The sequence below is a fragment of the Hemibagrus wyckioides genome, linkage group LG20 (assembly GCF_019097595.1).
Source record: "Hemibagrus wyckioides isolate EC202008001 linkage group LG20, SWU_Hwy_1.0, whole genome shotgun sequence".
Classification (NCBI taxonomy): domain Eukaryota; kingdom Metazoa; phylum Chordata; class Actinopteri; order Siluriformes; family Bagridae; genus Hemibagrus; species Hemibagrus wyckioides.
Genome location: NC_080729.1, coordinates 10,816,790 through 10,877,737, shown reverse-complemented (window position 1 = coordinate 10,877,737; position 60,948 = coordinate 10,816,790). Strand labels below are relative to the sequence as shown.

General features: G+C 37.5%; 4 protein-coding genes and 1 long non-coding RNA gene across 10 annotated transcripts in view; 2 read left to right on the top strand and 3 right to left on the bottom strand.

The window, feature by feature from the left end:
- Positions 1-4,170: 4,170 nt before the first annotated feature.
- On the top strand, positions 4,171-11,310 carry chrng (cholinergic receptor, nicotinic, gamma). Its single transcript, XM_058372739.1, has 11 exons — positions 4,171-4,302; positions 5,040-5,084; positions 5,419-5,540; positions 5,657-5,812; positions 7,602-7,699; positions 8,019-8,219; positions 8,479-8,593; positions 8,720-8,834; positions 8,995-9,232; positions 10,640-10,773; positions 11,113-11,310. Exons 1-11 carry the CDS (start codon positions 4,171-4,173, stop codon positions 11,308-11,310), a joined length of 1,554 nt encoding a protein of 517 aa, XP_058228722.1.
- Positions 11,311-11,659: 349 nt separating this feature from the next.
- On the top strand, positions 11,660-20,964 carry LOC131370909 (phospholipid scramblase 2). Of its 3 annotated transcripts, none has more exons than XM_058418490.1 (8): positions 11,663-11,959; positions 14,619-14,763; positions 15,215-15,286; positions 16,956-17,148; positions 17,364-17,475; positions 19,802-19,904; positions 20,086-20,144; positions 20,239-20,964. In XM_058418490.1, the coding sequence occupies exons 2-8, from the start codon at positions 14,622-14,624 to the stop codon at positions 20,263-20,265; spliced, it is 708 nt and encodes a 235-aa protein (XP_058274473.1). In that variant the 5' UTR covers positions 11,663-11,959; positions 14,619-14,621; the 3' UTR covers positions 20,266-20,964. The 3 variants fall into 3 exon arrangements, 2 of the variants coding, with proteins under 2 accessions (XP_058274473.1, XP_058274472.1); XM_058418489.1 differs by having other exon boundaries at positions 11,664-11,959; positions 14,619-14,922; XR_009207471.1 differs by lacking the exon at positions 20,239-20,964 and having other exon boundaries at positions 11,660-11,959; positions 14,619-14,922; positions 17,364-19,533; positions 20,086-20,109.
- A 3,885-nt stretch (positions 20,965-24,849) lies between these two features.
- Positions 24,850-29,095, bottom strand: eif4e2 (eukaryotic translation initiation factor 4E family member 2). Its single transcript, XM_058418491.1, has 8 exons — positions 28,938-29,095; positions 27,534-27,645; positions 27,307-27,441; positions 27,012-27,116; positions 26,728-26,880; positions 26,077-26,213; positions 25,908-25,981; positions 24,850-25,718 (listed from the first exon to the last, which is right to left on the bottom strand). Exons 1-7 carry the CDS (start codon positions 28,955-28,957, stop codon positions 25,933-25,935), a joined length of 711 nt encoding a protein of 236 aa, XP_058274474.1. The 5' UTR covers positions 28,958-29,095; the 3' UTR covers positions 24,850-25,718; positions 25,908-25,932.
- Positions 29,096-29,942: 847 nt separating this feature from the next.
- Positions 29,943-51,835, bottom strand: capn10 (calpain 10). 3 transcript variants are annotated; one of them, XM_058418486.1, is made up of 12 exons: positions 51,190-51,835; positions 49,221-49,352; positions 47,608-47,804; positions 46,827-47,023; positions 44,010-44,151; positions 43,423-43,589; positions 42,728-42,981; positions 42,247-42,449; positions 41,851-42,091; positions 39,626-39,819; positions 37,784-37,829; positions 29,943-30,569 (listed from the first exon to the last, which is right to left on the bottom strand). In XM_058418486.1, exons 1-12 carry the CDS (start codon positions 51,313-51,315, stop codon positions 30,540-30,542), a joined length of 1,929 nt encoding a protein of 642 aa, XP_058274469.1. In that variant the 5' UTR covers positions 51,316-51,835; the 3' UTR covers positions 29,943-30,539. The 3 variants fall into 3 exon arrangements, with proteins under 3 accessions (XP_058274469.1, XP_058274470.1, XP_058274471.1); XM_058418487.1 differs by lacking the exons at positions 29,943-30,569; positions 37,784-37,829; positions 39,626-39,819 and adding an exon at positions 39,840-41,366; XM_058418488.1 differs by lacking the exons at positions 29,943-30,569; positions 37,784-37,829; positions 39,626-39,819 and adding an exon at positions 41,366-41,487.
- An 8,708-nt stretch (positions 51,836-60,543) lies between these two features.
- LOC131370602 (uncharacterized) overlaps positions 60,544-60,948 on the bottom strand; it is a 17,508-nt gene continuing 17,103 nt past the window's right edge. The window contains exon 4 of one of the 2 annotated variants that reach the window (XR_009207443.1): positions 60,544-60,948. This exon is cut by the window's right edge and continues 532 nt beyond it. This is a non-coding gene — a long non-coding RNA (uncharacterized LOC131370602). The other variant, XR_009207442.1, reaches the window with a different exon arrangement.

Here is a 60,948-nt window from a genome sequence, read left to right as displayed (position 1 = left end):
AGGTAATATGAGATTTGGCACTGCACAGTTGAGGTGGGTAAGTCCCCTACCACAAAGAGCATAGCATCATTTTGTTGTGTCTGTTGCAGTGTGAGAGCCTCATGTAGTTCCCATAAGGCAGTGTCCATGTCTACCTGAGGTGGTATGTAAATGACACTGAATATGACTGAGCTAAATTCCTGAAGGATGTAGAAAGGGCAAAATTTGATGGCCAGGAGCTCCAGGTTGCATGTGAAGGAGCATAATTGTACAAAAGTAGAATACCTGCAATGTTGAATCAACTATTGTTTACCATCATACACACTCCACCTCCTATTGACTTCCCCGATTCTGTTAATCTGTCCATGTGGTGAATGGCTGGATGGAATTGTCTGGTACTGCTGGGTTCAGCCATGTCTCAGGGAAGCGAGAGGTGGTTGCAGTCTTGAATGTCCCTCTGGAATTTATCCTGCCCCCTAGGTCATTGAGCTAGTTTTCCAGAGACTGGACATACACTATATTGCCAAAAGTATTCGCTCACCCATCCAAATAATCAGAATCAGGTGTTCCAATCACTTCCATGGCCACAGGTGTATAAAATCAAGCACCTAGGCATGCAGACTGTTTTTACAAACATTTGTGAAAGAATGGGTCGCTCTCAGGAGCTCAGTGAATTCCAGCGTGGAACTGTGATAGGATGCCACCTGTGCAACAAATCCAGTCGTGAAATTTCCTCACTCCTAAATATTCCACAGTCAACTGTCAGCTGTATTATAAGAACGTGGAAGTGTTTGGGAACGACAGCAACTCAGCCACGAAGTGGTAGGCCACGTAAACTGACGGAGCGGGGTCAGCGGATGCTGAGGCGCATAGTGCGAAGAGGTCACCAACTTTCTGCAGAGTCAATCACTACAGACCTCCAAACTTCATGTGGCCTTCAGATTAGCTCAAGGACAGTGCGCAGAGAGCTTCATGGAATGGGTTTCCATGGCCGAGCAGCTGCATCCAAGCCATACATCACCAAGTGCAATGCAAAGCGTCGGATGCAGTGGTGTAAAGCACGCCGCCACTGGACTCTAGAGCAGTGGAGACGCGTTCTCTGGAGTGACGAATCGCGCTTCTCCATCTGATGGACGAGTCTGGGTTTGGCGGTTGCCAGGAGAACGGTACTTGTCTGACTGCATTGTGCCAAGTGTAAAGTTTGGTGGAGGGGGGATTATGGTGTGGGGTTGTTTTTCAGGAGCTGGGCGTGGCCCCTTAGTTCCAGTGAAAGGAACTCTGAATGCTTCAGCATACAAAGACATTTTAGACAATTCCATGCTCCCAACTTTGTGGGAACAGTTTGGAGCTGGCCCCTTCCTCTTCCAACATGATTGTGCACCAGTGCACAAAGCAAGGTCCATAAAGACATGGATGACAGAGTCTGGTGTGGATGAACTTGACTGGCCTGCACAGAGTCCTGACCTCAACCCGATAGAACACCTTTGGGATGAATTAGAGCGGAGACTGAGAGCCAGGCCTTCTCGTCCAACATCAGTGTGTGACCTCACAAATGCGCTTCTGGAAGAATGGTCAAAAATTCCCATAAACACACTCCTAAACCTTGTGGACAGCCTTCCCAGAAGAGTTGAAGCTGTTATAGCTGCAAAGGGTGGACCAACGTCATATTGAACCCTATGGATTAGGAATGGGATATCACTTAAGTTCATATGCGAGTCAAGGCAGGTGAGCGAATACTTTTGGCAATATAATGTATTTAGGTGCTAGGTAGTGGAGCACGGTGTGTGCATGCCTTCAGCCTGATGATGACTCATTTCCCTCGCAGCCACTGCTCCAGGTTGCATCCTTTGTTACTCCTCAGGATCTCACTCAGCCAGCATGAGTCTACCTCACCTAAGAACCCTAAGAACTACCTCACCTCCTTTTTGGTCTTGGGTGTCAGACAGGCTGTGGTGTCTTGTAACTTTGGGAAACAGCTGCCCATGACACAGGTGTAAGGGAGTCCATTTCAGTGAATTTAAGACAACCCACAGATGATGTAAATGCTACTGACAATTGTTACTCTAAAAGATTATATTGTTTAAATAGGCTGGACACTTTGTCCATATGGTACTGAAACATGGCTGGGCCTCCAAACAAACTGGAAGGAAGGGTGACAATTTGGTGACAACCAAATGGACAAGAAATGGCAATTTACTCTATTTGAATCAAGGAAATATGCCATAGCTTCTCATGAAACACCATGATAGTGGTTGATTTATGATGAAGTGCAACTACTGCTTAAGGTTACGTATGAACGTCACTGTATATTTGAGATTCTATCTACTCTTTCAAGAAATAAAAGTGCAAATTGATAACACGTATCCTCTTTTTTACTAGAGTGGATAGATAGATTTATTCCTGTAAAGCTGTTTTGCGACAGTGTCCATAAAAACATTACTGAAATAAAATTGAATTGAATAGAACTAACTAAAATATAACATTTATATTACAATGCTTTTCCATTAAATATGTTTAAATATGTGAAACATGTACAACTATACTGTATTCATTGCAGGATGTCTGACGTATTTTAGTTTTAAATATGCATACACTAATACATTATACAAAAATCACTGTAAATATTGAGGATCTTTACTATAAGTGATATTTTAAAATGTTTAAAGACAGGAATTTGCTATTTTTTACTAGCGCAGAGGATGTCAGAGTCTATCCCTTAAGTTACAACATCAACCAAACACAGATTTTGTTTTTTGTTTGTTTGTCAATATACACTCTATAATCATTAGCTGTCACTTTTCCTAAGCTTTGGATGGGAAAGAAGCTTTATTTTACAGTAGTTACAGTAGTGTAAATAATAGACTAAACTAAACTTTTTAGTTTTAAATATAAACTCACCAACAGTATTATCCTGAAACTCCAGCTCCTGGATTGTTTCACTTTTGTAACAGTGTATTTGTGTAATGTAACCCAAATATTACAATAGAACAGGAAAAAGACATAATTATTTGTCCATGTCAGTGTTAAATGATGGTCAGTCTTTAACAGTGTGGCTTAAGAGTTGCTATTTTTACATGCTCTTTAGCATGGCCATCTGCTGCTGATATCATGGTGAGTCAGGAGATTGAGAGACAGCTGGACAAAATAAAAACTTGATGTAGTGGATGTAATATGAATGTATTCGCAAGAAGATCTCCTGCAGTAAAGAAAATGATTCTTTTGCATAAATGCATTCAGTGCTGAGTGTTTTTCTTTATATTAAACCCTAATTATGAACATGTTTAACTCACTTTCCAGTGATGAAAAATATATTGAGGATTTGGTGGTAAACTCTGGCATTTGTGTTAGCTGATTAGCTGATAAACCTTTATCACAAAGAAGACCCTTAAACAGTGCAGTCCTGTGTTGTATAGACCTATACAGGAATATTCTGCTGCCTATTCAGAGAGGAAGTATTACTAAATATTAATTAACCAGACAAAACTGGAATATCAATCCGATTTTCAAAGGTTAATATTTATATAATCAGAAGACGTGAAAAACTTTAGGATGTATATTTAGGGTTTACAGTACTCAGTATATATCTCTAATAAGCAGTCAGGTAGGAAATATGTTTATAATTATTAAAAAAAAAAATCAAATATTGTCACTTGTCACAGATTCTATTGCTGACCAATGCTTTGCCCTAATGTGGCCTCCAACACTGCCTTCTGTATGTGTGTGTCTGTGTGAGACAGCTGACAATGCAGGGAACATCAATGAGAGGATTAATAATAGTAGTCATTCTGAAAATAACACCAAGACAAAAAACCACACCTATTACCCTGCAAATAAGTATATACAGAGAGAAGAGGCAAATGGTCATTTTCACTGCACAGTCATGACTAAGCTTCCTGTCCCAGCTCTGTGTCTATGGACATGGACACTTTTGAGAATCATCCCCACAGGTAAGCCCCTCACATTTTCTTACTCACATGTATATTTTCTTACTTAGGTCTTTCAGTTAATTCCGAACTATTTTGTTTGAAAAAATAAAAAGATGGTCAAAACCACATTTAAAATGTTATAAATATTCATGCATAGTAAAATTTTCCAAAGCATGTAGAGGAATAAGGGTATACATGGACAAATATTATACACTAGGTTATACACTATTTTTTGTGTGTTGTGTGTGTGTTTTATGTAGAAGTAATGTGTAACCTTGAAGGGGCTCTGCATGGGGATCTTATGAGAGGTTACAACAAGAACATCAGACCAATGGAGAAGAATGGAGATATCACAGAGGTCAAACTCAAGATGACCCTCACCAACTTAATCTCTCTGGTGAAGCCTAATAGTGTGTATTCTGTAGGGGTGGGTGTAGAGGTGTTGGTTGGGGAGAACTATTGGCACCATTACTGAAAATAAGCAAAAATGTTTATAACCACAGCCAGTGCCAGAACACCAAAACTTGCTTATTAGGGATAAATGTTAATAATTAATAGTAACTTTTTTACCTTAAATTTTTATATGTTTCTATACTTCTGTGAAGCTGCTTTGAGACAATGTCCATTGTTAATGTGTTCATTGTTTATTTGTCTGCTATGCAAATAAATTGAGTTGAATTGAATTAATCATCATTAGAACTACATCTTGTATAATATGTTGTGGTAAGAGGAGACAAAAATTAAATAATAATAATAATAATAATAATTATTGTTGTTATTATTATTATTATTATTATTATTATTATTATTATTATTATTATTAGTCAAGCACACCATAAGCATGTTTGGGAAATAAGGGACTGCACACAGATCATGTCATGACCATATGCATCTCTGCTGTACTGAAAACCGGTTTTCTGATTTAAAGAGCCCACAAATATGAAACAAGTGGACCAAGTGAGTGGACCAAGATCTACAGGTGTCTTTAGAACATATATACATATGTTCTATATATATTCCATATATACATTTTTTTTTCTCTCATTTTCATTAGGGGTGCTTATAATTCTGAAGAGCAATATATGTATATGAATTGAGTTTATTGTCATCCAAATGTCCACTATGTTTCAACAGAATGAAAAAGAAGAGACACTGACCACATGTGTTTGGGTAGAGATGGTAAGAATCCAGTGTCATCAGACTGCTGATCTTCAAATTTTCAAAGAGAATAAAATTGCATACAGCACTGTGACTGATAAACTGAGGGGCATTAAGTGGATTGCTCTTAGCCTTAGCAAGTTTATAAAATCAATACAGATCTGCCCTTTAGGTAATTTGTGCCTTGTACAAGCTACTACTTTTAAAAGGTACAGTTTTACAACAGAGGTACTTTTCACAAAAATGAATGCACATAGCTTATATAGATTGAGGCTATGAAAATATATAGCCTATATAGGAATTATTATATTTGACACTTCTCTCTCTTGTTCTCTCCATCTCTCCCTCCCTGTAGCAATGGTATGACTACAGACTCAGGTGGGCTGACAGGCCACGGTTTGAAGAATATAAGAACATCACAGGCACACGAATTCCCTCCAAAGCTATCTGGCTTCCTGATATTATCCTTGAGAACAAGTGAGTCACACAATAATAATAATAATAATAATAATAATAATAATAATAATAATAATAATAATAATAATAATAATAATAATAAAACATTACCACTTCTCTATCTTTTGTGTGTTTAGTGTTGATGGACATTTTGAGATCACACTTTACACCAATGCTCTCATAGACCCAAATGGTATGGTGTACTGGCTTCCTCCTGCAATCTACCGCAGTTCCTGTGCAATCAAAGTCGACTACTTCCCCTTTGACTGGCAAAACTGCAGCATGGTATTCAGGTGGAGTTCATTAACACACAACACCCATTCATGTCCACATAGATAGTGAAAAGCAATTTAGTTTAGCTTTAGAATATTTTTAAAATTAGGAGTGAATTTAACATGTGGGAATGGAGAACCTTCCAGAAACTGTTCTCTGAGCTTACTGTGCTCTGGGTTTAAAATACCTGCTTACTGAATAAGTTCAATGTAGTTTTCAGAAGAGGAATAATATAAAGTGCTCTGAAGTTTCCAGTTATAAATGGCAAATTTGCATAACATCTTATATCATACATCATGATGATGCCCATTAACAGCCTTCTTATAAGACATTTCTGAATTCAATCCAAATCAATTTAATTTGTAAACATGTAAGCAAGCTCCTTGCAAATGGAAATGAGAAACCTTAAGTGGAACCAGCCTCAAAAGGGAACCCATCCTCTTCTTGGTGTCCTGGCATGGATAATGGAGTTATAAATCAGTGGAATTACAAATCAAAACACTATTTTGAACGCAGTCTTAGTGGGGTCTTAAAGGAAAATGCTCTAGCTGCTGATATAGTCTTCATCAGTCTAAATACTGATACAGAATATTAATATTTTATCAAAGCAGGCACAGATGACCATTCCATTCTTTACAGGTGATTAGTATTGTAAGAATTTCACTCTGGAATTATGGTAAAAAAAAAGTGACCTAGTTTTTCTGCATCATGTAGCAACATTAAATTTCTTAAGCTTACAAGCAAACAATGTTTCTGATTTTTTATTGCTGCACATGATGTAACTGAGAGGCCTGGCTGATAGCAGAACTTCTGACTTGTTGGAATTAATTAGGGAAGTTACTTAGTATCCAATGTCTAAGGTCTAAAACATTCTTCATATTTATTGTATATGTTATCTGTTATCTGGCTTTGCTGAAAGATAAGTGTCAAATGCATAGTAGCATCAGCTACTACACAGAGAGCTAGCTTATGTAGGGAAACTTCTTTCATCTGCTTAGTGAAGACACCATTGGCAACTATCAGTCAAATTAGAGCCTAAGTCAGGAAAGTGCTTAACTCCAACAAAAATGTTCTAGTCTGTCTAGAAGAATATTGTTGCAATGAGTTCAAGCAACAATCAGACACCATTTAAAATTATTTCTGACTTTAACCAGTGCTCTCTCAGTACTGTGATGATGCCTTAATACTGACAAAAAAGTTGGTTGCATGTGTTTCATTAGAAGTGTGATTTTAGCAGCTGAGCTACAACCGTTCCTAGGATCTTGGGGGAGGTTTGATATGAATCTATATTTGGACAGTTGACAAGAGTCAAAGACAGGTTTCTCTAAGGTTGTTGTTGATTATCCATATAAATTGCTGCATTTCTGCTGAAACGACTTGAGAGTCTTCAAATTCCTGCTGAAATTCATATTAAGGCACTGGTGACCTTCAAATATTAATTACTGGAAATGATGGTGTAACCCAGAGGGCTAATGCACATTTAATACTACATACTTATTTGGACTAGTACACACTTCTGTTGAACAGAGGTATATTTAATCTCTCATCATTTCTTTAAAATAAGTGCTTTAGCCATCTGGCCAATGGCCACTTTAGTTTTTTTTCTTTTTCTTCCAATAGGACCTAGTGCTAGATTATAACAGATTACAAAAGTGTGACCTACCTATGAACTCAGGGAATGAAAGCACCACCTTCCAGAATAAGGACTGTATTAGTGTGTGTGGATTGAATAGAATAGTAGAATTATAGGTTTGATTTATGTAATAATTTAAAATGCTACCTTGACTCTTTGCTTTGACTGGATTGTAGGTCTCAGACGTACAATGCTAATGAGATAGAGCTGAAACTGACAAATGAGGCAAGCACCATAGTGGAATGGATTGAGATTGATCCAGAAGCCTTCACAGGTAAACCAGTGTTCTCTATAGTATATCAGCTCATAAAACCAACAGCATTCATACTGTCACTTTGCTTTTTGTGTGGCAGCAAGAGAAACATTTCAGCCCCATAATATTTAGTAATTTATGTTTATTCAATGGACAATTTTATCTAATGTGAGTAAGTAAGTATACAATCAAGAATATAGCAGTTTAGAGTTCACTGCCCATGGTAGATTTAATGCATTTTTTTTATTTTAAAGCACAACTTCTATACAGTAAAGTACTAAAAAGTCATAGTTTTTAAAATATTGTATTAATTATACTCTATGTAATACTGATTGGATAGAGAATGGTGAATGGGTAATTAAGCATCGACCAGCTAAGAAGGTGGTGAATGAGAGGTATAGCCGAGATGACCTGGACTACCAGGAGATTATCTTCTTCCTCATCATCCAGAGGAAGCCACTTTTCTACATCATCAACATCATTTTGCCCTGCGTGCTCTTCTCTTCTCTTGGACTGCTAGTCTACTTCCTGCCAGCTAAAGGTCAGGGTGCATCAACTACATTGAAGCAACTGGCAGAAGTGTTAAAGTGTGCTAATTTGATTACAGAGAGGATCTGCCTAATGATCATCAATATCTAAGGGCTCCTTTATCTAAGTGTTTCATCAGAGTAAAAGTAGACTAAGATAAAGCTCATCCCAGTTTGTCTGAGACAAACTGTTGTACAGTTATGTTCTACATTCATGATTGATAATGATCATAGTTTTGTTTGTGTGTGTGTGTGTGTGTGTGCATCGATTAGCCGGAGGACAGAAATGTACCATGTCCATTACTATCCTACTTGCTCAGACTGTCTTCCTCTTCCTCATTGCAAAGAAAATTCCAGAAACCTCCCAGGCTGTGCCCCTGATTGGAAAGTAAGTGTATTGTGTTACTGTATTGTAAGTGTATTAAGTGTATTTCAGTTCATTTCACTGAATCAGTTTCATGGAATATTTTTTTTTTTGTAATTAAATGAAATCTTTTTTGTTGGTTTTTTTCAGGTATTTGATGTTTGTGATGTCTGTGACTGCAATCACAGTGATGAACTGTGTAGTAGTATTGAATGTCTCCCTGCGAACTCCCAACACACACACACTAACCAATAAAGTCAGGAAGGTAAAGCACTGCATACAAAGATCCAAACTTTATTCCTTTAAATGTCAGAGATCCCATTTTCTACAGCATAAACACAGACATTGTAAAGACATGTAAATAAATGTTTGCTGAAGTGGGTTAAAAGCTCTGTACTATGTATACTCTTTATGACAAACCACAGGTATTTTTAAACATTTTTCCTCGGGTGCTGGGGATGAGGATGCATCGCTGGACACCACAAAGTGGACTAAGGGCAGATGGCCTAACGAACAAATCTACTGTCCCTCTTAGGAGACACAGCTCACTAGGATTTAATGTGAAGGCAGATGAGTACATGCTGAAGATGGCATGCTCTGAGCTGATGTTCAGCAAGCAGAAAAAGAGAGATGGTCTCATAAGGAGTGCCCTGGAGAAGATCGGTGAGTCACATACAAACACACTTTTCCAAATCTTGCTCCTAGATGTTTACAGTCCTGCATGAGGACACTGCCTAGGGTCTGAGAGTAAGAACAATTGCTGGTTGAATGGATGGTATTTGTGGATGGTGGTGTGTACAAGACTGATATATGCCTTTAATAAGAACTTTATTAAATTGACTAAACACAACACAAACATATGCATTCACAATATCCAAAATACTCAGACTTGATGCAAAAGCTAGTCTCACCATGGAGAGACTTGGTGACAGTATCAAAGAAGAGAACAAAAAAAACCAAGTCTACAATGGGTTTAGGTTAGTTACTGTATCTTAAAAAGCTAACCCTACTACCAGAAGACATCAAAAGAAAACAAACTGCATTAAGCTAGCTTCCCAAAAATACAAGGAATGGCAGATTGCCACTAATATAATGTGTGAAAGTATTCACTAGTATCTATGGTGTAAATTTGGGTTGATGGGGGTTTAAGTGTGAATGGATATGATTCTCTATAGGATTAAATTGAAAAAAAAAAATTGCAAAAGGAAAATCAGCTTTGATATATTTGCTGTATTGTTACATCAGTTTATTTAGCTTTCTATCTATATACCCATTAATCCCTCCACCTATCCGTCTAATTTATATATGTATTATACACAAGCATTTAGGATTTATGAAGCATTTATGATGAATTACTGTTATATTCAATATATAACAAATTACGCAAGGCATAATAACTGTAAATAGCACATGAAAACAAATGAAAACAAACTGCTGGCACAGCAATGAATTTACCTACATGCTTTCTTGTAGTGGTTAAACACTAAATTGAAACAGTTCAGCTATCTAGCAAACACTTAGGCCAAAGGTCTACCCCATTTGCAAGGCCTTTGTGTTTCCATTGGAGTGAGAGAGGAGGGGTATGCAGAAGAAACCTGGCAACCTATCAGTACTGTTGTTCCCTGACAAATGCTAGTTGAGCTGCACAGTGCTGGGCTATGATCACAGTTCCCACTAGAGGATGTCAGGCTCTCATGCCACTCTCACGGAGTCACACCAAACCTCCTTTAAACAGTACATATGGATCCATCCTTAGAGGAAATGTGCAAGCTGACTGGGTTGCAGGTATTGCCAAGGAACCTAACCCAAGTAGTGGCAAGGAACTTAACTAACCACAAAACTAGAAACTAATCAGGCAGGAAGGACAGATAAGAGCAATCGTCTGTGGCCACCACTTGCTAAACAATTCCCTTTTTGGGTGTTGTCTTGCTGTTGCCTCTCCAATGCAACTGCTGTGACTTTCATTTGCACCAAAGCAGGTGAAACTGATTGACAATCACATATGCTATATATTCATATATATGAATGTATTAATTTCTAAGCATATATACTACAACTGCTGATCTCTAGAGAACAATTTGGAGGGAGACACGGTCCAAGATTTGACTTGGAGTTTGGCCATGGCTTCACCAGAGCTGCAGGACTGTGTAGAAGCCAGTAAACACATCGCTGAGAGCACCAAACAGCACACTGATTTCCAGAAAGTAAGTGATTGACATACCTTAATAAAAGAAATTAAATGGATAATACAAGAAAAAGATATCATTTTGTAACTTGTAGATTTTCTTTTGTGTATATGAATTGTATGGTGCAGTATCATAACATTATGATTAAACAAGTATTCTAGAAATAATTACTTTTAAATATTCTTAAGCATTTGAGCATTCATGAAAGACAAATTTAAACTCCATTTAAACCATATTTAGTATAGTTAAACAGTAAAACAGTGTATAGCTGTATTGAGATCAATTTGAGCTAAATGTGGTTTAACTAGAGAGAAGCACTTCTGGTACAACCAATGTAAATGTTTGTTCTCTCTGCAGGAGAATGAGGAGTGGTTCCTGGTTGCCAGAGTGATTGACAGACTCTGCTTCATCACTATGGCCTTGTTGTTTACACTGGGCACCATCGGAATCTTCCTCATGGGACATTTTAACCAAGCTCCAGCACTTCCATTTCCTGGAGACCCCAAAAAATATCTTCCTGAGACATTTACAGCAAACATCACAGGCATACATTGACTAACTTGTGGTTGGGGGTCTTGGACGTAACTTCATCAACATGAGAGAAATGCTTACTTCAGCTCTTAAATCCACAAAGAGCAGCTTTGCGCTGGTTCTAAATTTATTTTGATTCATCATTGACTGGACAACAATATCTCTGTTTATTCCATGGAGCTATTGTTTAGGATGAGTCTCTTCAGAGCCTAACAAAGTAAACCATTTTTTTCTATGACTGTCCTTATCTTAGTAACAAACAATTTGATACAAATGATATGTGTGTGTTTAGCATGGTTTGAATAAAATGAACTGTAGTTTTTGAATATTTTTTATGTCAAATCAGTGGTGACCTTGGGGTAAAACACAGATCTAGATAATGTAATAGTATTATTAATCAGTAATTACAGAATACCTATTAACAATGTTAATAATTAATCAGTGGTATCACAGTATTGGTAGTCAGAGGAATTCTTTGTGTGTGTCTTGAGGAGGATCTGAATTACATGGATGAGTGGTGTACAACAAAGAGCACATCCTGGCATTAGGGAGGGGGCCAGGAGGGTGGTATAACAAGTAGAGAAGAAGCAGAAAAGAGCAAGTGTATGCTTACATTCACACAACCTGCAGGCTTTAAGGATTTCCTAGAAACTTCACAATCAAGAGAAAAAAGGTAAAGATAAGCTTTCTGAAATTTGCATTCATATTTATCAACAGAACCCACAGGAAAGGATCATCACTCAGAGTAGCACTTTTAACTGCTTCACAGATTCTGTAAATAACTAAAGACATTTGTCTTACAAATTAGTCACTTTGATTTTGGTCTTGGATAGTTAGATACATGACATAGTTATATATATAATATGCATTAGAAATTAACCAATGGGAAAACAGTCAAATTTATTATATGACTGCTATATGACCTAATTTGTTATTTTGTAATTCTTATTAAGCAAGATATTAGTCAGTTCTTTATTATATGCAAATTTAGGGTGCTTTGAGACACTCCAGATAAAGTATTCATTCTATTGTCATATATTCAATCTTTGTGTATATGGCTAAAGCTGAAGAAGCTTTACAATGTATTACATTGCAATGAAGCTTCATAATATTTTTTTAATGTGGGCAACTTCAACTAATCAGATTAATTCTATGCTCCATTATAAAGTGAATGAATATACTTCTCCATAGGAAGAGGACAAGTGGATAGTTGATGAGTCTTGAGGAATGTACTGAGCATACAAACTAGTAACTTGCTACTATGTTGACAGCAGTTGATGCTCTGGTATGGCTGTCTGTCAAGTTACTGGTTTCAAAGTGTTTGCCTTGAGTTTCTCGCCAGTGCCACACCATTTTATACCATTTTTAGTTTTATTTTTCATTAATACTTTTGTGCTGCCAATTTTGTTTATTGTCTTTTTTTACTTTCACCTTATCACCCAGTTTCATGTAGTATGCTTTTAATAAATGTGTTAATAAAAGTAACTGCAGAGGTGTGCAAATTAGCAAATGGAATGCATGTTGCAATAACATGCTCTGACCTCATCCCAATGCGGTGTAAAGATGTAGCTTACAGTAGCTTATGGTTGTTGGACTGCTAAGTCCAGGTAGTGCTCTGAAAACAATGTGGGCTTTATAGATAATTGGAGCAGTTTTGAGGGCAAGAATGGCCTGTTAAATCAGGATGCTGCTGCTCTTAATTCTTGCAGGACTGATAATTGTCTAAAAATAGGTCTAATTAATCAACGACAATCCAGAGCTAGGGTCAGGAAATAGTCAAGCAAGCTGAACTGACCATCTTCTAGCTGCAATAAGTCATCATCCAGGTTGATACTGGGACATAATATTGTGCCCATGTCTGTTACTCAAGCTAAATAAAAATGTAGAAACACTCAGAAAATTTGTTTTAGCAAACTGATTAGCATAAAAATAGATAATAGTGAATTCAGCCAGCACCTTCCATCTGCAACGAGGACCATTTACCCAGGTAATTCTGCTAATTATAATTTACAGACATCCTGGGCCATATTCTGAATTCCTTTGTGAGTTCATCTTAGACAAACATTAATTTCTGGAGATTAATTACGGGTTAGATAGATCTTTTTCAGGCAACTGAATGCTTAGAATCAGTGTTTCGCTACACTTAATGTAGTTCCACTTAAAAGTAATATCATCAGAGATAAAAATAAATAAATAAAAAAAAAACTAGCACCCTGGTATAACAATTAAATTCATAGTATTTCAAACAGAATGGAAGGAGAGCTTTTATACAAGTAAGCAACTGAGGGTTTAGGGCCTTGCTCAAGAAGATAGCAGTGGTAGCTTGGTGGAGATTTGAACTCACAACCTTCCGAACAGTAGTGCAACACCTTAATCAGTCAGCTACCACATCCCTCACAAATTAATTTAATGAATTTCCTCATTAAAATCAAATGTACTAGAGCCCATACCTATATATTTTTCCAAACAGATAATACCAGAAGCAATTGAATTTCTTCTAAAAGAACAAGTGGCTATGTACCTAGATCTTTTAAACAAGCAGTTATCCAACCATGATTAAGAAAACTGACCTCAACCCCTCTCAGCTATCCAACTATAGAGCAATATCAAAACTCATCTTTACCTCCAATATCCTAGAAAACATTGTAGAAAACACTGGCCTCATCACAGCACAGAGAATAGTTAAGGAATGTATAAAGGATATTGGATGCTGGTAAATCAGTAAGTGGTACAAAACCTAAGGATTTCAAGAACCATTCTATGATGTTCATAATCACAATGGTACATCGTGATTCAGGGAGGTCTGTAATGAAGTCTATGGTGAGGTGAGAACATGGTCGCTAGAGGCACAAGTTTACCAGCTAGGAGAATGCATGGCACCTTGGCTTGTGCATAAGAAGTACATGACGATGAATCTGTGGATGTCCTTTACCGTATTGGGCCATTTATACTTCACTTTCAACAGGTGGTACATCCTGTGCATGTCTGGATGTTCTGTGGTTGAGGTTGTGTACACTGCTTGGGTTAGCTGGTACATGACTTCTGTCTGGTGTACATGCAGAAGGAGCTTGTATTGGTGAGCTCATCTGGGTTTTATTTTTTGGGTATAGATGAGACAGAGAGTCTGTCTTGGTGTTCTTAGTGGGTTCATTTAAGCATATGCAATCATAGCAAGCAAATAACAAGGCCTGCTGGGGTTGGTGAGAGTTCAGGGAAGTAGGCATATTTGTAGATCCCAATGCATGTGCTATAATAGTGGGTTTTAAGTTAATTGGTAGCAACAAAGATTCTCACACTGTAATAACATCTATCTCTCTCTTTCTCTATCTCAGGTCATGTCCACTATAACAGCCCAGCCTTTACCCTATGGTCTGGAAAGAGAAAAACACATTGAGATGCTTTTCAGAGCTTTCCACCAGAGGTGGAGTACCTCCATGAACCCCCAGGACCTCATTGCTACTCCAGCACCAACACAAGGTTCCCTCTATGGGCATCTATCACCCACATTTGAGGCTTCACACTTGGACACAAATAGGCAAAAAGGAGAGCAGTGGGCCACAGAGACACTACCGGCAGGTCTGGCTGCTCTGAGAACAGTCAACCAAATACACATAACTGCTATACCTGAGCTTCAGGGTAAGTCATGTGGGCAAAACATGGAAGCAATAGGGGCGTAATACTAGTGACTAATACATTGCTATTATCTGTTTACTGCTAGTACTAAGAGCTGTGATAGTTCCTAAACCTAAGATACATAAGTTCATAACTGGGTAACTATATTCACAATATAGTTTTAGTCACACTCAGACAGGTTAAAGGTATATGAAATAGGATTCAGCTGTGTAAAATTTTGTACTTAGTTTCTGACAAATAATGAAATATTCCTAGAGACATAAATTCTTACTCAAACTCTCACTTTGTGTACCAGGTCCTCAGTGCATTTACCGCAGGATGTACAGTATTGCTGCAGAAACCAAGCAACTCTTTCTGGCTGTGGAAGGTAGACATGAAATTTCCCATTTACTTTTCATGTTAAGGAAATAACATATGAATTGTAGTAGTTAGTAGTACTAAATGTAACATGCAGGCGCCCCCACCCCGTGTGAGGCGCGAACCCGGACCTCCATGGTGGTGTGCGTGCCTGCACGCCATGGAGACAGACCCATTTGTGGGATTCAGACAAGCGCTGCTTTATTAACATGAACACAAGACATGGGGAAGACGAACTTAATAACTAAGACATAACAGAAACCTGACCTAAACAACGAACTTAGAACAATGACCGACAAAGACAGGTACAAAATGATCCCTATTTATAGGGCACAACATTAAGACTAATGGGGAACAGGTGACACGGCGGGAACGAGAACAATAGGAAAGGCGTGAAACACAAAATACAAACAATAAAGCAGGCTTCACAGAATAATCTGCAGGCACCCTCTCCAGGCCTGGCAGGGAACTGTCCAGCTGTTCCTGACAGCATTGTAATTAAGGTCCCTTGTTGTCCCTTGTCCTGGGTTACAGAAAGAGCAAGTAAAATATGTTTCCTGCTTGGCATTTCTGCTGAAATGGTTGGGGTGTCATTAAAATACATGCACTGAATATTCAAAAAAATAAATAATCAATCCAAAAACCAAATCACCTATTAGTATAATATGTATATAATGCAGAATGCATGTCATGGTTAACTTTCCCAGTTAACTTTCCCATTTCCCAGAAAAGATGAAGAAAGAGAAGCGTAATGCTTCTGCAGTTTATTGGGACTGAACATTTTGGGTGTTTGTTGTAATTCTTCATTTTTGTGTATGTGAGTGTGTGTGTGTTATTTGCGACTACAGGATCCCAGTCACTGAAGCTAGCAAGCTTTCTAAAAACAAATAAAAACCCACAAACAAACAAGCAAACAAAAAGTATACATATTTATTTAGCTGGATACAAACAGATGAATTTTTAAATCATTTACATACGCATTTACAAAAGATATTTGGTATTGATGAAAATTCCTGTAAAATCCTGTAAAAACATTTGTATTCTACTTATTCTCCTAAGGGGTGTTACTTTATGTACAAGATGACTAACTAACTAATGTAAACCTAGACTTGATCAACTTCAAATAATATAATCAATGAAACATATATAGTTTCTTGTAAAAAGCCAGGCGATTCTTGTTCTTTGGTGTGTTTCTCTCAGATGCTTTTCTCTTTGCCATAGTTGTTGAGTGGTTATTCAATTTCTTGTCAGCTTGTCACCATTCTGGCCATTTTCTTTGACCTTTCACATTAAGAGCGTCAGCATTTCCACCCACTAGATTATCTCTCATTGCATGTTTTTTGCACCATTCTGTGTAAATTCTAGAGAATGTGTGTGGGAAAATCCCAAGAGATCAACAGTTTCTGAGATATCCTGAAATCTCTCTAGCACTAACAACCATGCCATAGTTGATTTATAAGATCACTTTTTTTTTTCTTGATTCTGATGCTTCATGTGAATGTTAACTGAATCTCCTGACCTGTATCTGCATGATTTTTATGCATTGTGCTGTTGCCACATGATTGGCTGATTGGATAATTGCATGATTTCGCGGGGGTACAGGATTTCCAATTAAAGTGGCTAGTGGCTGTTTATATAATTCAGTATATTATAAATATTTCATATTTTGTGTCTTTCAGAGAGCTCTTGTGTTTGTATGCAGTGCTGTGGGCCTGCTCGCACCTGCACTTTGCAGGGTTTTGACCAGGATCGTCAGAAGATGTTTGTATTTGAAAGGCCACTTAGAGCAGATATGTGCTGTCTAGGCTGCTGCCTGATGGAGATGAGGGCTTACACAGCCCAGGGGGAGCTCATTGGCACTGTCCACCAGAGGTACACACACAGACATTTCAGGATATAGAATTATACACAATGTACATATACTATATGGCCTGAGGTATGTTTATACCTGTGTTTTGAACATTTCACTCCAAAACCATAATTTTGTTGACACAAATTCATGCAGTTAGTATTATATTGGATCATTTTGGTGTCACCTACAGAAATTTTAATGTGACTGTGTATGACATGACTTTCACATTTGCCAGGTGGAGTATGTTCACACCATACTTTGAGGTGTGTGACTCTGCAGACTCTCCCTTCTTATGGATACAAGGCTCCTGCTGTCCGATCCGTTGCCTCTCTGACCAGGAGTTTCAGGTCAGATGTCTCATACTAGGTCAAATCAAACCTTCTTATCTGGATTATCTCTTCTTTACTCTTTTCGGTGAAGGTTTTATATATATAGCTGGAAATAATTCAAGTTTTAAACCCATGGAATGAAGAATGAATCTAAGTATAAATCATAAAACAGTTGTATAACAACAAATCAAGAAAACAAACACATGAACAAGCCTGGTGTCCATCATTCCAATTCATCCCAATGATGTTCAGTGAGATTGAGGTCAGGAGTTCTTCCACATCAAACTTGGCAAACCATGTCTTTATGGATCTTGCTTAGTGTACAAAGGCATTGTCATACTGGAACAGGTTTGGGCTAGCCAAATGTACAAAAACATTTTAGACAATTCATTGCTTACAACTTTGCAGCAACAGTTTTACAAAGACCTTCATAGAGGTTTTATTGTAAAGTGTTTACATATTTTTGCCCATATAGTGTTGCTTTTTCAGGTAGAAAACCGAACCACTTTCCAACCTCATCTGCAGGTAGTTATGTAAACACTAGTTACATACATAACTGCGATTCCATGATCTGGTCTGCTTGTATTCACCCTTCAATAATACTGACACATAGTACGTAATATTAATACTATTGTCATGTGGCTGCCATCCTTGGAGATTCCTGCAAAGCTCTAGACAAGCTCAAAGTGCTTTTTTAAATATACATGCATACTCGTGCTGAGACTATTTCACTATTTTGTTCATGGTGTAATAAAGAGGATGAAATTCTAGATGACAAAATTAACATGGTCCTCTACAGTATGTCCACATGTCCACATCATACAATCATTCCAGCTCTGCTATAGGACAAGTTCTCCAAGCTGAGTGTGTCTGAATCCACCTGTAGGTGGATCACAGACTTCTTGATTGACAGGAGGCAGCATGTGATTCTGGGAAAACATGTCTCTGACTCCTGGACCATAAGTACTGGTTCCCCCCAAAGCTGTGTTCTTTCTCCTCTACTCTTCTCCCTGTGCACCAACAGCTGCAACTCGCCAATCTGTCAAAATACTGAAGTTTGCGAAACAACATCACCCTCATTGAGCTCATCTCTGAAGTAGATGAGTCTACCTACAGACCAACTTGTGACCTGGTGCAGTCCTAACAACCTGAAGCTCAAAGCTGTGAGAACAGTGGAGATGGTTGTAGACATTAGGAAGAGCCCAACCCTGTCCGCACCCATCATCCTGTGTGATTCCCTAGTCAATACTAAGGACTTCTTCAGCTTCCTAGGAATCATCACCCAGGATCTCAAGTGAGTGCTGCACATTAACTGTTTTATTACAAAGCGCACCAGCAAATGTAAATCCTGCAGCGGCTAAAGAAGTTCAACCTACCAAAGGCATTGATGATGTACTTCTACACCTCCAATTATTGAGTCCATACTCACCTCTTTCATCAACATTTGGTATGCTGCTTCCACTGCCAAGGATAAAAACAGACTGCAGAATGTCATTTGCGATTAGTGAATGGCTGCAATCTGCCACCTTTCCAGGACCCTGAAGCAGGCAGTTAAGACCCCTCTCACACTGGGCGTAATCTACAGTAAGCCTAAACCTTTGCCAATCTAGTACTTTTAGAGGGGGCTGTAGAAAATGACAATAAATCTCAAAACTATTACCTAATTACAAAATTAGCTATATTAATTACTGACATTACTTTTGATTAACTGCAAAGCAAATGATTTTAAGGTTGTTCAATTGTATGCTAAAATGTAAATTTGAAAAAAAAAATGCCTATAATTTAAATCTGATATGGCATGAAATAAGGATAATAAAACTGTTGGTGCAAGTGTCATAAACACACAAACTTTCATAAACATAAAGATTTATTGATCTCATGTAAGATTTGACCATGCACAGCTGTGATGACTAAAGCTTTGGTCTCAGTTTTGTAGGTCAGAATTAAGACACATTTCCACAAACATGCTCCTGTACATCTACAAATCTTCCAATGGAACTGAACACAGCTCGCTTTTGCTGGAAAGGTTGGAATGGAACCTTTAGGAGCAGATTTGAAACTAAAGCATGTAGACAGGTAACCTGATAGAACCCTTAACAGTGTGTTGATCCCTTGAACAGTGCTTTTGAGGGGATTAATGTGGAACCCTACAGTTGAGTAGTGAACCCTTCATCTTCACTTCACAAAATGTCACAAGTAGATCTCTTCTCTTTAATTCTCTTTTCCAAAATAAACCAGCCTGCCTCAGTGATCTGTCATTCTATTAGATGGATTCCCTAGCTTTTATGTACCATGTTTCAGTGTTGGAAAAGATTTCACTTCTGACTTTTCATTGAAATCTTAGGTTGTCTCCATGATCGGTGATCACATTGGGACAATATGGAAAAAGTGGCCAGGCTACAATGTTGAAAGCTGCAACATGGACCATGAACATTTTGGGTTGGATGGTGAGACACAATCCCCAATTTATCTAAAGTGTTGCACGTGCCAAAATTTGAATGATTGGCTTTCTGGTAAACACACTGATTTTGGCTCCCAGAGTTTTTTTCGTTTGTTTGTTTTTTTACAGACAGATTGGTTTAATGGCCTTCAGACTAATGTCATCTACTGATTCTGTTCTTCCCTTAGTTTCTCAGAACATGAATGTGAATACCAAAGTGTTACTTCTAGCAGGTACATTTCTTCTGGTAAGTTTCAAATTGAAATTAAAATCTGAATCAAATATTCAATTTAATTTTAGCATTATATGAGAGAACTAAATATCATGTTTTATTTTTCCAGAATTATATGTTTTTTGAAATGAGCTGAAACAAAAGAGAACATTTGAAAACCAGCATCAATGAGCTGCAGACATCTAAAACATGTCAGCTACTGTAAAGACTGTATACAACTTTGAAATACTGGAGGTAATAAGAGTAATCTTGATATGAATAAAATATATTTCTGGAGTAATACCACAGTAAAATGCAGCAATACTTATGTTTATACTCATTTAACAAATGTTTTTATTAACAATGGCTCTGCATTGAATTTTTATTGCTTGGATTATGTTTAATGCAGATACTGTTTGAACCATCATCTTTTTTAAAATATACAATTATCTGCACTATTAATTAACACCAATATTCTAGGCTCTGACAATGAAATAGAATAGTTTTGGCAAAATATTTCATAACAGACACTATTCATTATATTAGCATTATATACTGCATAACACTGATTAAAGTGAATAACAGTAAATAACACTAAAGCCCAATAATAGACATGTTTCTGTATACGGACATTAATAGACAAGCCCACGCATGCTATGGAGTGGTGCGTGTGGAACACATGGGATGCACCATGGGATATTCTGTAGTTACTGGCCATTTCAATATTAGTTTTAGAACATATTTGTGAACTGAATGAAACAATTAATAAACTGTGATTTCAAGGTTTTTCTTTGACTCCCTCACCATTAGTTACATTTACCTTTTTTTTCCCACTCTCACACTTATGACAATTCTTTTGGGATAAATAACCAGACTTTCATTATTTTACATGCTTCCTGTGATTCTTTCAGTTCAATTCAATTAAATTTTTATTTGTATAGCGCTTTTAACAATGAACATTGTCTCAAAACAGCTTTACAGAACATAGGAAATAAAAACATAGTGTAAAAAGTCCTAGATATTAGACAAAATCATCCTTAGTGAGCAAGCCTGTGGCGACTGGTGCAAGGAAAAACTCCCTTAGATGGTATGAGGAAGAAACCTTGAAAGGAAACAGACTCAAAAGGGAAACCCATCCTCATTTGGGTGACACCGGAGAGTGTGATTATAAATTATTCTAAACATTGAAGAGTATGATATGAACAATGTCCTTTCTGCAGATATGTACAGTGTGATACAGCATATGTAGAGTGTTAGTGTGTGTATTAATTAGGAGGTTGTTGTCATCCTCGAAGTCCACATAGGGCTGCCAGCGTTGCTTAGATATACCCAAATCCTCACGAAGCATAATCCAGCTGAAGTTGGTCCATCTCTGGATGCCTCAGGATCCTCACAGGGTTGGCCTCTGTCTACTGGAGCTGGCACAATCTCCAGATGCCTCGGGATGGGTAGAAAAAGGAACAGGTGGAAAGGAATTAGTGTAGGTTCATTATATGCTGTTCATTATATTAGCAGAACTAGATGATAATGTGCATTTAATCAGATGTACTGGAGTACGAGATTATGGGATGAAGAGATATGTCTTTAATCTACTTTTAAGACTGTGTCTGAGCCCTGAACACTGTCAGGAAGGCTATTCCAAACCTTAGGAGCTAAATACGAAAACACTCTTCCCCCTTTTGTAGACTTTAATATTCTGGGAACTACCAGAAGTCCAGAGTTTTGTGATCTTAAAGAGCATGGTGGATTGTGATGTGTTAGAAGACTGGTTCAATACGTGGGAGCTAAACCATTTAGTGCCTTGTACGTAAGTAGTGCTAGTTTGTAATCAATTCTAAACTTAACAGGTAGCCAGTGCAGGGATGATAATATTGGGATTATATGATCATATTTTCTTGACCTGGTAAGAACTCTGGTGGCTGCATTCTGGACTAACTGTAGCTTCTTTATTGAAGATGCAGGACAACCACCTAGTAAATGCGTTACAATAGTCCAGTCTGGAGGTCATGAATGCATGAACTTTCTGCATCAGATACAATGTTCCTAAGCTTGGCAATATTTCTAAGGTGGAAGAAGGCCATTTTTGTAATATTGGAATATGATTTTCAAAGGACAAGTTGCTGTCGATATTACGCCCAGGTCTTTCACTGTCCAGCTAGTAGTAACAGTACATCCTTCTACATGCAAGCTGAATTTTGAGATTTTGTTTGTGTACTGGTTTTTGGACCAATAAGTAATATCTCTGTCTTATCTGGATTTAGTAATAGAAAATTATCAGTCATCCAATCCTTTATATCTTTGACACACTCAGTTAATCTGGACAATTTAGATATTTCATCTGGTTTTGATGAGATATATAACTGGGTATCATCGGCATAACAATGGAAACTAATCCCATGTCTTCTAATGATGTTACCTAAGGGAAGCATGTATAGTGAGAACAGCAGAGGTCTTAAAACTGATCCTTGCAGGACCCCATATTTCACTGGCATTACACTAGACAGTTCTCCATTTAAATCTACAAAATGGTATCGATCAGACAGGTAGGATCTAAACCATTTTAATGCCAGTCCCTGAATACCTGTGTGATTTTGCAAGTGATCTACAAGAATGTTATGATCTATAGTGTCAAATGCAGCAATAAGATCAAGTAAGACTAAAATTGTGATGCAGCCTTGGTCCGAAGCTAAAAACAAGTCATTTGTGATTTTAACTAGCGCAGTTTCTGTACTATGATGGGGCCTGAAACCTGACTGAAATTCTTCTAAGATGTTGTTTTCCTGTAAGAAGGAGCATAATTGAGCAGACACCACCTTTTCTAATATTTTAGATATAAATGGAAGGTTTGAAATCAGTCTGTAGTTTGTTATTTCATTAGGGTCTAACTTAGGTTTTTTAAGAAGAGGCTTAATGACTTGAGAGGTTTAGGGACATGACCTAAATATAGTGAGGAATTAATAATGTTGAGAAGAGGCTCTCCAGCTGTATGTGTCACTTCTTTCAGCAGTCTAGATGGAATTGGATCTAACAAACACATTGTTGAATTAGCCATGGTGATAAGTCTATACAGCTCTTCCTGTCCTATACCTGTGAAACATTGTAGCTTTAGATGTGGAGCTTTAGGCTGGAATAGATCACAGGATGCTGTCAGAGGTTGAACATCCATTATTTTGTTCCTGATACTATAAATTTTTTCAGTGAAGAAACTCAAGAAAGTCTGCACTACTAAACTGTGATGGAACACTTTCTCCAGATATCTGAGGTTTTGTTAGTCTAGCCACTGTACTAAATAAGAATCTGGGATTGTTCTGGTTTATTGCTATCAGTTTGCCCAGGTGCTCAGCCATAGCAGCTTTTAAGGGCTGTCTATAGCTGGGCATACTGTCTTTGTACGCAATTCTAAAAACTTCTAATTTGGTTTTTCAGGTTTCAGGTGGTTACAGGTTGCTCTCTTGAGGGCATGAGTATGACTATTATACCATGGTGCAGCTGTTTTATCTCTGACCTTTTTTAATCAGATGGGGCGCAATAGTGTCTAGTGTGCTGGTGAAGATAGTGCCTATGCTATTAGTCACTTCATCTAGATCATCTGCATTTAGGGGTCTAGTAAGAAGTTGAGACAGATCTGACAGATTAATGTGAATCTGTCTTTAGTGGTCGGATTAATATTACTACCAAATTGATAACATAGAGAGACATGGCTAATTTGTTCTACAGGTAGAGTGTACACTAAGAGGTGATGGTCTGTGATATCATTGCTTTGAGGTAGAATATCTATATCAGTGACATCTGTTCCATGTGATATAATTGAATCTATGATTAAAACGATGAGTTGGTCTATTAATGTTTTGTTTAACCCCAAAGGAAATGCGAGTCCTAAAGCATCATTAGCTTCGACTACATGAATGTTAAAGTCTCCTACAATCAAAACTTTGTCAAAATTAATCAATAAATCTGACAGTAGATGTGCATATTCTTTAAGAAAATCAACATAGGGCACTGGGGGTCTATACATGGTGGCCAGACCAAGAGACTGCAGGGACTTATTATGTATGTCAGTGAGTGCAACATTAAGGATAAGCACTTCGAATGAGTTAAACCTGGGTCCTGTTTTCTGAGTAACAGTAAGAAAATTGTTATATATTAGCTGCAACACCACCTCCATGGCCAGTCTGACGGGGCTCATGCTCAAAGGAATATCCTGATGGAGTAGACTCATTCAGACCAATGTAGTCATTTGGTCTAAGCCAGGTTTCGGTAAGGCAGAGTGCATCAAGACTATAATCTGAGATCATTTCATTAACATTAAGTACTTTAGGTGCAAGGGATCTAATTTTGAGAAGCCCAAACTTTAGAAATAGTTTTTGGTTGCTTATTTGGCCTATTTTTGGTTTTATGGTGATTACGTTATTTCGAGTGCCTTTAACGAATTTATTCTTTGTTTTCACTAATCGGGGAACAGACACAGTTTCTATAAGACAAGCTATGTGTGCACTTGTATTAGTATGGTGAGTTGAACTGTAGTTATTAGAATTGATTCTTATATCGCTATAATCAATTGCTATAAAACCAATAATCAAATTTGAGTAGTCTATAACTGAATCTCAAATCACTGTTTTCAGTAACTTGTTCTTAAGTAGAGTAGATGCAGAACAAATCTGACTTCAAGTAGATGTTGCTTACAGGTTTCAGTGTTTCTTCCATGTTAAACCCTCCCAAAAGTACTTCCACAAGTCAGTGGTAGCAGCAACTGCATATTTGACTTTTATTGCTATCAGTCATCTGTAATCCAAACATTACTTCAAACACACTCAAGTTTACAAATCCAGGCAGTATGTAAGAGATGTAGACAAACCATGACCAATCTCCAAATCCACATTTGGTATTCTTCTTCATGGTGGATTCTACTTTGTGGTAAAGGAGAATCAAGATTTTTCAGCTGACAGCATTATCATAAAAATGTCTTTCCAACACAAAATCACAGAATGCTGAGTGCTTCTGGGAAGCAGGCACAGTGTGATATCTTTTAGTCAAAGCTTCAACATATTCAGCTTAAAACAACAAAAAAAATGAACAAGAACAGATTCCATCATATATCTCTTCAAAAATCTTTGAAAATATAGATTTTTTTTGTTTCTTACAATTTCAAAAACAAAACTTTAACACTGAAATTAAAATACTGCACTATAGTAAAATGTAACCCTGTTTATGGCATTATCAAATAAAAGTACTTGCTTTCTAAGAAGGGTGGGTTATGTGAAGCTGAATAACTTGCCAGATGAGGTCAATGTGACTTTCAGCACAATTATGTACCAAATTACAATTTGATTGGTTTTGTTAATCAGCCTTCATCAGAACCACAGTAGCGACAATTTTTGAGGCTTGTTCTTTCCCCAGCTTAAATTTATCTTAACTATTCAAAAACATTTGTTGCTTGTCATTTCACTCCTCCTTCATTCTCAGGGGCATTTTTGCTGATCAGATATTTCGACCAGGAAAATGGACTTTCCAGTAGACAATATCCGTTTTTGTTTTCCGTTAAAAACAATATTAATTCATAAATGAGTTGTATGCCCTAGGAAAGTCCTCTTCACCCACAATGAAGGTAACCTAAAAATAAATGAACACTGTATTAAATAAGAAACTGAAAAATAACACATTGCCAGTATTAAATTTAACAGGGTGTTACATATAAATGGTTAAGCTTTAGACTGATAGGTTCAAGTATGGTGGAGTTTTGCTTTTGGAGTGTTATATGGAGATGGATGGATTATTTAATGTGCTAAACAGATGCCCTACCCCATCGTCTACCCATGAGAAAGACCTAGCGGCCACCACTAGCATTCACCAGTCCATGGAAATCTTCCCAAGCCCTGAAAACACAGAATAATGAACACAAATGTAATATAAAATATATCTGTAATGTAAAATAAAATCTTCCAATTAAAATTTATCTGTAACCACATACTTGATGCTGTCAGTGTGTGTTTTGTACTCCATGATGGTGTTTGGTGGCAGGTTGAGGACTCTGCGAAGTGTGTCTCTGATACGAGCAGTAGTAGCCTGATCACTTGCTGTTTTGTTCCAAATAGATATGATATCCTCCTAGACACACACACACACACACACACATACATACTAAACATGTATATTAAACACACATATCAAACCATCTTCTCTTATGGGCATCACCCTACAGCAATGCAAATCACTTATTTCAACTAATTATTCCCTCATATTTCATTTGTGATGAAGCAACAAGAATAGTAAAACCACTAAGAAAATATGTAAAGAATTATGTAATAAAATCCTAAACACCTGTTTCATAATGTGTTGTTTGCTCAGAAGATGGCAAAGGCTAGAATTATAATTCAACTTTCAAAGTTTGGTTTAATAAAAAAGTATGTGATTAAAGAGGAATTACCTGAATAAATTGCATTCAATGCAGGCAACACATCAAGACCTACATATGCCTTCCAGATTAGTCACACAGAATTTATAGAGTAAATTCTAGTTTAATTATAAATTCTGTTCAAATGTATAGGTGTGAGGCTTCAGAATTCTAGATTTGTACAAAAAATTAAAGCCCATGAAGTTATTGGACAGTCAAGCTGTGTACCTGGAAGCGGACAGAGACAACAGCTCCACAGATCTCCTCACCAACCATGAACTGCTCACCCAGCATGGCCAGGATCAGATTTTCCCAGCAGCGTGAGGCTAGACCTTTCCGAAGCCGAATTATCCACTTCCCTCCACTCTTATTAGCATCATCCTAGTGACAGAGAATAAACAAAACAGAGAGACATATAAATGAAATAAAACAAAACAAAAACAAAAAAAATCTAAGATAAAAAAAATCCTTAAAAATCCTTTGCTCTAAATATATTTTAGTATCATATACACCTCCCACATGGGCTTGATTCCCTCCTTAAACAGGTGGAAGTCGCTGTGGCCAGTCAGATCACCTGGTCTGATCATGTGACTGTAAAACCTCCAGAACTGCTCCACCTGTGGCACAAACTGTATATTAGATGTGATGAAATTATACAACAACCTGAACTGAGTTAATATTACATTACAGAGTGCGTGTTTGCTTTTGTTTATAGTTGCATGGACTAGATAGATTTTAAGGAGAGAGGGACTATGTATATAGAAAAGACATTTAAGACTAGCTCTTAAATAAATGTGTGTGACTAACCGAAGCAAAGCTGCCGATCTGTTTAATGTTTTGTTCATAGCTCTGTGTACTGGCTGGTCGGCCTGGGGTTCGCCGAGAATACCAGAATGTGTAGTTATACTGAAGAGGGTGTTCCCCTGCGCCAGGAACCACAGCCTAGAACAAAAAGCAGAAAAACATAAAACCAAAGAGTAAAATAAACTGAGCCAAAACTATTCTGCATGAACATGAACTACAAACATACACACCTTCCTCTTGGTAGTGTTTTGGTCCTTTTCCTCATCATCATTTCTTTCCTTCTCACCATCTTTCGGTGAGCTGTTGTCCTGGTCATGATCTCCACTGTCGTCATCTTTCAGACTGCAATGACCACAGAGGAAAAAAAGAGAAGTCAGTTGTGCCTGCATCAACTGCCTTCTAAAACCATCCAAAAAAGTTCAATATCCTGAATTCATGATGCCATCAGATTTCATATGATCCCCTGTGACAACGGCCAGAAGAGAGACCCAATGCATCAAAAAATAAATAAATAAATAAAAATCCACCACCATATTTTTACAGTGGCCGTCTTGTATGCAGAACCTTTGTCCACCAAACATGATGATGGTTTTATAAGACCAATCAGGATTCCTCTATCGATTAACACATAATGCCAGTCATAGGTCAGAGGATGCATTCTGTACGATGGATTACGAAAGAAGTTCCTTCTTGCAACTCTTCCAAATGGCCTGTGGTTATGAAAGTAGTACTTTATAGTTCATTTTGCTTAACAGCAACAATTCTAAACCTCTAGCCTGTTTTTCACCATCTGCCTTATTGTTTTCATAGAACTATTTCAAGACTCTGTGTGTATTTAATATAACTATTATCTGATTTATACAGATGAAAAACATTCTGAAAGTTCTTTAGTCCCCCCCCCAACCCCCCAGAATGTATAGGCCTATTTGTTTGTGAATTATAGTTTGTATTAAACACATTTGAATCAAATGACTAGTCAAACTGGAGAATAATTATACAAACTTAATAATAAATAGAAGAGATTTGGTAATACCGAGTAACAAAATAGAAAAAAAAATCACAACATGCCAATGCTTCACTATAACCCCACTCTGAAGCACTGCTCTACTGTACATTTATTATGACAGCACAAGTCTCATTCAAGAAAGAATGCTTCACTTTTAAGCCAAGCCGATTTGTCTTAGTTGTGTCTAAACGGGAGAAGGTACAAGAAATACACTTATTAACACTCTTGCGAGAATGAAAGCGTGAAAAGTGTGTGCTTAACTGGAGAGCGCAGAGTCAGAGAGAACACGGCGAATTCCAGTGAACTTGCCCCGCCTGGGCTCTCACGATGAACCCGGGGATTCATTTGCGGCCTACGAGGCCGCCTAACTATTGAGACTATTTATGCACATGTTTATGTCGTGCCCCTAGTTAACATTTCTTTTTGTGTAGCAGTAATAGTTAATGGAAGTTTGTGTCGTTGTCACGCATCCCATTGAGCTGTAGACCTGTACGCGTGTAGCAGACACACCTCTCACTCCTCTCCATTACAAACAGCTACCGGGGGGTTCTTCAGCCGCAGGATTTGCACTGACAAGAGTAATTCATTTAAAGACGGCAGCATGTTTTGATGGTTACTGTCTACTCACGCGTCAAATTTGTTGTTCATTATTTCCTAAGTTCCGGTCTCCCTCCGCTCGCTGTCCCGGCGGCCGACCCGTCAAATCCGCAGCATCAGCGGCGCGCGCACGAGAGCCTTAGCGAGCACGAACATCCTGAGTCGGTGGCGAGCGGACTGCGCATGCGCCAATTCAAGCCTCTGGGGAAATCCCTTATATAGGAAATGCTGCTTTTTCTATTATCGTAGTAAAGCAAAGGTTTTTAAAATGTATTTAATGACACTGTTAGAATTGCGTATATGTATATATATGTTTTTTTCAGATATTGGGCATCATGCTGTACACGTGTGGGTGATCGCCGAAAATTTGGTATTTAATGGTTCAAACTTTTCATATACTCAAACAGGCATGTTAGTCAAGCTGCCAGTTCAGCCTCAGGCACAAATAGGTTGTAGTTCTAGTGTAAATACTAGTCTGAAACTGAACTTTCAGTATTCAGCATTAGTAGTAACATTGATCCTGTCAGCTGTATCCTTCTTTTATGATCTCGGTCAGCGAATATTATAAGAGCAAAGAAAAGGGAAACAGATGATCCATGACAATGAGTGGAAGAAATGAATGGACCAAATTAATATCAGAAAAACATTTGCACATTGGAAAAACCTGGTGTTTCAAAGGGGATATCTAACATATGCAGAGAATTCCTAGATTTTAATTAAGTGATAAAGCAGCTATTCAATGAAACGACGTAAACGTCATTCAAAGCTTCATTCAAAGCGTATTAAAACAATATTTCTAATTCTTCCAAAGTTTGATATGAATATGAATGCATTCAAGTATTGTGTAAAGCCTTAAGGAATACTTCTGGACAGAGAATGTAAACATCACACTTGCCCATCTGGTATTCAAGCTTGAACTGTATCCATATAGGTAAACTTACTAAGTTCTCCACCGTTATTTTCAGCAAGAACCAGGTATGTCAAAAGAAAAAGGAAAAACAAATTAGTGACAGTGTAGCAAAATAAACACATGAACACGTTTTTTGTGCACGAGTTTATTTGTTAAATTGTAAACACACAATATACATGCAGAGCAAATGGAAGGTGACGGTAGATGTTTATTTTACCAAACAGATTGTTTAGCTGTGTTAGGTTTGTACCACAGTAAAATTTGCTCAAACCTTTACATGTGACCTATAAAAATGTGCTGTTCTAAAACAGCCACTGTCCACTTTAGAGGGAATGAGAGCTGACTTGTTCACCACTCTCTCTCTCTCTCTTTCTCAAACCTGGTTTAGTGGTTGGCAGGCACACCAGCTCTGTATGGGTCAGCCGGTAACTCTCTCCCTGAGTGATCTCTTTGTTCTTGATAGTGGGACACTTTGCTTTCAACTGATCATTGTATGGCAGCACAGTGCTTGTAAAAACCATGAGAGAGAACATGGCATGGGCGGCAGCTTCAATAGCTCCTATTAGATGTCGGGGCAGAGCGCCATCGGCTTTCATTAGAGTCGGCCCAGTAGGCAAGATGTACAAAATGTGACATAAACTCTTTGGCTTTCATCTATGGCCAGTATCAAATGACTCACGTCAGCAGGAAGCTGGAGACAAAAAGAGCACCCCATCCAAAACATTACAGCCCCATCACAGAGACATGAGAAGTCTGAAAAGTAAACACAGAGCATTTATGGTTTACAATAATAGCAGTTTTAAACTGTTATCAATAATTAAACTGCAATACCATGTAGTCCACATTTAAAGAAACAAATAGCTTTTTAAATATTTAAAATATATTTATAAATCAAAATTATTAAGATTTAAATTTTTGTGAAATATGCTTATTTCTGGAATTTTCACACCATTAAGACAATAGGGAAATGTGTCGCCCTACCGGACACGAGCTGGCTGCGATTTCTAATAAATTCTTCGTAACTTTTTTATTTCCAAAGATATTTTAAATTAAATTTGACATTTTTATGGCATTCTTTCTGTGGAATTCGTTTCTGAAGTCCATTTTAGTGTAAAAGATCTCTGTTTTGAGTGATAGGTGACAAACTTTAAAAAGTTAATTGTATTTTTTCAAAATTTTTCAGTCAACTGTCATCATAAGATCTCCTTTTAATAAGACTACCTACACACTACATAACATACATTTTACCTCAATCAATATCTGCTTGTAACACATGGCATTAAACAGTCATAACGGTATAATCTATATAAATTAAACATTTTAACAAGTGTATTTCAACTCATTGGATGATAATAAAGAAATTGCAATTTGAAATTGAAAGGGTTAATTAGATAAGATAATTGTCATATTTTGTTTACAGTATTTATGAAACACAGACAAGTTTAAACAGTTTACCTCTAGTGAACACAGACAACAAATTTTAATAATTTACCTCTAAATTGTCTAGATTAACTGAGTATGTTAAAGACATAAAAGATTGGATGACCTATAATTTTCTATTATTAAATCCCAATAGGACAGAGATATTATTTATTGGTCCAAAAAACCTTCTTCCAGCCTTCTTCCACCTTAGATAAATATTGCCAAGCTAAAAACATCATATCTATATCTAATGCAGAAAAGCTAGTTCATGCATTCATGACTACCAGACTGGACTATTGTAATGCATTGTATTGTAATGGTTGTCCTGCATCATCAATAAACAAGCTACAGTTAGTCCAGAATGCAGCCTCCAGAGTTCTTACCAGGTCAAGAAAATATGATCATATAACCCCAATATTATCATCCCTGCACTGGCTACCTGTTAAGTTTAGAATTGATTAAAATCTGTTGCTACGCACGTACAAGGCTCTAAATGCATCCATCACGCTCTTTGAGATCACAAAACTCTGGACTTCTGGTTGCTCCTAGAATATCAAAGTCCACTAAAGGGGGTAGAGCGTTTTCATATTTAACTCCTGACAGTGTTTGGGGCTCAGACACACTCTCCCAGCTTAAATGTAGATTAAATACATATCTCTTTAGCCAGCCATACACATAATACATCCGATAACCTTGTGCTACAATACATCTGATCAACGCTAATTCCTTTTCACTTGTTTCTCTTTTTCTACCCATCCTCAGGCATCTAGGGATTGTGCCAGCTCCAGTTATGTCCATCTTTATGAAGATTTTGGACCTTCAATGAGAAGAGGCCAACCCTGTGAGTATCCTGAGTCATCCAGAGATGGACCAGCTCCAGTTAGATTCTGCTTAATGAAGTTTTTGGACATTTGAAGAGAAGATGCCAAACCCCATGTTGACTTGCATAACAACAACCTCCTAATCAATACCTATCTACATATGCTGTATCTGCATCACACAACTTCAACGGACTGTTTATGACAGTAGAAAGGACATTATTCATAATCACGCTCTCTGGTGTTTATAATAATTTATAATAACACTTTCCAGTGTCACCCAATTGAGGATTCCCTTTTGAGTCTGGTTCCTCTGAAGGTTTCTTCCTCTTACCATCTAGGGGAGTTTTTCCTTACCACTGTCGCCTCAGGCTTGCCCATTAGGGACTACGAAATTCCACATGATAAGCGATTAATAAGCACTTGACTCCGTTATCAGCTGTGGTTGCTAACAATAAGTGTGGGAAATTATATATATTAAATGGTATCTCAGTATACTGCAATAAGAAAGTTTGCTAACAAAAATTGTGTAACTGTAGTCAAATCATAGTACAAGACGTCATCTGTAACATGGACGTTTGACAATTTATTTTCGATATGCATTCATGCTATTTCCCACACATTTGGTTCCAGTGTTTATATTCCACTGCAGACATGACATATAATGTCACACAAACCCACCATCCCAACACATTTATAGCTATGTCTGGAGGATTTAAGGGGCCATAGTGGCTTATAAGACCAAACAGGAGATTAAATTTAAGCAGAAAAATGTTCATGATGTTTGGAGAAGCCTGAGGAATATCAATGGCTTCAACCAGGCAGCCCTGACTGGGCAAATCAACAAATCAAACTCAATCAATTCTTTTATAGCCCCACTCATCCTCTCTTCTTCAATACTATTTAATTCATTTTAATTCAATTCAATACTATTCTTGCCTCCCCAACATCTCTCATCTCTGGACAACAGCAACTCTAAATTTAATCAGCACTTTTCAGTCTGGAAAACGTACCTGTAGAATGAAAAACTTTTAGTCCCAGTGCCCAAAAAAGCGGAATGTAATTTGTTTACCTTAACATTACAGACAATCCACGCCAGATTCATTATGAACATGGCGAGCGAGCTGGCAGGCTTTTGTGTTATCAGTTGAAACAATCTGCAGCAGCTGGTTTGATAACAGCAATCAGAAAAAGGATTGGCAACACTATTACTGATCAACGGGAATTAATGATCAGATTAAACTTTTCTATGAAACTATTTACAGTTCTGAGGTGAGTGACACTGATTGAATAGAGGATTTTTATAGTAATCTAGAATTGCCATCCCTCAAGGATTCAGATAAATCTATTTTAGAAGGCAATATAACTGTTTTCTAGATTTGTAATGCAACCAAGAAACTAAAATTTGGAAAAGCTCCAGGGCCTGATGGCTATTCGGCCGAGTTTTACAAGAAGTTTTCTGCCAAGTTAGCACCTTTGTTGTGTAAAGTATTTGAGGAGGCCCTTGTTTCAAATTCTCTTCCCCTATCCATGACACAGGCTGTTATATTGGTCCTTCTTAAAAAGGATAAGGATCCATTTAAGTGTGAATCTTATCGTCCGATCAGTTTACTCTGCTGTGATTATAAGATCCTGTCTAAAGTGCTGGCAATCAAAATCGAGCCGATCATGAGAAAGGTAATTCATTCAGATCAAACTGGTTTTATTACTGGGAGGCAGCTATCTTACAATCTTCGTCGCTTATTTAATGTTATCTATTCACCCAAAAATAATATAAATCCAGAGATCTTAATATCTTTAGATGCCCACAAAGCATTTGATAGAATTGAATATGTTTATCTACTTGCAACACTTAGAAGGTTTGGCTTTGGCCCCATGTTCTGTTCTTGGATCAAAATTCTATATACTAGGCCCCAAGCATCCATTTGAACAAATAACATAATTTCTAAGTGCTTTCCCCTCTCTAGAGGGACAAGGCAGGGTTGCCCTCTGTCCCCCCTGCTCTTTGCTATTGCCATCGAGCCTCTTGCAATCCTGTTGAGGAATACAGAGGGCTTGCCTGGTATACTCAGGGAGGGATATGAGCATAAGCTGCTGCTTTATGCAGATGATCTCCTCCTCTTCCTGTCTAATCCAGATTCCTCTATACCAAAGGCTCTTACAATTATCTAAGATTTTGGAAATATTTCAGGATACGAAATTAATTTAACAAAGAGTCTTCTTTTCCCTATCAAAGTGCACAACAAATGTCTTTCCAATCCTTTCCATTCTCAGTAAGCTCTGATAAATTTCTCTATCTAGGTGTGAATGTAACACGCAGATATAATGATTTGTTTAATAATAACAACTTCAAATCAGCACTGGACAAAGTCAAGCAAGACGTGGCATGGTGGTCAAATCTACCTCTATCTTTAGCCGGGAAGATTAACTCCATTAAAATGACAATACTACCAAGATTCTTGTTTTTATTTCAGACCGTGCCTGTTTTTATTCCCAAATCATTTTTCAGAGATCTGTATTTCCATGTTTCTTTGGGATCACGCATAAGAAAAGAATATCTGGAAAGGAAGAAAGAGGAGGGTGGACTGGCAATGCCAAATGTTTTATATTACTACTGGGCAGCCAACCTACACAAATTGATTTTCTGGCTTTCTGATATGTCAAGTGATGAAGCACCACTTTGGTTGCTGATGGAGCAACACACATGTAAGCCAGTATCCCTACGTTCACTGCTATGTGCTCCAGTCCCAGTCAGCAAACATTATTCTACAAATAACCCAATTATCCGTGGATCACTCAGAATATGGTCACAGTTCAGACTTCACTTTAATTGTAAACAAGCGTTACCTTCTGCCCCTATTCTTTTGAATCCTTTGTTTCCTCCTTCCCTTATAGATTCAGCATTTCAATTGTGGTCCAGAAATGGAATTAGCTGTGTTAAAGACCTTTTCAAAGACGGCATATTTATTTCATTCCAACAGCTAAGAACAGACTTTGAGATCCCTCAGTCAAATTTTTTTAGATACTTACAGGTCCGTAGTTTCATTAAGAAACATTTCTCTCCTTTCTTGAACCGGCCAGAAGGAGGCTGGATAGATGAGTTGTTAAATATGGACCCCTTTCAAAGGGGTATGATGTCCATTTTATACGAGATCACTCAAAGAACCGCCTCCCCATCTCTGGATCATATAAGAAGGCAATGGGGGGAGGAACTGGGAATGGAGATATCAGATACAGCCTGGCAGTGTGCAATAGAGTTGGTACACTCATCTTCTGTATGTATCAGACACGGACTTTTACAATTTAAGGTGCTTCATAGGCTCCATTTGTCTAGGAGCAAGCTGGCTAAAATGTATCCAGGGTCAGACTCATCTTGCCCCAGATGTGGTTTGGAACCAGCAGATCCAAGTCATATGTTCTGGGGATGCCCCAGATTAAAAAGTTTTTGGATAGACATCTTCGGGACATATTCATCTATCTGTAATAAAGATATAGACCCTGACTTCCGTTTATGGTGTAGTATCGGAAGAAATGCACCTATCAGCTAATCAGTTAGAAATTATTGCCTTTTCCTCATTATTGGCTAGACGCCTGATTCTTTTCAGTTGGAAAAAGGCAAGACCACCGTCTCACAAACACTGGGTATTTGAGGTGATGTCTTATCTTAAACTTGAGCATCTTAAGTACACCATCTGAGGCTCCTCTGTGAAGTTCTATAGGGTCTGGCAGCCATTCTTATCGTACATTGCATCATCATGGTCCGTTTCATAATTGAACATAACTGACTGCCCCCCCTTTCTGTGTGTGTGGATTATCTATTTATTTACTTATCTCTTTACTTTTTATTTATCTATTTATTCATTTACTTTTCTTTCTCTTTCCCCTCTCCCCCTTATGGGGTGTGTTTGTAGTTGTGGTTTGATGTGGAATATGTGTTTTAAGAAGAATGTCATATATGTTTGTGAGGTTGTGATTCTTGTGCAATATTGAAAATCAATAAAAACATTTGAATAATAATAACATTACAGACAATCAAGATGCTATAAAAACTGATATTAGCTGACCTTTACTTATGGGTAAAAATCCACTACAGTTTGCCTATCAGATGATGCAATTATCTATCTGATAAACAGGGCAAATTTACCATACAGCATACACAGCCTGAACTATTGATGGAGAAACTCCAGTTGATACAGGTGGATTAGTGAACCACAGTTTGTATGAATCCATGACTGTATGTTAGTTATAGCTATGTGAAGCACTGGGGCCCCTTAGAAAACACAAACACACAAGAAATCTGAAGCTGTATTTGTTATAAATCTATAACCTTGTGACCACAAAAACTGTTATCGACAAATTCACAGAGGACACAGCGGTGTAGGTCTGATCACTGACTGATCAATGAGATAGCTTACAGAGAATAGATGTGCACTCTGACACACTGGTTCCAGGAAAACAACCTCTAGCTCAACATCAAAGAGACCAAGGAGCCTACCCCCATCACAATCAACAGGACACAAGTGGAGAACTGGTCAACACCTGCAAGTTCCTCAGTGTTCATATCACTTAGGACCACACATTGTCCACTCACTCAGAGGCAGTGGTGAAGAAAGCTCACCAGCACCTCTTCTTCTGCAGACAGCTGGAGAGCATCCTGCCTGGTATGAGAACAGCTCTACCCTAAACTGAAAAATCTGCAAAGGAAGCACTGGAGGTGAGCATCCTTCCATCAAAGACATCTACACCAAGCATTAAGTAAGGAAATCAATCATCAGAGACTCCAGCCACCGAGCCATGGACTGCTCTCATTGCTACCATCAGTCAGACAGAATTATAGCATCAGATCCCACACCAGCAGATGCCTTTTTGCAGACCATCAGACTGTTATCATCAAACTTATAATACATGCAATAACATATTATATATATTACAATTATAACATGCAAAATCCACTCTATCCTCCATACACTGCACTTTATCATTTATCACTTTTTGACCTTAATACACTGTTTACAGTTTACTATGATTTTCACTTGCTAGTCACTTATAATTTCTTTTGTAAAGCTGCTTTGAGACAATGTCCATTGTAAAAGGCGCTATACAAATAAATTGAATTGAATCGAATCATTTTTGCACTGGTTCTGTATAGAAATGTATAATAATTTCTAGATTCATAGATTCAGAGCTTACTCCCCAACAGTAATGATAAACAGTTGTGCTGTAATCTGTGAAATGCCACAACCTTCAGTATATGAAGCAGATGATTTTGCATAGTAAATTTGCTTGGATCACTAAAGGTTTTACAGATATAGCTTCTGTGGCTAATTGTCTTTTCTAGCGAGAAGTAATTAGTGAGTAATAATGTAACAAGCACTGGCATTAAATCATATACAGGGGACTGTCCAGTTATCACTGACCACACAGTGTCACCTGGTGGTTCTGCCATGTCATCTCACTCACACACACACACACACACACACACACACAACTGGCTTTGGTTATCATAGGTATTGCTGCAGAAGTACTGTGATAAAGAAATTATAGCAGACAAGAATATTCTATTTCACACACACCCCTAATCTAACAATAAAAACTTCCATCAGTTTCATTATTTCTGTCCAAAACTAAAGCTAGCAGACTAATGGTAGGACTGTTGTGTGGTGTCAATGCAGTTGAAAAGAATAAACAGAAATATGTGTGAAAAATAAGGTTAAAAGCTACACTCACCTCCTGAATTGCTTGTCCCAAACATTCCTGAGAACTTATTGCTTTCCTGCACACACAATATCAATAAACAACACATGTACCAATGTCTGTGAACAGGGTGAAAACTTACTATTAAAACTACTAAAATTGTAATATATAATAGTCTCTAGTATAAATCATTCATACGGTGCTTTAAACCACAACAATGAAACAACAGGGTTAGAAAAATCAGTAGCCTTGGCAAACATAGGTTCACTTTATACTTCATAGATGTCCTGAGGACAAGTAGTTTACACAGCCAGTTTGTATTTTTAAATTTGAGTCATGCTTGACATTGGTGTGCTGCATCTTGATGTTATAAAAATAGCATAGGTTCCAAGTGGTCATATTGATGCTAACCATAGTGGGAATGTTTTGGGTGTGCAAAACCATAGCATATTTTAAATAAAATATTTTTTTAATTGAAGAAGAGTGGTGTTTGCAAAAATATTTTTGCTTGTGATCTGATAGACATACACTGTATTGGCAAAAGTTTTGGGACACCCTTCCAAATCATTGAATTCAGCTTTTCCAATCACTTCCATGGCCACAGGTGTATAAAATCAAGCACCTGCTTGATTTTGCAGACTGCTTCTACAAATATTTGTGAAAGAAAAGGTTCAGGAGCTCAGTGAATTCAAGCATGGTACCATGATAGGTACCACATGTGCAATAAGTCTATTTGTGAAATTTCCTCACTACTAAATATTCCCTGGTCAACTGTTAGTGGTATTATAACAAAGTGGCCAAGAAAAAATCACAGAGCGTGGTCAGCGCATGCTGAGATGCACAGTGCACTGAAGTCGCCAACTTTCTGCAGAGTCAATAGCTACAGACTTTGTGTGACCTTAAGATTAGCTCAAGAACAGTGCATAGAGAGCTTCATGGAATGGGTTTTTATCGCCGAGCAGCTGCCTCTAAGCCTGACATCACCAAGTGCAATGCAAAGCTTCGGATGCAGTGGTGTAAAGCACACTGCCAACAGACTCTAGAGCAGTGGAGATGTATTCTCTGCAGTGACAAATCACGCATCTCTGCCAGGAGAATGGTACTTGCCTGACTGCATTGTGCCAAGTGTAAAGTTTGGTGGAGGGGGGATTTTCCAGTGAAAGGAACCCTTGTTTCAACATACGAAGACAGTTTGGACAATTTCATCCTCCCAACTTTGTGAGGACAGTTTGGGGATGACCCCTTCCTGTTCCAGTGTGACCAGTGCACAAATCAAGGTCCAAAAAGACATGGATGAGCGAATTTGGTGTGAAGGAACTTGACTGGCCTGTACAGAGTCCTGACCTCAACCCGATAGAACCCCTTTGGGATGAATTAGACTGTAAGCCAGGACTTCTTGTCCAACATCAGTGCCTGACCTCACAAATGTGCTTCTAGAGGAATGCTCAAACATTCCCATAAACACATTCCTAAACCCTGTGGAAAGCCTTCCCAGAAAAGTTAAAGCTGTTATAGCTGTGAAGGGCAGGACATCTCTGTATTAAACCCTACGGATTAAGAATGGGATGTCATTAAATTTCATGTGCATGTACAGGCAGATGTCCAAAAACTTTTAGCAATATAGTGTATATTTGTGTGTTTCACTAACAAGCTAGCCATAGGTTATTACATTATGTTAGCTACCATGTTTTAGTCTAGTCAGGAACTGTAGGTTTCCTGGATAAAATTTTGGATAGGGCAGCACATTTGAGTGTTTACTTGCCGAATTGCCTAGCTAATGAATTTGATTTGTCCACCCTTTACAGGTTTTACAACGATCATCTATTAGTTAATGGTAATTGAAGACTGTATTAGGTACAATGTAAGTGTGTTTACCTTGGTATTTTCTGCATGATGGTGAGTGTGTATTCTGCACAGCAGTTTGGCTGGTAAGTGGAGGGCAGAATGACATAGTCAGCAGGTGGCAACCTACACTGGACACTGACTTCCTGAGAGTGAGCGTGAGGAACACAACTCACGGCAGGGCAGACTGTACCTGAGATCACCATGCAGTCTGCTTCACCAATAACCTACAGACAAACACACGCACACACACACACACACACAAATGCCATGACTTTTAATGCTGCCTCCAATGCTGTCGTCACATTTTCACAATAAACATCATGTAAATGTTGCTATTGTGATTTGGTGAGAGCTTTATTATTTTTTTTAATAGAGAAAAAGCTAACAAAGTTAACAAAGGGGAATGTTAATGTACTGTGGTAAGATATGGGTTCATGCTTTTAATTGATTCTTTTAGTCAAGTCACTGGTCTATTACTGGGTGTGTTTTAACCAAAATCTTATTAAAAGTCTTATAAAAACTTTTTATTTAAATATTTTTTTTTGTCAATGCTTCAGAGCAGAGTCAGAGCTTCCTGTCACAATTCTTCTTTATCTCTCAGCCACATGCTTCTAACTTGCTGTATGTTTTATCGTATAAAAATATAAAATGTATATTCACACTGCATAGATTCAGGTAAGATTGTAGCCTCAGATTATTGTTCTTGTTTCTTTGTTGTTGTTTTTTTATCATTCATTTACTAATCAGCATAATGACAAAACAAAGGAGAGGGTTGTTGATTTCAGAAGACCACAGAGCGACCAATCTCAGCTGAACATTGATGGATCTTCCGTGGATATCATAAAGAGCACCAAAGTGCTTGGTGTTCACCTGGTGGAAGAACCTCACCTGGTCCCTCATTACCAGACCGAACACCAGTAAAACACAATACTGTCTCTACTTTACAGGAGGACTGAGGAAAGCCCATTCCCCACCCCCCATCCATACCATGTTCTACAGAGAAACTATGAAGAGAATCAAGATGCAGCTGCATCACTGCATGGTTTGAGAATTGCACTCTGAACGCAAGACCCTGCAGAGGATAGTGAGAACAGCTGAGAAGGTCATCCAAGTCTCTCCTCCATCACAGACACTGAGACCACATGCTGCACAAGTAAATCCATCAGCATTGTGAATGACCCCACGCACCCTTGACACAAACTCTCACCCTCCTGCCATCTGGAAAAAAAGGTACCGAAGCATTCATACCTCACAACCAAAAGCAAGCATCCAGGCCCTTACTATTTATACTGCTACAATCTGCTGCTAACTGTCCTTTATGTTTACACCCGTAGCATTTTTTACTTGCACTTTACTCACCACAAAACTGTGTACTGGTCAGTGCTGCACTGTCAACACTAATGAATTGTGGGGATGTGGTAACTTAGTGCTTAAGGCATTGGACTACTGCTCGAAAGGTTGTGAGATTGAATCCAAAGTCCATCAAGCTGCCACTGCTGGGCCCCTGAGCAAGGCCCTTAACCCTCGATTGCTCAGTTGTATAAAATGAGATAAAAATGTAAGTCGCTCTGGATAAGGGCATCTGCTAAATGATGAAAATGTAAATAAATTGTATAATATTCTACTGTCTGTGTTGCACTGTTTGCACACATGCACTTCATGTGGTACTGTGTACTGTACTTAGCTCTGTGTTGTTTTGTGTAGCTCTGAGTTTTATGTCGCACCATGGGGCTGGAGGAACGTTGTTTCATTTCACTGTGTACTGCACCAACTATATATGGTTGGAATGACAATAAAAGCTTCTTGACTTGACACTGCACTAAGTGTGCCATTTATCTGTACAGTGGTTCACTGTTGTATAGCATTAGTAATTTTAGTCACAGTAGTACCACCTAAAAACGAGAGAAACATGTGCATGTCCATATTTGTAGTGTGGAGATATTTGTAGTGTAATATAGAACACATATGTACCAGTAAAAATATTCGATTACATTCGATTAATGAGTAGATTATTGTTGGTCTTATGGGACTACAAAATAGGCATATATGCAATATACGATAAATTGTGAATTACTAATAAATGTAGGACTAAATAAAATCTCATGTCTCTGATTGTGCTGTTTGGTTTAGCTCTGCTTCATTGTGTTCATAGACTGGGAGTCTTGGACTGTGGACTGTCAATTACACATTATAATAAGTCTGTGTATTATATCAATCATGTTATGTGTGCAGTTTAGCCCCCACCCCCCACTGACCTTATAAATATGAAAGCCAATGGCATGAAGTGTGTTCTCCGGGCTATGCTGGCGCAGCGTGACACTAACATTTGTCCCCCCTGGATCATAAGTCACTATGAGGGGAACATGAGGATTCTGCCCATGTGACGGAAAGTTCCGACCTCCTCCAGCTGTAGAGCCGACTTTCCAGCAGCCGCTCACACTTGCCATCTCCCATTCTCCTCCTACAGACTCCTGCTGCACACTCACCTTTACTGCACTACAAAGAGTGTAAAAGAAAGGTGTTGATTTATATCAACTAAATATATGGTAAAAAAAATTTAAGATTTTAAAATTACCTTTAAAATCAAAAGACAACTATATTAAATGAATTTATTTAATAAATCAATAAAAATACAGGAAATATGTGCACACCTGAGGTAAGTGGGGCAGGTAGAATGCACTCGAAGAAGGAAGTGCCCCTGTGCTCCCTGTAGGAAGGTGCTGGGCACAAGCAGATAGAATCCAGCACTTAAGTGTGCATGTACCACCACCTCACGCTCATATGTGTGTGTGCGTGAGGACGCACAGGGTGTCGAGTTTAGTGTTCGCGTCAAGTTGAAGCGCTTTTTGTCCACCTGTAAAACCAAAAACAAATCATAAAATCACACAATGACAAGTCATATTCCAAATCTCTGTACCTACCATCGAGTGGCTGAGAAATGGCTAAATGAACTACTAGAACCAAAATGTGAGAAAAAAAAACGACCACTAGAAACTAATTTATAGAACACCAGAAACTACTTCACAGACACTTATATATGTTCTTAGACATAAGAGACCAATTAAGGATAAAACATAACAAATTGTCATAAGGGAATGCAATAAAACTCACAAGATAATTTTTACCACAAACCTTCCAAATGTGCAGTGCAATGGCCTGATAGTATGGGTGCTGATGTGTGTTGCCAGGTGATTGCCTTTTCTGGGAATTGTACACTGAGGTCCATGGTCCATGCTGCAGGAGCGATATGAGTACTTCTCCTTGTTCCTTAACCTTTAACCAGAATTTAGGATTACTGCTGTAGGTACTGTTGTTACGGCATCCCCCTGCTGATTGGCCTCTGACCCAGGACCCGCTTATCTGCTGGGTGTGAGTCAAGAGAGACCCTGCAACAATTGAGGAGATACAAAGACAGCAATTAAAACCACATTCCATATGATTTCCTATAAAACTGACCATAAGCATTTGAGGAAACAATGTTTTAATATCATGAGTTATTTGAACTTCCTAGATTCAGTCTAATTTATCTACTACTATATTAAACATATTTAGCTACTATCTTAAACATTTTATGATTTGACATATGTTGGCTTGAATGACCATTTTAAACTTTAAATTTTTCATCTCTATAAAAGTGTTTGTGATAAATTACATTAATAAAAAGTGGGGGCATGTTTGAGCATCTGAGAAAAAATTTTCATTCAGGAACTATATATTTTTGGAATTTATACAATCTTGAAAAGTATATTTAACAAGGATTTTTAAACAAAAACTAAACTAATAAAAGGTCCAAAACAGAACGTATGAATCAAACATTTTTTGGATACCCGTGTATATGCTCTGAAGATGATGATCCTCACTGATTGGGTATCCTACAGTAACTTCATCAAATTTTTGCTGGAATTCCATCTCATCTACCCAGAATTCCCCATCCTTTGTGCGGCCCAAAAGATCTGCAGACCATGAGGGGTCCAGCAAAGTCCACCCTGTTCCACTAGTGTTTGTGCATGTGTGAGTGTGTGTGTGTGTGTGTGTAGGAGACAGAGGGAGGAAATAGGGAAAGAATAAAAGAGGTTGTGAGGTATTTCATGTACAACTGCATTAGAATAGCAATTATTGTTTTGTTGGTCAGAGATAGGCTACAAATGACTGTACTGCTGTCTTTAAGACTTTAAGATCAATAAATTTTAATTCTATTAGAGTGAACTGACTGTGACATCATGGTTTTTAACGTTCAAAGTTACATTACTGTTAACAGTCAGGTTATTGCTCTGTATGACAACAACTGTGTTGTGATAATATAATGTGATTTTACTTCATGTATTGGTAACACAGAAAATACTGCTTGGAATTATAAGACTGAGCAAAGATTGTAAAAAATCTTGTCCCGTATCATGGAAAATACAGTACCTACCTTTCAGTCCAGGCTCCTTCCCAGCACCTTCTGCCCCATGGGTTGCGTATCTGCAGCAGCTGCACTTGCGCTCCAGCAATTGTTTTCACAGCTTTCCATTCCATTACACTCAGAGCATGGAACTGACCCTGCTCAGGGGCATCTACAGAAAGACAGGTAAACCAATTTACTGGGGACTTATTACCATAACTTTATTAAATGCATGGTTGAAAGATAAAAATTTTAACTTACTGATTTATTTAAACCTTTTAAGTGGCAATCATTTTTTAGATTTCGTGTTATGCTGACATAATAATGTTGATAATTCTAACTTAATATTATGGGTAAATTTCTGTATTAATTGATATAAAACTAAAAGTAAATTCAATTCTTTGTTGTTGTCCTCCTTTAGCTGCTCACCGTTCGGGGTCACTACAGTGGACCTTTCTAAATGTAAAGTCTAAATGTAAGTCAGGTCAAGTAGCTTAGTGAAATTCAATTGATTACTTCTTTTTTTTTACCTTGAGTTCAGGATTTCATGTCCCCTTCCCTTCCCAATTAATTATTTGCTACAAAAAATGTCTTTTCAGTTGACAAAACAAAGATGATAAAGAAATACGTACTCTAGCCCCAAAAGGGACTGCAACAGGATAGGACATTGAGAATGAAATTTTTGTGTTATGGAATTTAATGTTTACTCATGTAATTACACATGCAGGTAAGGTATAGCAATTTTCAGAAGGTTCCACCGTATGTTTTTTACTTGGCTTTGACTGTTATCTCCACTTTTTGAATGGGTCACATACATTTAAGATGTATTTATATTTACTACCCTTAGAACAGTCATTTAATTCTCACAGAAAAAAAGGTGAAGCTCCATAAGAAAATTGTTGGCCACTAGAAGTTAATACTTAATGAGTACTTGCTTGTTACTATAGTTTTACAAAATGTTTAAAGTTGTTTCATTGATTCATTATAATGGCATAATTGAGTATGCTAACTACATTTCCAAAGGATATGGCCAGTTTCCAATATGGCCAGTTTGGTTATTTATAATTTGTGGGGCAATATAAATTCGTGGTGTTGTTTCTTCCAAGAAATACACTGCATAAACTGCTGTTCACAATACAATAAATGTCTAAAAAATATTGTTATGGATGAATTAATAGTTTCATTGTGAAATAATCATACCTCAAACATATTGATGCAAATTGTTGCATTAATTTGTTTTGTTCAGCCTAAATATTTTTAAACAGTTTTCAGAATGAGCTACTGAAAAAGCTACTCATATCATACTAAGGTATAAAGTACAGCCTACAGCACTGCAACCTGTACATAAAATATTATAATATGCTGTTTAACAATATATAATAATAAATGTTGAGTAATGTTGTATTTCAATAACAATCAGTGGCATACATTATGGTATATGGCATTAACAACAAAAAGGTAAAATGCAGATCCCCCTTTTTAGTGACCATAACAATACAGTACAGCACCATATACATATTATATTATTATTACTGATATACAGTGTATAGAAAATGAATACACGCCCTTTTATATTTATGACATTGATTTGACCAATAAACTGAAATTACAATAGAATAAATATATCTTTCTTTCTAATCTACACACAATGCTTAACAATACTAAAGTGAAAGCTAACAATAAAAAATTTTTTTCTAACGTTTAAAAAACTACAGCACCTTGGTTCACGTAATACTGTTTAAACATGAAAAAATGAAAACCTTTCTCATGAAAAACCGTCAAGGTCACACAGCCACTTAATTTTCCCAACATCTCTATGGAATCGTTAAACAGTTAAAAGGATTATAAAAAGATTTCCATGGCTTTGAAGATACCCTGGAGCACAGTTACATCCATTTTTAAGAAGTGGAAAGTGTATGGCACAACCCACAGCCTGCCAAAATCTGGGTATCCATCAAAAGACCAGGAGAGAAACCACTAGGTCAATAATACATCAGTATTAAAGATGTTGCACACATCTGGCCTATAAGTGAGAGTCTGCAACAAATTTGGCAGAAGGTTTTGTGGTTAAGCCTATCATGATTATTTTGTTATCTACTTACGGTACAATACATGACCTCGATCATTTTTGCTGAATTCAGGACTGCCTAGTGTTTACATGTATTTTTGTTTATGTAAGAATTAATGTCTCCAAAATTTAGCCATACACTTTGCTTCTGTCCCCTTTCATTGCCATTTTGCACTGCTTCTGTCCTCTTTACTAGTGGGCTAATTAATTAAATCACCAAATCTCCTCCTACACTGAGATTAGGATGAGATTAATCTGAAACTAATATGCTTAACATAAACATAATATGACAAAATACTTCTACACAAAATTAAATGAATGCACAAACGAAATTGAGTACAAGACACTGGAAAGAAGCCGCAAGGATCTGGTGGTGTCAAGACAGCATCAACCCCATCAAAACCTGCCCCCTAGAGCTATGTCCCCCAGCCTCCATTAGTTTTCTGGGATTTACACGTGGGTACTTCTTAGGTCTTATACTTCTCAGCTCAAAAAAGACTGAAAAGACTAGTGTTTACATGTATCATAACTGATGAATGAATGTGTGCCTCTAAAAAATGTAAATCCATTTACTAGTCATGTAGTAGAAATATAGTAGTAGTCTTTAATACTATTATATGCTTTCTAGAGCAAGACTTTTGTTTCTTTATTTAAGATTCCAAAGTACCATCGTACTGAGAATTCTGAGTAAATGACTTGTTACAACACAGTTTTAATCAGACAGAGAGAAACCTTTGATTGAGAATTGTATATTCTACTCATGCTGTTCTCCTGCTCACCTGTAGGTGCTTCATGCACACAGCAACTTATGTAACTCTGTTTCCTCATCTCCTGTGAGAGCTCTGAGAAGACACTCCTCCCTCCAGGTGTGCTCAAAGACTTTTTTAAACTCCAGCGTTCTGCCACGCCCCCACTCAGGTCCACCACTGCCTCACACACCTGTCCTGCCCATAAATGCTCATATGAGCCATGTAGCCTGTAAAAAACATGCAAAATATGCATTTTTGTGTACTGGAACATACACTACATAACAAAATGTTTTGGGCAAACCAGGCCATCACACATGTAAGTGGGTCTTCCCCAAACTGATGCCACACAGTGGAAAGCACACAACTGGAGAGAGAGAGAAAGAGAGAGAGAGAGAGAGAGAGAGAGAGAGAGAGAGAGAGAGAGAGAGCAAATTCCTTTCATTGGAACCACAAGGCCCAAACCTGTTCCAGCATGACAATGCCCTCTGTGCACAAAACAAAGTCCAAAAAATCTTGGGGATAAACTGCAATGGTATAAATTGTGAAAGTGAAAGATGGCATGTTCACAAAGCACATATAGGTGTGATGGTCAGCTGTCCACAAACATTTGGATATAACCTTGTTTAAATATACAAGAAATAAGAAGTCCTCACACTTAAACTCCATATGCTCAGGGCAAATCATTGCTGAATATAGCACTTTAACAGAAGGGATAAAATGTGTGTATGTGAATTAAGGCTGTGAGGCTAAATATGGAATAACAAAATTACTCTATTCCAATTCATTTAATGTGCATCCCAATAGCACTTACTTTGCATATGCCTTTTCCAACAATGCTACCCAGAAAGCCATGGGGCTTTGACAACGAGAAAAACAGGGTGTGTCGTTGATGCAGGGTAGTCGATCATCTATCTGAATTTCTGTCCAATGACCATTCCTCCAAAATTGGAACCGGAACTGACCAGTGTAACCACTCTGTCCCCACACACACTGTCCAGGGGGCATCACCTAGAACAATCATACACACACTCATTTCCAGACCCCTATTTATTTTTACTAAGATCATTTATTCATCTTCAGCATCCTTTTTTTGTGGTTAGGGATGTAGCAGCTTGAAGCCTAATGCACACACACATACACACACATGGGGCAATTTATTTTAGGAAATCCACCTACTAGCATGGTTTTAGAGGTGTTAGTATGCTTATTATTATGGGTAATTATATCTAGTACAGAACACATGTACACCTGTTATTTATGTAATTATCCAGTCAGCCAGTCATTTGGCAATGTATAAAATCATGTATATACAGGTTAATGGCTCCAATTACTGTTTACATCAAACATCAGAATGAAGAAAAGTGATCTTGATGAGTTGATTACTGCATGTTTGCTGCTACCATATGGTCTGGTCTGAGCATTTCAGAAACTACAGGGATCTCCTGCTCTCTAGAGATTACACAGAATGTGGTGGAAAAAAATTAAATGAATGAGCGCCAATGCGTGGAAAAACCTTGCTGATAAGAGACATTAAAGGAAAATGGCCAGATTGGTTTAAGATACTATTTATAATAGTCTTCTTCTTTCGGCTTTTCCCTTCAGGGGTCGCCACAGCGAATCATCTCACTTCACCTATCCCTATCTTCTGCATCCTCAACACCCACTAGCTTCATATCCTCATTTATTACATTCATATACCTCCTCTTTGGCCTTCCTCTTTTCCTCCTGCCTGGCAGCTCCATGTCCAACATTCTCCTACCAATATACTCACTCTCCCTCCTCTGGACATGTCCAAACCATCTTAACCTGGCCTCTCTAACTTTGTCCCCCAAACGTCCAACATGAGCTGTCCCTCTGATGTACTCCTTCCTAATCCTGTCCAACCTGGTCACTCCCAAAGAGAACCTCAACATCTTCAGCTAATTCATATAAAAATCGCTATTTACAATCGTGGTGAGCAGAATGCACAAAATCATAGACATTGACGTGGATGGGCTACAGCAGCAGATCAGAAGGGGGACCAAATCAAAGTTTACTGTGTTCTCCAGAAGGGCACTTTCTCTAAGAAAAATGTTACAAAAGAGAAAATAGGGCATAATAGCAGACTATTGCCAACTTTGAAAGACATGGTACCAGTGGCTATATGATTATAGACATAAGCTTTTAGGTGTATATGTAGTCTGATGTATATGAGATGAAAAGAAGATTGGGAACAATTTCTGTGTGACAATAATGTGTGGCATATGCAAAAGAAAGTATCTAGATGATTGGTTTACGAATGGGTGGTTAGAAGGGATAGAACAAAAATCCTTTTCTTCCTGCTCAGTTACAGTTAATGCATGTATCAATATTATACATCATATCAAAATTTCACCAGGAAAATATTTATCTCTAGGATATTTTAATGTATTTGGATTTGTTTACCTGATCCAGCAGATAGCGGTTCTTCAACAGCATGGTACAAGCACACAGCAACCAGCAGTCTCCCAGAATGCCTTGCTTTGGGTAAGCGTCAGCATAGTCATCAGGGAAGAGGCATGGACTCTTACAGATTTGCTGTGCAAAAATAAAAACTTCTTTTGTTTCTGGCATCATCATGGAACAGATTCAACACCTGCTCAAAAACATACAGCAATAAAATGGCAACACACAAAAACTGTCCTTTTTTACTGGGTGTATTTCATAGTAGTCGTATAAACTTATGTTATAATCTTATCCCAAATACAGGAAACAATTAGTTTGAATTTTTTTTGTCTTCAACACCACACTTAATAGTCAGCGATTAACTAAGCTAAAGTATAAAATTCAACATCAAATATTGCTGAAATCTATTAACAAATAGGAGGCTAAGAGCAAGTTTGACAGAATAAGAGATATGACTATGATTATTATTATTCATTTGCTACATTGTATTATCAAAATATTGATATATATTAATAAAATAAAATAGTTTAATAATTTAATTTAATAATTTATTCTTATTTCTAGGTATTTAGTTTTTTTTTTTTAATATATATTTTTTATTTTCATTTTTTCCCCTCCCCTTTCTCCGTTTCTCTTCTTTTGTAAAGCTGCTTTGAGACAATGTTCATTGTAAAAGGCGCTATACAAAATAAAATAAATTGAATTGAATATATACTTTGTTATTGTATACTACTGCAATGATATATACTGTTCATCAGTCTGTTTATCAGCCCCCTTAGAGGTCATTTTAAGGAGCTTTTTCTGTTAAGCTTTTAAGATTTGAAACACTTGAATGACTGACTTGTTTTATTTCAGTTTGAAAATATTTAAATTGGTATCCTCCAAAAACACATAATCCCTCCAAGCATGGCATACACAACACTCAGAGTTCTGAATGTTGGATTTCTGATACTGTCACACAGTTACAGACTGAGCTTTCACTCATTTTCTGTTACGGCATAATCCTGGCCGACATTGCAGAGTCTATGTAGGCTGTTAGCAGTGTGGTTGGCAATATCAGATAAATTAGAATAGGTAACCTTGATAAGTTGCATATGCATCTCTATTTCCTCTATTATTATGATGTGCTATCATTGGGAAGCAAATTGATAACAAGCTGCATTTTATCCTATAAGCCTTGTCCCTGAGCTTAAAACTCTAACTTACCAAAGCCTACATTTCTTCCTGCACTCTTTGAATAAGCGAGTGGCAACATGATAATACTGCCTTGTGAAATGGAATTTGGTTAGTGTGTGGAATTCAAGACTGAAGTGGATTCATTTGGTCTGGCAGAGGGTACTGCAGTCATAAATATCAATCATCACGGTTTCAGTGAACAAATGATTGGTCAGATAAGTTTCACCTGAATCTGATTTCATGCTTGGAAGAAATAACATGCAGTTGTGGCTCCTGATTGGCATTACCGAAAAATGCTCACCCTATTGTTGGGAGTTCAAAGCATGCATGGTATCTCACTTGTTGAAATGTAGCATTCAGGACAGAGATATAAAATATTTCCAAAACATTAGAAGATGAAGTGTGGAGTAGAATTAGCAGGTGGGTAGAAATGAGCTGGTAACCAAATGTACTCCATCTAGGGGAGTAAGGGAGTTGAGGTTGGGGCTAGGTTGTGGGATGCGGTTATTCATGGATGTTGAATTGAAATTAAGTTCTTAAAACTTAAACATTTGACTTGTTGGTGGATTGTCTGAAACAGCACCTTATTTACCAAATAGTAGTCCACTATTTTTTCCATTTTTCAAGACCAAAATGTCGCATACCAAATGCTTTCAAGTACTGCTGTGAAGCAGTGGAATAGTTTAGTATCCAAAGGATGAACATCATACAAAATACCCATGCTCACACAGAAGGGCACGATTTAGGACACAAGGTCACACCTTTCACTGGTACCACATGTCCATAAGATTACCTCGGGGCGGAGCCAGGTGACCGTGCCAGTGAGCCTGGAAAGGGGCGTGGTGTAGTCCGAGAAGAGGGCGGAGTCATCAGCTGTAAAGCTTGGATCCTCAAACAGATCATGCTTCTTAGCTGTCATCTCTATGGTAACCAAATCTGCCAGTCACGAACTGATGTAATAACATTCATCATTATTTCCACTGTGGCTGTATGGGAACTGTAGTAGCGTGCTCACTGTTAAAAACTAGATCCTCAACATATTAATGGCCAAAAATGATCATACAGGTTTTAAACTGCAACACGGCTTAAATGAACGGCCCTTATACCAAAATCATTCTCTGCAGAGCTGTCGAATGTAAAATTTTATAACCAGCCCAAATATCAAGATCACTGTTTTGATATCGCTTTCTCATCCCTGGGCGGAGTTAGCTGGACAGCTAATGTTTTACCCGATTGTTTAAATCCTGGCGCTTTCTGCTTTAGAGTCAGAGCAATAAAACCGAGAACATGTTACGCGCAAATGTCTGAATGTCCAGTTCTCCTTAAATTCATACTGATCACGTTAAGGACAATGAATTTAACGAACGCAGAAATACCAGTCTAAACCAAGATACACACTTCCGGAAAGACGACACATTGCATAGCGCTCTACTATTCATACAGAGACTGAACCAGGGTTGCCAGGCATGGTCGAGTATTATAAGAAATGTTTATTATCAGCGTCCTTGCGTACAACGAAATTTTGTGATTGTCACACAATCAGCAAACGAAAAAACTTACATTATTTACACAGCCGTGAGCAGAAAAATAATAAATAACAATAAGTATGTAAAGTAGCTCTACTTGTATGTGCATATTGACAGTGTGTGGAGAAAAAGGGGGGTTTGATCAGTCCTTTAACACTGTTTTTCAAAGCTGTTTTTCATTTTATATGTGTAGGAATGAATCAGTTGCTACATGGTTGTACATCAAGGGGCAGTGATAGCTCAAGTGGTTAAGGTTTTGGGTTGTTGATCGGAAGGTCAGGTTTTAAGTCCCAGCACTGTTAAGCCACCTCTGTAGAGCATTTGAGCAAGGCCCTTAACTCTCACTGCTCCAGGGGCACTGCATCATAGCTGCCCCTGTGCTCTGACCCCAACTTCCTCAGCTGGGATATGCGAAGAAAAGAATTCCACTGTCTTGTAATTTATAATAAAGGCTTCTTCTTCTAAACAGTGTCCATGTTGTGTTTGTCTTTGATGACACTGCCAGACATTTTCTACAGACATCTAGCATAGACACTGTAATTTGTCTCCAAAGCTCATACCAAAACCTGTTATCATTTAGTGGTGCTAATGCTTCTTCCCCTCATGTGTATTGGGTCAACGCAAATTAGTACTGATTAAATTTAAATAACAAATATTAACTAAATTTTTCTTTTTCTTTCTCCCTGTGCCTGGTTCCTCTGGGTTCTCTGGTCTCACACTCACCAAAAGCATTTCAGTACGTGGATCAGCTACAATAAACCTCCCTGGTGAGAATGAGTGTGAGAATGTGTGTGCTTGGTGCCCTACAATAACACATACATGAACATCCACTCTGACAGTGACCTTACTCAACTAGCTCAATACTGAACTAGAGACTCTGTAAATATGAGGTTGCAGCACTTTGCTCTGTCACCCACCAAGTGGATCAGAAAAAGACAAACGAGACATTCAGAATGGGACCATGGCTAGAAATGTTGATTCAGGGTGTATTGTATGCTTTTAATAAGTTCGAACAAATTAACGTGCAGTTTATTAATTTGTAAGGTGACACAACAATGTTTTGCTCATGTGTTTTGCTTCTGGTCACCCGCACCAAATGGATTTATAACCTTTAGTTAATTTTAGGGCGACTTATTAATTCAGACCTACAGGTTCAGGATAAAAAAAGTATACAAAATAGCATATATAAATGTATTAACAGTGATGTATTGAATAGCCTGCTGTTAGACTGCATCATTCTTTCGTTTCCATTGTTAGTAGAAATGAACCTGGTAGGTGAAAATAGGCAACTAATTATAACTGTACAAAAGAGGGGAGAAATAAGTCTGTGCATTTAAATGGCATGATTCTGCCAGTGTTTTTACAGTACTGGCAACCGCTCGACGTCAAAGTGTTCGTTTGTGCCATCTAGAGGGTGAAATCTGTATTACATTAAACAGAGGTAGTAAAGCAATCTCGCAATCCTTATTAATTAATTATATATAAACATTAACACAGAAATAACAGAAATAACATTATTCATACCAACTACTTAATATTGTGTAGGTCCTCTTTGTGCCAAAACAGCCCTGACCTGTCAAGGCATGTACTGCCTGTGAATGTGTACTGTGGTATCTGGCACCAAGATGTTAGCAGCAGAACCTTTAAGTTCTGTAAGATTCAAAGTGGGGCCATTCACATAATGTAAAAAGAAAACATGATTCATCAGACCAGGTGGTGGACAGGGGTCAGCATGGGCAATTCAATTCAATGACTCGACAATAATTCTGTGGCAATGCAGTCCTATATGGAGGAACTTTGTGAGAAATTTGTGCTAAAGAAATTTGTGCTAAAGGTTTGTGGGATCAAACCAGGTGCCTCAGTGAGCCTTGAGCACCTTTGTCACAGATTCACCAGTTGTCCTTTCTTGGAAAACATTTGGTAAGTACTAATAAGCTATAAGTAGGAGCTTGTAGGTACTGGTAAGCAACTAGTGATAATTAAGAGTAATCACCAGCTTTATGGTTTATGAATTTATGGCTTAAACCATATCTAATAAATGTTTCATCAGTACTTTTTACTGTATACACTACTGTATTTGACACTACATTAAATGTCAAATATATTAGTACAGCATAAATAGTTTGTTAGTTCCCCAAATTCCTTTTTATGTTGCAATGACATAAAATTGCTCTCCTCATTGCGATGAAGGAGAAAGTCAAATTCAAGCACACGTGTGAAATTGGAAAACCCACTGGTCTCGTCAGGTGAGGACTTTCCTGCATGGGATATAAAGCTGATGCTATCAGACAGAGCAACACATACTGCCCAGAGAATAACTCACACAATGGCCCAGATGACTGGTGCAGCTGTCATGCCTATGCTGCTTCTGACAGTTTGTTCTTTAAAGACACTGCTGCTTGGGGTAAAAATTTTTCTGTGTATTCTGTCATCAATATGCAGCTGGACAAAACTCTGCACTTATAAACTACTTTTTCAGCTGAATGAATGCCTTAAATTTACAATTAAATGTATTCTTTAATGTGTAGAGATACTGAGGCACAAAAAACTAAAGCAACAGAAGAGTCCAAAACTTGCTAATAAATAAACAACAGAAAGTAATTTTAATTTGTTTTTAATAACTTTTAGTTTTCAAACCTATGGAGGCAGAGAAGTTTGTGCTGATTGTTCTTAGCCCTGGGATACAGAAAACATCCAGAACCTAATGTAAGAACAAGTATATTTAAACAATGTGCAGTTTTCTCAAATGCTTTTAATACTTTTAAATAAAACTAATAGTTTTAGTCAACGGAAATTATTTTCTTTCTTCTTTAAGACAAGCGTGAGGGTTCTGAAAAAGCAAGAAAAACTGAAGAAATATTTATTTTATTTAATTATAAATAAAATATTTGTTTTATATAATTATTTCTTGGACTTAACAAGACCTCTAAATGTGTGGTATGTGGCATCACCACACACCCTATACATATTTATATATATATACAGTTGTGCTCAAAATTATTCATACCCTTGGTATTTTTATAGTGTTTTTGAGTTGTCTTCTGTGATGAATGAGTTTTATAATACTTTCATATAGTTAATATGACAAACAACTGAAGAAATAACGTGATATTTCAAGAAATATGACATTTCATGGGTTTTTACTGACAAATATTCAAAAATCACCATGTTCAGAATTATTCATACGCTTTATATTACAATGTTTCAATAATCAATAGAAAAACCTTTGTTCTTAATGATGGCCTGCAAATGCTTCTTGTAGGTCTCCACAAGATTTCTACAGGTCTGCTGTGGAATGTTTCCCTACTCTTCCTTCACAAAAGCCTCCAGTTGTTGAAGATTGGAAGGCTTCCTAGCCCTGGCCCGGATCTTTAACTCTCTCCACAAATTCTCAATTGGGTTCAGGTCAAGGCTCTGACTTTGGCCACTCCAGAACATTTATGTTGTTGTCCCTGAACCATTGCTTGACCACTTGCGCCATATGCTTCAGGTCACTATCCTGCTAGTAGGTCCAATTCTCTGGCAGGTTGTGCTTGTGTGCTGATGCCACCAGGTTTTCATCAAGAATCCTGACATAGTCCTCCTTTTTTGATACCATCTATCTTAACAAGGTTACCTGTACCACTGCCAGAGAAGCATCCCCATAGCATTATGTGCCCACCGCCATGCTTGACTGTTGGGATGGTATTCTTAGGATTAAAGGCTTTCCTTTCTTACGCCAAACATATGCAACATCCATATGTCCAAAGAGCTCCAGTTTAGTCTGACTACATTTTCTATCTGACCAGAGGATGGATGGCCAGAAGTTCAGATCTCTATCTAGGTGACCTCTCACAAAGGCCAGGCAAGCAGTGGTGCCTCTGGGTAAGGAGTGGTGCCTTTCTGGGGCGATGTCCATGGAGCCCACCTTGATGCAGATCTTGCTACCTTCTCCCCTGCTTGGTTGAGGGTGTCTATTAGAGCTTTGGTGTTGATACAGGGGTTGTTGTCTGCATCGTGGCAGATTTTCTAGTGACTCTAGAGGATACTTTGCGCTTCCAGGTTTTTGACAGTGTTGAACTTCTTGATGATACTCTGTACGGTTGATACAGGGACATCCAGTTCTTTCAAAATTGCCTTGTAGCCTTTGCCTCCACTATAGGCATTGACAACACACTTACGAAGATCGTGATCGAGTTCTTTCTTCTTGGCCATTGTGACAGTGACTGAGAATAATGAAAGCTTTGCCCCTTAATTATACTTTACAGAGCAGGTGTTACCATTTAACATTATTAGGCCTTAATTGATTACACCTAAATTGATTAAATTGATTATAGTCATGAGTGTGAAACCACGTGCACTTTCACAAAAGAAGGAATTTTTTTCTGAGATTAGGAATAGGGTATGATTCCTTTTGAACAGGCTCAAAAGAGAATCTCTGGTCATATCTATTATTATACAAATAATGAAGTTTAGCTAACACATTTGTGGGGTTGTGCATAGCAACGAGTTTTTATAAAAGAAAAAAAAGAAAAAGTATTATATATTATATATATAATATTATATTACTATTATATAGTATTATATATATATATATATATATATATATATATATATACATATATATATATATATATATATATATATATATATATATATATAGAGAGAGAGAGAGAGAGAGAGAGAGAGAGAGAGAGAGAGATAGATAGATAGATAGATAGATAGATAGATAGATAGATAGATAGATAGATAGATAGATAGAACAATTTATGAACGCTTGATTTTTTCAGGTATAATGATTTTTTCCATGGCTCAACATTTGAAGGAATTTTTGTTGTGGCTATACCATGTTAATAGAACAGTGTTTTACAAAATAACCAAGGGACTTGACTTACACAATGATCAAAATTAAAGAACAGCAATGACTGTAGCATGGAAAAAGATTACAACTAAAATTTCTGAAGGTTACAACAGCAGCCACAGGACGTCACTAGTCCCTCACACTGCTGTGGTGTGATTTTGGTTCACTCTTCTTCCAGTCTCTTCCATAGTTTGGTGACTGTAGTGGGTTTCTTGGCCATAACTTGTGGCCAAGGATTTACCAGGGGTTTTCTATTGAGTTTAGATCAGGACTCTGGGCTGGCCATTTTATTATTATTTTTTAATGTGTTCAGCTTCAACGAACCGCTTTACCCCATTTTGCTGTGTGACAGGGGGCATTGTGTATGAAAATTGCTGGCTGATTGGGTAAAGAAGGCAGGGGAGGAACCGCATGTTGTCAAAGATGGGTGTGATAAACATTTGCATTCAATCTGCATGTGGCTGTATAAGAGGCCCAGCTCCTGCTGCAGAAAACATCCCCAAACCATGATGCTTCCTCCTCAACCTTTCACTGACTTCTTTACACACTTTGGGTTCAGTCTTTTACCAGTTTGACAGCAAACATAATATTTCCCATCGGACCCAAATAAATTAAACTTGCTTTCATCGCTAAATTGAACTTTGGACCAGTTCTCCTCTGTCCACACAACATGCTCGAGTTGAATGAGTTTGTAATGTTGTAAAGATGCAATATTCTAGAAATCACAGATGTGGAATGACCAACTTCTCTTGCTATGGGTGAAAGGGTCAACCCTTTGGCCTTCATCTGAACAACCTGCTGCCAGAGGGTTTCAGTTGCTTTAGAACGGCTCACCATCTTGCAAAGTCAATGAAAACTGGAAAGTTTGGCTGGCAGTTAAATAGGGTTTGTCAGATAATTAAAGAAATTAGCACCAGATGCCAGATTAATCTCTCTCTATTAAATCTCTAATTTTGATCAGTGTTCTTTTTCAAATCTCATTGTAGTTTTTTTTATTCTGTTCTTCAAAATATATGCAAGTCATGAAAAATTTGGTTAAAAAAACTGCTATTTATACTCCTGTTTAGATAGTTTCAAATAGGACTAAGCAGTGACCCTGGAAATTGTATGTTGTTATCTAATTTTAATCTCAAAGTGGAGATCAAATATATATATACACTACTCACAAAAAGTTAAGGATATTCGGCTTTCGGGTGAAATTTCAGGATGCACCTAAAATGCACTATAACCTTTACAGGTGAACTTAATTTGACCTTCTCTACACTTTTGAATGCACATGTCCAACTGTTCAGTCTTTCAGTACTTTTTGTAGAGAACTTGCTGTTCTCTAACAAGGTGCTTAACGGCAAAATTCACAACTGGTGTTTGATCCATGAATCGACCAATAAATTTTCTGGTTCAATTAGAATTGGTATTTAAACAGTCCTCTTCATCATGGTGTTCACATTTTGACATCATGAGACCAAGACGACACCAAACAATTGATCAACAGTACCTCGCCATTGCGAGGCTTCAAACAGGATGTTCTCAGAGGACTGCCCTACATCTTGTGAATGGTACAGTGACAAGCCAATACTACCTGAATAACATCATCAATCCAGTCATTGTGCCCCTGCATGAACAACACAGGCCTAATTTCATCTTCATGGACGACAATGCTCCAGCTCATTGAGGTCTCATCATTAGGGAATGGCTGCTGGAGGCTGGGGTACCTCAAATGGAGTGGCCTGCACTTTCTCCAGACCTGAAACCCATAGAAAACCTATGGGATCAGCTGAGTCGCCATGTAGAGGCTCGTAAACCTGCACCCCAGAACCTCAATGACCTGAGGGCCGCCCTTCAAGAAGAGTGGAATGCCATGCCTCAGCAGACAATAAGTCGACTCGTGAACAGCATGAGACGTTGTTGTCAAGTTGTCAAGATGGTCAAGGGCACATGACAAATTATTGAGACATTGACATTTTTTGTTGTGGTATACCCACCACTGTTGTTGGCTTTTGTTTCAATAAATTGTTTGAGATGAGGAAATCACCACTGCATGGTTCTACTTAAATGCCCTACTTTCATGATATAATATCACTGTAGCGTGAACTTTTCACATTTTCCATAAATTTCACCCAAAAGCCAAATATCCTTAACTTTTTGTGAGTAGTGTATATATATATATATATATATATATATATATATATATATATATATATATATATATATATATATATATATATATATATATATATTATAGCACAAACAAAAGATATATTTTAGCACCATCTATTCCCCATTTTCTATTATGTGCTCAGGTGATTTCAAGGTATTGCCTTTTTAGTACACTTTGTAAGTAACCTTGTTATGACCATCTAAATAAAAGTTCACTCTTTTTAAATTATTATTAAAATAGTCCATAGAATTGAACTACACTGGTTTTGTGTTAAAAAAAAAGAAAAGAAAAAAGGACTAGTTAAAAAAGTATTTTTTTAACACTGATATACTTGTTTATATAACAGGTAAAATAGTGTAATTCATTTAAATGAACACACATGCTGTTGGCATATTAGGCATAATTGAATAATTTGTGCGTAAAAGTGCTTAATGAGCCTGTTTACATGCATGGCAATAAGCTGATAATCGCTAAAAGTACACATTCATGAGATACAATCTTTTGGTTAACTAGGTTCCACCCATCATATGTCATACATATTATCATATATAATATGATATAGTAGTGCCAACTGTTTTGATATTGATTACAGATGTCAAACAATCTTCCTGCACTGTTTTTTCATTTAAGTGAAAAACTTGTTCACATTCACATTTAATGTACTTCATTTCATAGATTTTGTACACTATGGAACTATGGCACAGACTACTTTTCTTTCAGCTCAAAAATGATTCAACTACTCAGAAAAAAAAGTAATTAGAGCCTGTTTTATGTACTGACTGAAAACTGTTATATCATTATTGTTATGTTATATTACCTTTGTGTGTGTGAGTGGCATTTCTTTTGCAATGAAAGAGACCAGCTGGCTAAATTAATTGAAATAAAACTTTCTGTAATACTTCACTTACATAGTCACACCCTGACACCTACGAGGCTTACTGCACATGACTGAACACACACTTTTCCCTGGTGCATAATTCAGGAACACCCACAAAAGTTTCTAAAGATGACACGATTGAAGCAAGCATTTTAAGCCACCACCACTCCCATAACAAATTAGAATTTATAAAAATAAATACATTTAAAAGTTTAATAAAAATGTACTTTATGAACTAATAAACACACTCCTAGCAGAGGGAGAGAATTAATAGTTTTTCAAGGAAAGAATCAAAGCACTAAGACTTTCCTGTAATGCCTATTTGTAACATTTCAAGTTGTCAGGGTTTTTTCAGCCATAATGCTGATGGTGACCAAGGTTAAAACATTTGTTAGCTGACCATAACACCGGGTTCAGATGCTGCAATTCATAAGTTGCTTTTATGAGGTGCTTTTATTGTGCAATCCTTTCCAACAGCTTGATGATGCAGGGGCGATGTGCCACATGCTACTTTGATACTTGACCAGTGCAAACAATGAATATACCTTGCAATTCTGTAGCTGAGCTCCTTTGATTTAATGGGGGAATCTTTCTATTACGAAATTGGTTGTGCTAAATTTTGTAAGTGTTTATGTATGATTTATTAATTATATGACGTCTCAAAAACTATCTGCCTCTTATGATGAATGAGAAAAGAATGCATGTTGATAACCTCATATTTATACCCCTGAAAACATGGAAATTACCAAAGCTCTGAACATTTTTTCATTTATTTGATTTTGGACTGAAAAAGACAGACATTGCAACTTGAAAGTAGAAACAAGAAGTAAGTGTACAGAGAACTTGAGAACCTGAAAAAGACAAACGAGGATAAACATGCCCAATGCATCAACAAGAAATGAACACTAGCTTGTTCAATTTTACCATTGTTTAGCTCGTAAAAGCAAAAGTGGCAATAGGATGTCTAACCCAGATTTCAGCACACTAGCAAATATTTTTAAAAGTTCCAAAATATTCCAATAAATAATAAGGCAATGCAATATATCTCAGTTACAGAATGCTTGTGTAGATACAAACATAACAATTAATCACATTATTATAATTATAATTAATCACAGAATCATTTACACAAGCACAAACTAACTCCATAT

Coding starts and splice junctions, on each gene's coding strand:
- chrng (XM_058372739.1), top strand. CDS start 4,171: ATGTGTAACCTTGAAGGGGCTCTGCATGGGGATCTTATGAGAGGTTAC. Junction 4,303..5,039: donor TCACCAACTTAATCTCTCTG/GTGAAGCCTAAT, acceptor ATGTTTCAACAG/AATGAAAAAGAAGAGACACT. Junction 5,541..5,656: donor GATATTATCCTTGAGAACAA/GTGAGTCACACA, acceptor TTGTGTGTTTAG/TGTTGATGGACATTTTGAGA.
- eif4e2 (XM_058418491.1), bottom strand. CDS start 28,957: ATGAACAACAAATTTGACGC. Junction 27,646..28,937: donor ATGAACAACAAATTTGACGC/GTGAGTAGACAG, acceptor TGGTCATTGCAG/TCTGAAAGATGACGACAGTG. Junction 26,214..26,727: donor TTGTCTCTGTCCGCTTCCAG/GTACACAGCTTG, acceptor GTGTGTGTCTAG/GAGGATATCATATCTATTTG.
- capn10 (XM_058418486.1), bottom strand. CDS start 51,315: ATGACAGCTAAGAAGCATGATCTGTTTGAGGATCCAAGCTTTACAGCT. Junction 42,982..43,422: donor TCTTCAGAGCATATACACGG/GTATCCAAAAAA, acceptor CAATTGTTGCAG/GGTCTCTCTTGACTCACACC. Junction 37,830..39,625: donor ATCATGCAGAAAATACCAAG/GTAAACACACTT, acceptor TTGTGTGTGCAG/GAAAGCAATAAGTTCTCAGG.
- LOC131370909 (XM_058418489.1), top strand. CDS start 14,622: ATGTCCACTATAACAGCCCAGCCTTTACCCTATGGTCTGGAAAGAGAA. Junction 14,923..15,214: donor TGCTATACCTGAGCTTCAGG/GTAAGTCATGTG, acceptor TTTGTGTACCAG/GTCCTCAGTGCATTTACCGC. Junction 19,905..20,085: donor TGAACATTTTGGGTTGGATG/GTGAGACACAAT, acceptor TTCTTCCCTTAG/TTTCTCAGAACATGAATGTG.